The sequence below is a fragment of the Xyrauchen texanus genome, chromosome 24, assembly GCF_025860055.1.
Source record: "Xyrauchen texanus isolate HMW12.3.18 chromosome 24, RBS_HiC_50CHRs, whole genome shotgun sequence".
Classification (NCBI taxonomy): domain Eukaryota; kingdom Metazoa; phylum Chordata; class Actinopteri; order Cypriniformes; family Catostomidae; genus Xyrauchen; species Xyrauchen texanus.
Genome location: NC_068299.1, coordinates 9908979 through 9981067, shown reverse-complemented (window position 1 = coordinate 9981067; position 72089 = coordinate 9908979). Strand labels below are relative to the sequence as shown.

The window sequence follows — 72089 nt, the reverse complement described above, 5'->3', positions numbered from 1 at the left end:
AGAGCGGCGGTGCCGGTCTGTGTGGAATGTGTCCCGTCAGTGCAGCTCACCAGGGGAGCTGTAGCATATTAAACCGCTAGTAGTTTTGCCTGCAGGGCGGGCACTTCCAGATTGTAAAATCTGACAAAGGTGGAGGGGGAAGCCCAGCCCGCTGCCACACATATGTCGTGAATGGAAATCCCGCTGGACCATGCCCACGAAGAGGCCATGCCTCTAGTGGAGTGAGCCCTAATCAGTGTTGTGCTAGTTACTAAGAAATAGTAACTAGTTACAGTTACTAGTTACTTCATTAAAAAAGTAACTCAATTACTTTGTTGATTACTTACACCAAAAAGTAATGCATTACTGTTAAAAGTAACTTTTTAGTTACTTTTTTAAAGAACGTTCATTAATGTTCCTATTAATGCCCTGTTATGCGTTATGGTCTTACTCTATACAAACACAAAACTGACTTAAACAGAAAGTAATTTTTAAACACTATTTTATTTCAGTCAGACCAGCACAAACTGAATATATCACAAGGATTTCTGAAATAAATAACAAAACAAGCTGAATAATATGTTCAGAATCAAAAACTAAAGTGGCTTCTGCATCATAATAGCTGTTGTTTTGAGCCCTTAAAAATGTTCCTTTCACAGCTTAAGTATGAAAACTATTAACAATGTACAACATAACAAAACATTTTGAAATAAATAAATTAAAGCAATCTGAATTATTCAGAATCAATTTCGAGAAACTCAGCACCAAAAAACTGCTATTATTGACAAACATAAATGATATGCATTAAAAAAAAACATAAAAAATATAAATGCTGTTTAAATATTAAATCTATGAGCAATTTCCAATCCAACCACAAATTAAGAGTTGCATGTCACCAACTTATGTAAAGTAAGCTGTCTGTATTCAAAGTGCAAAATCTGCTGTTGTATGTCCATAAAAATGTAAAAACAAACAAACAAACAAACAAACAAACAGCATTTTTCCTAGCAATACAACGTAATGCATTTTATAATGCATAAAATTAGTGTTGAACGCCGGCGACTCCACAGTAGAAACAGGCTGTATGTTTTCAACAACATACCGTGCAATAGATTTGTTGATCTGTCCCTGGCTGTAGCTAATAACAGTCCGGTTAAAATCTAGTCGCTGTTGTTTGGCTGGAGGGGCTTGACTCACTTCGAGTGTGTCTACTGACACTGGGTTAGCATCTAGCTTTGTCGAGGCATGTCGTTTCTGGAGGTGCTTCGACAGATTGGAGTTGCTATTTTTAGCAGTAGATAGGACATTCGAACCAGAAAGACACAGCTTACATTTCACTAAAAGATTTTTGTCTTTATGCTCAACTAAAGTGAAATAATGAGCATATTTCCACTTTGAAAAACTCGCCTTGCTCTCGCCTTGACTCGCCATGACTGTCGCGCATACTTGAATAAACGGAAACACGCCCACAGTGCGTCTGCGTGTTTACAGTGGTTGGCATCCGCCAATCCTACAATGAGTTGCTGCTGTAAACAGGTTAGGCTGTAGGCTACACTTCAGCCAAAATTAATTAATTTAAAAAAGTAACGGACAACGCACCATGTGGTAACGGTAACGGAGTTAATTTATTTAAAAAGTAATGCGTTACAGTATTAGTTACTGTCAAAATTAACTGCGTTACAGTAACGCGTTACTGCCCAACACTGGCCCTAATGCCTAACGGGCATGGTAGGTCTTTTGACTCGTACGCGGCAGCAATAGCGTCCACTATCCATCTAGACAGTGTCTGTTTCGAGGCGGCGAAACCTTTGGTGCACCCTCCGAACGAAAAGAAAAGCTGCTCAGAGCGTCTGAAAGAGGCGGAGCGCGCAGTATACAATCTCAGTGCTCTGACTGGGCAAAGGAGATTGGCGTCGCGTTCGCTATCGGATGCTGGCAGCGCCGATAGGGAAATGATTTGTACTCTGAAAGGAGTACCGATCACCTTGGGGACATAGCCGTGTCTAGGCTTTAAAATGACCTTGGAGTCACTTGGTCCAAACTCAACACACGCAGCGCTGACAGACAGCGCGTGAAGGTCTCCCACATGTTTAACTGATGGTAGGGCAGTTAGAAAAACAGTTTTGAGTGAAAGGTATTTCAAATCCACGGATTGAAGCGGTTTGAAAGGGGGGGCTTTCTTAGCTTCGAGAACTACAGAAAGATCCCAGATAGGAACCGATGGAGGGCGCAGGGGGTTCATCCTTCTAGCTCCCGAGGAAGCGGATGACCAGCTCGTTTTTTCCCAGTGACTGGCCGTGCAGGGGTTCAGCGACCGCCGCGACGGCCGCCACGTACACTTTGAGCGTGGATGGGGATCTGCCCTTATCCAGCAGCTCTTGTAAAAACACGAGCAGTGACGACATCCCACATGTCCGTGGGTCCAGGTCTCTGTCGGTGCACCATTTTGAAAACACAGACCATTTGGACGCATAGAGTCTTCTCGTGGAAGGGGCTCTAGCGTGTATGATAGTGTTTATTACTCCTTCTGGCAAAGCGACGGGTAGTCGTTGATCACCCACGCGTGCAGCGCCCAGCGCTCTGGGTGGGGATGCCAGATCGTGCCGCGAGCTTGAGAGAGGAGATCTGCTCTCACTGGAATGGGCCACGGGGCTGTCAGTGACAGCTGCGTAAGCTCCGGGAACCATGTCTGATTCTCCCAGCGCGGGCTATGAGGAGCACCGAGTGACGCTGTTTCCTGATCCTCTGCATTACCTGTGGCAATAGCGAGATGGGAGGGAAGGCGTAAAGCGGGCGGTTGGGCCAGTCCTGGGCCAGCGCATCCTCGCTTTTCGAGAAAAATACTGGGCAGTGAGAGTTCTCTTCTGACGCAAAGAGGTCTATCTCTGCTCTGCCGAATATGCTCCATAACTTCTGGACTGTTTGAGCGTGCAGGGATCATTCCCCTGGGGAAATATTGTCTCTGGACAGTCTGTCTGGGCCGTCGTTTAGGTGGCCTGGCACGTGCGTCACCCTCAGCGAGCGCAGGTGGCACTGGGACCAACTCAGTATGCGTTTTGTCAGATGGAAGAGGTTCCTGGATCTGACACCGCCCTGACGGTTTAGATAGGATACCACAGATCTGTTGTCCGAACGGACCAGGACGTGGTGACCCTGAATGACCGGGAGGAAGCGCACGAGCGCGTACACGACCGCTATCATTTCCAGACAATTTATGTGAAGGAGCTTTTCCTGAACTGACCATAGGCCAAAAACTGGAGAGCCCTCGCAGACCGCGCCCCAACCCGTGTTGGACGCGTCTGTCGAGATGACTTTTCGGCGAGATACAGCTCCCATCGTCACTCCCCGCTGATACCATTCGGCCACTGCCCAGGGCTGCAGAGCTGAGATACAGGTCTGAGTCACTCTAATCGGCTGGCGGCCCGAGGACCAAGCCCGGCGAGGCGCGGGTGTTTAGCCAATGCTGAAGCGGGCGCATGCACAGTAAACCCAGCTGAAGTACTGCTGCGGCTGAGGCCATGTAACCTAGCATTCTCTGGAATTTCTTCAGAGGCGTGAGGCTGTTCATCTGAAAGGACGCGGCTAGTCGCTGAACACGGCACGCGCGCTGTGTAGATAAGCGAGCCGTCATCGCCATGGAGTCTAGTTCTATTCCAAGGAAGGAAATTGCCTGACTGGGCTGTAGTGAGCTCTTGGTCCAATTGACTGCAAGACCCAAACTGTTCAGATGACTGAGGAGAACCGTCCTGTGAGACAGAAGCTCCGTATGTGACTGTGCCAAAATCAGCCAATCGTCCAAATAGTTCAGAATTCGCAAGCCCTGACTCCACAGGGGTGCGAGCGCCGCATCCATGCACTTCGTGAAAGTATGGGGTGCTAAAGACAGGCCGAACGGAAGGACGGTGTATTGATAAACCTGGCCGTCGAGGCGAATCTCAAGAATGGCCTGTGACGGGATTTATCTGAATCTGAAAGTAGGCATCTTTCAGATCGAGAGAAATAAACCAGTCCCCTGGCGCACATGCGCGAGGAGTTTCCTGATTGTAAGCATTTTGAACGGTCTTTTTGCGAGCACCTTGTTCAAAACCCTGAGATCTAATATTGGTCTGAGGCCGCCGTCTTTCTTGGGGACAAGAAAATAACGGCTGTAAAACCCCGACTCGCTCAGAGAAGGTGGCACTCTCTCTATGGCCCTTTTGCACAGAAGGTTTGCTATTTCTGAACGAAGCATGCAGGCTGCTTCCGTGTTCACAGTAGTTTCGAGCCGCGCTCTGAAGCGGGGAGGGCGGTGATCAAACTGTAGCAAATAGCCCTGTTTTATTGTGCTTAACACCCATTTGGATATCCCTGGGATAGTTTTCCACGCTTTGAAGCGTAACGCTAGAGGGTGAATGGCCAAGTCGCCCTGATTGCCGCACACAGCGAGCTGAACAGAATGTGTGAGCAAGCTTACTGTGCTTATGCATGACTGCTCGCAGACAGCAGGGGCAGGCTGTTCTGTGAGTGACTTCCCAATTGAGGTGAATGGGGAAAGAGTCACATCTGTTAAGTGATGCGCGAGCATAGTCACGGGCATGGGACTTACATACAGAGAGGTGTATGCTGGCCGTGTGACAGAGCGGGGAGAGAAGGGGCGCGCGCACGGACTCGTGGGCGCGTTTATTGACTCTAACACTCGAGCTGGCTGTGCCCGCTTTATGTGAGTGGGCTCTGATAGGGACACGGGAAGTGTAATGCTTGTGTGTAGGGGTGAACACTGGATTGTGGGCACATTTTCTACACATAAGGCATGTTTGCTTTTTACAAGATTTCTTTGGGTCGCCGTGAAAACGGCATTTGAGTGCAGGCAAGCGGGCAGTATCACCGGCTTGTTGGCTGCTGAATCCACCACTGCAGTAGCCTGAGAGAAGGGGACTGACAGGGTGCGAAGCTTTGACGGTGGTCCGGCCACGGCGGGACTGAGCCGTCGTTTCCTCAACAAAGCTAGGAGGACTTCGGTTGCTCAGGTTTCAGCGCAATCTTAGGCCGAGGCCCGCGGGGGGGGCGGCGGTCTGTGGCGGCTGTCTGAGCGCGATCTAGGGCGACCGCCCTGTCGACGCTGAGAAGTCTGGCTTTGCTGAGCTGGGCGCTGTGAAGAGGCTCGTTGCAGGAGGCTGGTCACGTGGGCGGCCTGCAGAGGAGCTAGCGCGACGAGGCAGGAAGAGATTGGCTTGGGTGGCTTTCTGGACTTCCGAGAAACGGTCAACAATGCCACTCACCGTGGAACCGAAGAGACCGGACGGAGAGAGCAGCGCGTTGAGGAACGTGGAGCGTTCAGCTTCTCCCATGTCAGCTAGCGTTAGCCATAGGTGTCTCTCGGTCACAGTCAGCGCGGCCATGCACTTCCCTAGGGCTTGAGCTGCAGCTTTGGTGGCGCGAAGGGCGAGATCCGTCACGCTCCTTAGATCTGAAACAGCCTCTGGGTGCCTGCCTTTCTCATCCCACTCTCGAAGAAGCGAGAGAGGTGGAGACATGGGATCGGTTCCTGGCCGAGAGAGGCGCGTTCCACGATTTAGAGAGCTCGGCGTGGAGTTCCGGCAGGAAGGGAGCGGCCCGGGCCGCGGGCGCCGCGCGGCGATGGCTCTGAAGAAAGCAGCCATCGAGTCTGTTGGGAGCCTGCTCAGAGGGCGGTGACCACTCCAGCCCGAGGCGGTCGACGGCCTGTGTGAGGAGGCGGGTTAGTTCTTCTTCGACTCCGGCGCGGGTCCTGCTGGATTCCTGGGCCGAGGAGGAGGCTTGGGAGCCTGACCACTCCTCGCTGTCCGAAGCCATGATGGAACAGCAGCCCTTATCCTCCGCCTCGTCATCCGAGATGGCAGCAGTGCGGCCGCTCGGCGGCAACTGCGCATCCCGGGGGGGCGGGCGAGGCTCGAGGGAGAGGCTCCGGCGAGGTAGTCGCTTCTAACACCGGTTCCGGCAGCCTTTGGGAGCGGCGCTTCTTTCTGCGCGGCGAAACGAAAGGCGGTGCGGCGGCTTCGGTCTTGAGTGTTTCGAGTCGAGCCCGCAGGGTCAACATCGGAAACTCCTCGCAGAGGTCGCATCCGCCGTCAGCAAGGGCGAGCGCTGCATGTTCCAGTTCAAGGCAGAGAGCGCAGATGAGGTGGCGGTCTCCGGCGCTGAGAGGGGCAGGTGGTGCGAGGCATCTTTAAAAAGACGCTTGTTGCTCTTTTTGTGAAGTTCGCTGAGGAACTAGCTTGCTCTAAAAAGGATATGTCGCCGGATGGCGTAGCTCGCAGGATGGCTGAAGGTGGCGAAGACGGCCGGCTTCTTCGAGCGCTGTCCAAGCTTGCTAGATGCCCCTCGAACAGCGACGCGGCTTCTGCAGTTCAGAGATGCGAGGAGCTTCGCTGAATAGATGAAAATCAGGGTTCCAGCCTACGAACTTACGCTTATATGCACTCTAGCCACGCCCATTCTGGCGGGCTTTGATACAGTGACGGCGCGGGCGCCTCTCATTGGACGCGAGTTCACTCAAGTTCGTCTATAGGCTGCAGCAGTTGCCGCAGAGCAACCAATGAGCTCGCTAGCTAGCCCGCTCAAGGTATGCAGCTGCTGCACTGCGTTGACAATGGATACAAAATTAAGGATAATTTTTTGGCTTCAGTATCTCAGAAAAGATGAATCTTTCCCGTAGCGTAAGCTAGCTTACGCAATACGAGAGAACCTCTCGTAAGAGAACTGCAAACTTCATCTGCACTCTTTTGTTAAAAAAAATACAAAAAAAAACAGAACAAGGTTGTAGCCGTAGGGACAGTAGCTATATAATTATGTTTAATTTAAGTTTTCATGTAAAATAAGTAGTTTTTCAAACCTTTGTGTAGATTACACAGGCAATGGTCTACCTTGTGACTGTTACGTGTGTGTGTGTGTGTGTGTGTGTGTGTGTGTATGTGTGTTTGTGTTAGATACAGTGTGTGAGAGAAAAACTCTTCCAGATCTCATGGGCGTATCAGTGGGATGCCCAGCCATCTGCTCAGGGTACAAATACTCTCCTGACTTATCTTTTAATGTAATTTATGGTCATATATTTACCACCTGATCTGACTTTCTCTCTCTTTCTCTCTTCTTCTAAATTTCTCTTCACATCCCTTCTGCCCAGTGAATGCCTGAGGCCAAAAAAAAAAAAAAAAAAAAAAAAAAAACAGTCAAAGACTTATGCTGGCCTTATACAAAAAAAATTGCCTGTTGTATTACCAAGTTCATATATTTACATTTTTATCTGTATTTTGATTTGACCGAAATAGGCATTTTTTTTATTTTGCTTATTCAGCACCTCTACATTTAAAAAAAACAAAAAACAATATCTATAATTGATAGGTGGTTTAAAAAAATATGTTGTGCCACCATAAAGAGTTCTGTCTATGTTGCTTACATCAGAATTTGTCACTGTGACTTAAATGCAGTGTTGGTTTAAGTTACTCAAAAAAGAAATCCACTACAAATGACTATTTTCTTCTCTAAAATTGTAATCAAATTACACTACTCATTAGTTAACGGAAAAGTTATCACATTATTTTAATCTACCGGTACATACACAACTTTAAAATGTAATGTATAACACTACTTTTGGATTTAAAGTAATTAGATTACAGTACATAATTACTTTGTAATCACATTACACCCAATATTGCTTAAAAGGGCTGGGCTAATGATTCACTTTTTATTTATTTAAAATATTTGCATATTTATTAACATTTGGTTTCAACAGCAAGCCCACAACCCTACCAGCCCATTCTCTCTCTTTTATTTGCTGATCACACACAAAGGTTAAATTGGGATTTCAGAGGTGGGGGAACTCTAAAATCGGGTTCAAGAAGTGTAACGTGCATCTATGCGGGGGCATGGTCTGGTGCCGCTCTCGTATATGCTGTGTCTACCAGTGTCTGCAACTGACTAGTGTGAAGCAAAATGAGCTTGAAATATTTTTGAACAAGTACACTTGCTAAATAGAGACGGAATGTGTCAAGGGTAGCAAACAAAGTCTACATCAGAGAATACAAAAAATGGGTTGGATTGACAACGCCGTTCCAAACCATACCGGCCCAATTTAACCCCTGATCACACAAACAGTAGAAACCCATATTATGAAAACCTATGAGTGCATGGGAATATGTAATTTTATCATCATCTGTGTCTTACAGTGCTGAAGGCAAAAAGTTTCCAGTGCTGCTTTACTGTGAGATCACATGTGCCAGCAGCAGTCCTTGGATGATGAATTATTTAAAACCTTAATAATGTGAAAATGATGAGAAAACACTTTCTTTTCCTTGTCTGGTATCATAATGAGCAGCAGATGCACACGATTATTACCTTTCCCATTATCACCCTCAGCATGGTGTTACATAACACATTGGAGGTCATATTCAGCAACCTTCGTACCAGAAATAGCATTTATTTATGGCCAACTGCTGTATATGTTATCATTACCACACACATATGAGGAGATTTGTTTGTGCTGTTATAAATGTGTTTTTTGTTTTCAAGAGAAAAGGGGCTGAAATGGGGCAAATTCTACAACAGTGGCTCTCAACTGGTTTTCATTCATGACCCAGATTTTATATCAGACATCAAATAGTGATCCAACACAGTAACAAAACTGTCTATCTCACAATAGGCAAAAATGTCCTTCATGAGTTTGGGCCAAAATGGACGTTTGGCTTTTGACATCAACACTAAAAACATGTTTTATGTTTTTAAAAAACGTCTTTTCTCATCCCTTTTAAAAGTTGATAAACAAATTTATTTTGAAATCCTAACTATGCATGATTAAAGAATACAGTAAGATACATTTTATGATTTGCATTTAGCATTGTCTGCTGTCTGTTACCCAATCAGAACAGACCCACCAGATGAGAATCACTGCTTTAGAATAGCAGGGTGTTATGGTAAAAAAAATAAAAAATTACAAAAAATCTATATACTCAGTGCTGGTCCTGGATTCTGATTGGTAAATACAGAGTCAAGTCGTACTAAAATACAATATAGTAACAGTTATGATGAACAACAATTGTTGGCCAAATTACTTTGTATTCAGTATCACTGAGCAGCATTATGAGCAGCTTTCAGCCAGGTATTTCAGTAGTACTGGTCAAGAACTGTATCATTGAGTGGAAGAATGGCAAAACCTATTGTTTCCTGCCTCCTCTGAAGTGTCATATCCAATAAAAGGCAAAGCCAGAATATATATTGTAGGCTATTTATACACTGATGAGCCAAAACTTTATGACCACTCACAGGTGAAGTGAATAACACTGATCATCTCCTAACAAGGGCACATGTCAAGTCTGAGTAGATTAGATGGTAAGTGAACAATCAGGAGTGAAGACTTGAGCAACTTTGACAAGAACCAGACGACTGTGTCAGAGCACCTCTGAAATGGCAAGGCTTGTGGGGTGCTCCCAGCCTTAATAAAATGCAAGCAGTTTTAAAAAATGTTGAGGAATGGTCTTACAAATGGGGTTTTAAATTCTCAGTGGAGAAAACCAAATATATATTTTTTACAAATAAAAGGTCAAGTATAGATCTAAAGATTAATTTATACAACAAAGAGATAGAACAAGTTAAAGTGATAAGATTTTTAGGTATGTGGTTTGATGAAAAGGTTACATGGAATGTACATATAAATAAGATGGAGGATAAATGTAAGAAGATTTTAAATGTAATGAGGTGTATTTCAGGACGAGAATGGGGAGCTGATAGGGTTGCATTAAAAACAATTTATTCAACAATGATAAGAGCAGTATTAGATTATGGTTGTATCGCATATGGAACAGCAACTAAGTCACAGTTAGGAAAATTAGAACGTAATTCAATCACGAGCTTTGAGAATATGTTGTGGAGCTTATCCTTCCTCTCCTGTTTCAGCTTTACAGGTGGAGATGGGGAGATGCCAATTCACTTAAGAAGGAAACAATTGATACTGGCATACTGGGTAAACCTTAAAGGGCAGAAGGATAGTCATCCAACAAAAGGTATACTTGAAACATGTTGGGAATATGGGAAAGGAAAAGTTAACAGTTTTGGTTGGATTATTAAGGATTTAGTTCAGAATATGAAATTAAATGAGTATAGAGTTATTCCAGCAGTAATATTACCAACAACACCATTATGGATTTTACCTCAACCAAATGTAGATCTATTCTTATTGGAATCAAGACAAGATAAAGATCAGAGGATGTTGGAAGCAGAGATGACAAAAGAATATATTGGTATTAAGTATGAACAATATATAAAGGTTTTCACAGATGCATCTAAGGATCCACAGAAGGGACAGGTTGGGGTAGCGTATATCATTCCCAGATTGAAAGTGGCAAGAGGGGAAAGAGTATCAGATCATGTATCTGTGTTTACAGGAGAGCTACTAGCAATTATGATAGCACTTAATAAAATAAATGAAATGGGGCTAAGTAAAACTTTAATATGCTCAGATTCAAGTTCAGCCTTGAGGTGCCTGGAAGTTCAAAAATCAGATACTAGACAGGATATTGTTTTGAAAATCTTACAGATATTGTTCATGATGCAACAAAAAAATAAGATAGTTCAGTTTTTATGGGTTCCGCACATACCGGAGTGTCTGGAAATGAAGAAGCAGATAAACTAGCAAAACAGTCTATGGCAAAGGAAAATATAGATATGCAAATTAGGTATAGTAAATTAGAAATCAAATCAATAATTAAACGGGGATAAATAAAAATTGGCAATCGTATTGGGATAATGAGGAAAAAGGTAGACATTTATATTTAATACAACCATTGGTAGGTAGAGGAAGGAATTCAAGTGGGAGAAGGAAGGAAGACTGTATTATTTCTAGATTAAGACTAGGACATACAGGACTTAATTCAACAATGCAAATAATAGGAAAACATCCTACAGGATTATGTGAATGGTGTGGAATCAGAGAAACAGTGGAGCATGTACTTATTAAGTGTAATAAATATTCTGAAGAAAGAAGTAAGATAATTGAAGAATTTGAGATGAAAGACAATCAACAATTAACATTAAAGATGGTTTTAAACTCAGTAGAGGGGGGTAGGTTAATAATAAAGTTTTTAAGTAGAACAAATTTGATCTTTAGAATATAGATAGGCTATTAGTGTTTTTAGTATCAGTATCCCTCTCTGGAAGATGAGGGACTTTGGCTGTAGATGGAGGAGCTGAACACGCAGCAACATTGAAAGCACGAGTCCTGATTGTTCTGGGAGTTGTGATATATTGTCTCTGATCTATTACCTACAGTAGATGGCGGTAATGCTCTTTTTAAGAATGCGAACCGCCAATAAGCCCGAAGAAGAAGAAGAAGAAGTGCTCCCAGCCAGCAATTTATTGTACTGTCCCGTAATTTTTGCACACGCTTGCACGTGCACTTTATATAGGTATGCTATTTAGTCTGTGTAGTCTCATGTGGTTCTGTGTTTGTCCTATGTTGTTTTATGTAGCACCATGGTCCTGGAGGAACGATGTCTCGTTTCACTCTGTACTGTACTAACTGTATATGGTTGAACGACAATAAAAACCACTTGACTTGAAAAAAGCAGTGGTGAGCACCTACAAACAGGGTGTTGGGTGCTCAAGGCTCATCGATGTGCAAGGGCAACAAAGGCTATCCCGTCTGGTCCAAACCGATAGAAGGTCTATTGTGGGAGACAAGTCACATAAAAGTTTAATGATGGTTACGGGAGGAATGTGTCACAACAGACAGTACATCGCACCCTGCTGCGTTTGGGGCTGCATAGTCACAGACCTGTCAGAGTGCCCTGGTGCCATGATGACCCCTATCCACTGTCGAAAGTGCCTACAATGGGCACCTGAGTGCCGGAACTGGACCTTGGAGCATTGGAAGAAGGTTGCCTGGTCTGATGAGTCCCATTTTCTCTAAAATCACGTGGACGGCCGTGTGCGTGTGCACCGTTTACCTGGAGAAGTGATATTCCTATACTCTGGGAGTGGTGATTAATGCTTTTGGAAAAGGTCATGAGGCAGCACTGTATTACTCCATGTTAATTCAGAGTCTGGAGGAGGGAGCTCTAACTTCTATCAAGAGATTAAGGGAGATAGATTTCTACTTGCTATTGGAGGAGGGTGTGTGGGCTAGGATTCTAAAAAATGTCTAGAGATGCAAGGGTTCGCCTTATGCTATTTAAAATTTTACATACATTCTATTGGACCCCTCTAGATTGTATAGGCTTGGTCTTAAAGACACACCCACCTGCAGGCGTTGCCAATCGGAGGATGGAGACACAACCCATGTTCTTTGGTGGGGTGTTAAGATCCAGGGGTTTTGGTTGAGGGTTCAGAGTATTGTCTATGACGTCTTGGGGACTCAGGTTTCCTTTTGCCCCAGACTCTGTATTTTGGGAGATGGGGCGGACATCAATGTGGGGAATAAACATGTGCAGGATTGGGTCCTAAACAGTGTTATGATCACCAGACAGGTGATTTTGAGAGGTTGGAAGTCGGCTGGAGGACCCCCATTTCAGGAGTGGTGCTCGGAAATGGGGAGGGTGGCGGCTCTCGAAGAAGGGTCATAAGGGTCATGGGGAATTTAGATTTGTTTGTTGGGAAATGGGGCAGATACTTGGCATTTTTGGAGGGTTCTTATGGCTGAAAAATGGAGAGAGAGGGGTAGTTGATGATGTGTGTGATTTTTATATTCTTTTTATTTGTTTTGATTTTTTCTTTCTTTTGTATGTGCTCATGTATGACCACAGGGGTGTTTGTTGAGGGTTGGGGTGGGACTGGGGATGAGGAGAGGGAGAGGTGGTAGTGGGAGTTAAATGTTGATTTTATATTTTGCTTTTCTGTGTTCAAATAAAAAATGTTAATCATAAAAAAGTGGCTTTTTCTTCCCATAGAAAAATGGTAAATCTTTTTTTCTTCTCTTTACTGTTGTACATTAAACTGGTGTTGAGCAGGTAGAATTCAATGAAGCTGTCAGCTGAGGACATGTGAGGCATCTATTTCTCAAACTAGAGACTCTGATGTACTTATCCTCTTGTTAAGTTGTATCTGGGCCTTCCACATCTCTTTCTGTCCTTGTTAGAGCCAGTTGTCCTTTGCCTTTGAAGACTGCGGTGTATAGCATTGTATGAAATCTTCAGTTTTTTGGCAATTTCAAGCATTGTATATAGTCTCCATTCCTCAAAACAATGATGACTGATTAGTTTCTAGAGAAAGTTGTTTCTTTTTTGCCATTTGGGGGTTGTGGTGGACCTACACAATATTAGGCAGGTGGTTTAATGTTGTGGCTGATCTGTGTATATATACAGTATATAGAGTTCACTGATAATTGAATATACTGTATATATATATATATATATATATATATATATATATATATATATATATATTTACAATTTTGTGTGTGCATTTTAGAGTTAAGAGAATGTAAAATGACAGAAAGTGTGACAGCAATATAGAGACAATTGCAGATTATTAGCCAACTCAACAAAAAGTGAGACAGAGACAGAGATGAATGGATTGTAATAACATAATCAAAAGGGCTTGATGCCAAAGTGCAGCACAGCTACCTGAAAATTGACTTCAGCCAAGAGCTTCATCTGTCTTTTGAAAGCTGCACTCTTAACATGTGCAGGTAGTTTTAACACTCTTGCTTCCTGGAAATGGTCAGAGAAAGGAGTGTGTATATTTGAGCATTTTTAAAGTGACTTCTGCATGGCTGACATAATTTTTAGTTTATTTAAAAAATAAAAAATACATTTAAAATAGAACCAGGACTAAGATCTGATGACAGTTTAAAGAGTAAGTAGCTTACATGTACTATATGTTAGCGTATGTGGACATACAGTAAAGGAATTAGACACATTTTTCAGTCAATATTTCTGTAAAAATGTTTAGTCAGTGATATTTTTGTGCAAGAAGGAATTTAATATCTTGTTAAAGTGGTTGTTGTCAGATTACTGGCCTGCCAAGCCACGTTGAGGAAATATGGAGGAAGTAGGATGCAAATTATTCTGAAATATCAGAAGAACTAATAATAAGAGTAATGCCAGACCTGACAGTCTGAGTAGCACATTTTTGCACAGTTTGTTTCGTGAATCTGTCATAATGTAATTCTGGCTTTGCAACAAGGCTGTTAATGAAGCCTGTCTGTCAGATCAGCACAGAGCGAAGAAGGTTTTTACATATCTGTCCGCAAAGCAAAATAGAAAAAACAGTCCATTAAATTAAATAATAAAAAACGTCTCGGGTTACATGTTTAACCCTTGTTCCCTGAAAAAGGCGGAACGAGATGTTGCGCTGCTAAGCGCTACGGGGGAACAGCTTTAGCTGTGAGCCGAGCTGAATAAATGTGTGGAACACGTCAATGAACATTGACCGGAATTTATAGCCTTGGCTGATGTAATCATTAGATGCACCTGAGGCCAGGCTATAAATGGATACGTCACCAGGTGTCGTCAGATACTTCTTTTTGAAGAGCAGTCCTGGGACGCCCCAGTGCGGCAAAGCAGCACAACATCTCGTTCCGCCTTTTTCAGGGAACAAGGGTTACACATGTAACCCGAGACGTTCCCTTTACAAAAGGCTTCACTACGATGTTGCGCTGCTAAGCGCTACGGGGAACGCAATACCCACGCCACCGCACTTGGGGCTGTCCGGACCACTACGGTTGTGCAGTGTACTCACAAAAACGTGAGAGGTCTCAGTCATGAGCTTCAGATGTCGACTCAAGGGCATAAGAGCCCGGAGTAGCATAAACATCTAAACCATTCAATTTTGATGAATGTGTGCGGAGAGGACCAGCCTGCCGCATCACAAGCTTGTTCAGGCATGAGCTGAGATGTCGACTCAAGGGCATAAGAGCCCGGAGTAGCAAAGCATCTAACCCATAAAGTTCGATGAATGTGTGCGAAGAGAACCCTGTCGCAACACAAACCTGTCATAAAAACTGATGAATGTGAGCGGAGAGGGCCAGCCTGCCGCATCACAAACTTGTTCAGGTATGAGCTGAGATGTCGACTCAAGGGCATAAGAGCCCGGAGTGCAGAACATCCAAACTAAAAAGGTGCAATGAATGTGTGCGGAGGGGACAACCTGCCGCATCACAAACTTGTTTAGGCATGGGCTGAGATGCCGACTCAAGGGCATAAGAGCCCGGAGTAGCAAAGCATCTAACCCATAAAGTTTGATGAATGTGTGCGAAGAGAACCCTGTCGCACCACAAACTTGTCATGAAACTGATGAATGTGAGCGGAGAGGACCAGCCTGCCGCATCACAAACTTGTTCAGGCATGAGCTGAGATGTCGACTCAAGGGCATAAGAGCCCGGAGTAGCAAAGCATCTAACCCATAAAGTTTGATGAATGTGTGCGAAGAGAACCCTGTCGCACCACAAACTTGTCATGAAACTGATGAATGTGAGCGGAGAGGACCAGCCTGCCGCATCACAAACTTGTTCAGGTATGAGCTGAGATGTCGACTCAAGGGCATAAGAGCCCGGAGTGCAGAACATCCAAACTAAAAAAGTCCAATGAATGTGTGCGGAGAGAACAACCTGCCGCATCACACACTTGTTTAGGCATGGGCTGAGATGCCGACTCAAGGGCATAAGAGCCCGGAGTAGCAAAGCATCTAACCCATAAAGTTTGATGAATGTGTGCTAAGAGAACCCTGTCGCACCAGAAACTTGTCATGAAACTGATGAATGTGAGCGGAGAGGACCAGCCTGCCGCATCACAAACTTGTTCAGGCATGAGCTGAGATGTCGACTCAAGGGCATAAGAGCCCGGAGTAGCAAAGCATCTAACCCATAAAGTTCGATGAATGTGTGCGAAGAGAACCCTATCGCACCACAAACCTGTCATAAAAACTGATGAATGTGAGCCGAGAGGGCCAGCCTGCCGCATCACAAACTTGTTCAGGTATGAGCTGAGATGTCGACTCAAGGGCATAAGAGCCCGGAGTGCAGAACATCCAAACTAAAAAGGTGCAATGAATGTGTGCGGAGGGGACAACCTGCCGCATCACAAACTTGTTTAGGCATGGGCTGAGATGTCGACTCAAGGACATAAGAGCCCGGAGTAGCAAAGCATCTAACCCATAAAGTTCGATGAATGTGTGCGAAGAGAACCCTGTCGCAACACAAACTTGTCATAAAAACTGATGAATGTGAGCGGAGAGGACCAGCCTGCCGCATCACAAACTTGTTCAGGCATGAGCTGAGATGTCGACTCAAGGGCATAAGAGCCCGGAGTAGCAAAGCATCTAACCCATAAAGTTTGATGAATGTGTGCGAAGAGAACCCTGTCGCACCACAAACTTGTCATGAAACTGATGAATGTGAGCGGAGAGGACCAGCCTGCCGCATCACAAACTTGTTCAGGTATGAGCTGAGATGTCGACTCAAGGGCATAAGAGCCCGGAGTGCAGAACATCCAAACTAAAAAAAGTCCAATGAATGTGTGCGGAGAGAACAACCTGCCGCATCACACACTTGTTTAGGCATGGGCTGAGATGCCGACTCAAGGGCATAAGAGCCCGGAGTAGCAAAGCATCTAACCCATAAAGTTTGATGAATGTGTGCGAAGAGAACCCTGTCGCACCACAAACTTGTCATGAAACTGATGAATGTGAGCGGAGAGGACCAGCCTGCCGCATCACAAACTTGTTCAGGCATGAGCTGAGATGTCGACTCAAGGGCATAAGAGCCCGGAGTAGCAAAGCATCTAACCCATAAAGTTCGATGAATGTGTGCGAAGAGAACCCTATCGCACCACAAACCTGTCATAAAAACTGATGAATGTGAGCGGAGAGGGCCAGCCTGCCGCATCACAAACTTGTTCAGGTATGAGCTGAGATGTCGACTCAAGGGCATAAGAGCCCGGAGTGCAGAACATCCAAACTAAAAAGGTGCAATGAATGTGTGCAGAGGGGACAACCTGCCGCATCACAAACTTGTTTAGGCATGGGCTGAGATGTCGACTCAAGGACATAAGAGTCCGGAGTAGCAAAGCATCTAACCCATAAAGTTCGATGAATGTGTGTGAAGAGAACCCTGTCGCAACACAAACTTGTCATAAAAACTGATGAATGTGAGCGGAGAGGACCAGCCTGCCGCATCACAAACTTGTCCAGACATGAGCTTGAGATGTCGACTCAAGGGCATAAGAGCCCGGAGTGGCAAAACATCCAAACTATAAAAATCCAATAAATGTGTGCGGAGAGGACAACCTGCCGCATCACAAACTTGCTGCAGAGGGAGACCTCTAGCCAAGGTTTTAGAGGAGGAGAGCCCTCTGGTAGAGTGCGCCCTGAAACCTACTGGCGAAGCTTGACCACGCGCCTCGTAGGCCCGGGCAATAATGAGGATGCCTCTTTGAGGGCACCCCGCCCACCAAGCCGTGGCAAACCGCAGTGGCCACATAGAACCTGGCAGTGGCGAGGCAAGTGCCCGCTGACAGTTCTTTCTACAGAAAATCCAGAAGTGAAACAAACTGGCAGTTAGCTGGTTCTGTAATAAGAACTTTAGTAGAAGGAAACGCATGCAGGTGCATTTGCGTTACTACGTTCAGCCCCTCCCAAGGGGGAGGGGGAGGGGAGGACTGGGCGACTCGGGGAGAAGTAGAGGAGACATTGCGCTATCAACAGAGGCTGAAGAGGTCCTCTTCTGCCCTGTAAAATCTACCCAGATCAGTTCCAAGTGGAGGGAGCCCTAGCACTTGAAATGGTCTCGATAATCTCAAGAGAAAACCCTGTGAACCTCATTTGGTACCCTTAGGGGCCAGACATGAAAGGTTTCACAATTCGGGCCGGGGATGAAATATCGTCCCCTGTGCCTGAGACAGAAGGTCCCTCCTGTCCGGAATCGCCCAAGGCGAGCCGTCGAGGAGAGATATCATTTCTGAGAACCAAATCCTGTTCGGCCAGTGAGGCGCTATCAGTAAGAGGCAAGACCCTTGCTGGCGAACTCTGGCTAAGTCTCCCGGGAGCAGAGAAACCGGGGGAAAAGCATACCGACACATTCTGGGCCATGTATGCGCCATCGCGTCCAGACCCAGGGGGGCTGGGTGACTCAGAGAGAAGTAGAGGGGACATTGCGCAGTCTCTTGAGAGGTGAAGAGGTCCACTTCTGCTCTGTAAAATCTCTCCCAAATCTGTTGTACTACCTCGGGGTGGAGTTTCCACTCGCCCCTCGGTATGTTCTGTCTGGACAGCAAATCTGCTCCCACATTTAGGCGTCCAGGGATGTAAATTGCCCTGAGTGACAGGAGCTTGCCCTGGGCCCAAAGGAGAATCCGACGTGTCAGAAATACAGCTGACAAGAACGTGGGTCTCCTTGATGATTTATGTAAGAGGCTACCGCTGTATTGTCCACCCACACCAAGACATGGCAGCCTCAGGAGGAGGTATTTCAGGGCCAGAAATACAGCCATCAACCCGAGACAGTGACTGTGACAACCGAGCTGACGACCCTCCTATCCCCTTAAGCTGGACGACCACTTAAGGCCTCTACCCCGCCCGTCAGGGAGGCGTCTGTCGTTAGCAGTCTGCGACAACAAGACGCACCTAGAGTGGGACCCAAGGCAGAAAACCGGGGTCTGAGAAAAATAGAACAACGTTCACTGCACACTGCCTAACTGAATCTATCTCCTAACAGAGGAAAGAAAGTTTTGACAGGGTGTGTGAAACACACAGAAACAGAATCGCTCTGAAAAAAGAGTTTCTGACGACACCTGGTGACGTATCCATTTATAGCCTGGCCTCAGGTGCATCTAATGATTACATCAGCCAAGGCTATAAATTCCGGTCAATGTTCATTGACGTGTTCCACACATTTATTCAGCTCGGCTCACAGCTAAAGCTGTTCCCCCGTAGCGCTTAGCAGCGCAACATCTCGTTCCGCCTTTTGTAAAGGGAACAGCTTTTAATGATACAGACCTTATGTGCAGATCAAATTCAGATTTGGTTCCACTTTCACTGCCATGTAGGTAAATCTGATCAGGCCATGATCGTGAGAGTGGGCTGGTTCCGCTAAAGATACACAAAGTGGGGTGGGCCAGGTGTTTTTTTGATTTGTGAGGACAACTGAAAGCATTCTAGGCCTCAGTTTTGGGAGACAAACAAAAGCTACAAAATCTCAGTTTATCTACTCAAATGTTGCATAATGTTAAAGAAAAGTGGTTCATTCTTGTGCAAAAAAATGTATTGACTGATTGGTGGTGGCGTAGTGGCTAAAGCACAGGGCTGTTAATCAGAAGGTCGCTGGTTCTAACCCCATGCCCACCACCATTGTGTCCTTGAGCAAGGCACTTAACTCCAGGTTGTTCCGGGGGGATTGTCCCTGTAATAATTCCACTGTAAGTCGCTTTGGATAAAAGCGTCTGCCAAATGCATAAATGTAAATGTAAATTGGTTTACCATTATTCATTAATTTAGCATATAATATAGTCATTCAAAACCACAGAGAGATAAACAGTGGTGAAGCTGCATTTTAGGCCCAAAATCTGCTATTGGTCACAAAATAAATTAAAATAAACCCCAAAATACATGTACATTAATAAGTGGAATAAAAATGTGGGAAATTAAATTATAATTTTGTCCTGCAAAAACTAACAATGGAAACTTCACAGAAAGCAAAAAATGCAAACTGGTCTCAGTCAGACTGACAAAAAAACAGACCAACAGAGACAAACAAACAGAAAGATTGTCATCGATATTCCTTGACTCATGAAACAACATTAGAAAAAAACCATGTATGCGAAAATAAAGTTATGTGATGTCAATGTGGATTATATTAAAATTAAGAAGAGGAAATTAATACCAATTATAAAAGCTTAAAAAAAACTTTGCTGTGTTTGCTTTATTACTTTGTAGTTTGTTCTGTGATGTACATGTACAAGTACATGCTATGGCCTTTATGGCCTGATGTGTGTGGAGTCCATAAGTACAGTGGTAAATCAGGTTACAATTAATAATGAACAGAGCCAATATTTTATAATTTTCTTATAAAAATTTGTATCTGTTTGTCTATAAATCTTCTATACAATATTTAGCAAACAATGAAAAACTAAAAAGATTTTGTGATGTTACTGTATCTGAAAAATTCTGTTTGCAGGACTGACTAATAGAATAATTAAATAAATCCCTGTCTTTTATTCTTAAATAATATCACATTGCTGATGAGTGCAGTTTTCCTTCTTTTGGTTTTATCTTAAGAGCAAAGTTTAGGTCTATTAAGGCAAGTTCTTGCGTACTGTGTTATCAATCATGCATATGTAATTATCACAACACATTCTTTCTCAGTGATTTGTCATGCTACATTTGGTCAAAAACCTGAATGTATATTAATATGAAATTTCCATTATCAAGGCAATCAACAATCTCTTACATTTACACGTTAACAATAAAAAACATTCTGTGAGAATAAATAGATCTGCATGCAGTGAACTGCATAATATACAAGCATTTATATATCAAGTCAATATTACAGACATCATCTGGATTTAAAATTTTTTGGCAAGCCAGAACCCAGCTGGACAGGCAGAATATACAAAAAAAAAATATTTTTTTTTTGAAAATGTCCATAGTTCCCGTATGTGTGCAAAAGGTTGAAATGTGCCGATTTCGACACTAGAGCACTAAAACTAAAAACTGCTCAAAATTTGTGTGTAGCAGGAGATGCCACTGTACTCTGAGTTCTTGGCACCTATTTAGCCACAGAAACCAATTCCAGTTAGAGATGTTAAGTTCTAAGCTTTAGCCTCCAAACCGTGAAGCCATTTTGCCCCAGAAACCAACACAAGCTCCCATGTTGAGGTTCCACTATAAGCTTCAACTGGGGGTTTAGGTGTTCAATGGATGCTCCAAATTTGGACACTCCAAAACAACCCAGTGATGGTACAAATGCTTCATCCTGACTGCTTACAATTCAGTCTTCTCTCTCCTATGGTGAACCCTCATCCTTTTCAGAGTCCGGTGTACTGAGTGTTGACCCTGGGAGGCTGTCCTGTGCTTTGAGTTTGGATCCGTGTTTTTTGGGAGAAGGGTCTTGGCTAGATTGGGCCTTTGATCTCTCTACCAGCAGCCTGAGGATCTCTCCAACCCGTTCTTCTAAAGTTGCCATCCTCCCGTTTAGAGCCTGGATCTCTGCTCGTAGATCCAGCCTTGCCTCCTGCAGTGAGGCCTGGAATGAGATGTTGCTACTGGGGAACAAATCACAGGCTGGTCCTTCTACTACACCAATTCCAGGTACGGGGCTCTGTGGTTCCGAAACCCGATCTAGTCTCTGGTCGCTCAAGCCACTATCCCAAGAGTCTGTTTTGCGGAGATAATTTTTTCGGGATCCCTCAACCTCCTCAACACTTTCTATCTGGACTTGGATGTCTGGAGAAAGACGCTCCACTGACACAGCTTTGGCAGCATTGTTTAATCCCTCCTTCTTCTCCTCTGGAGGAGAACTCAGGGTACCCATGTTGTTTTTTAATCTCATCCAACGACAAGTAGTTCCTGCCGGTTTGGCCCTTGTTGTATTATTGACTTTAAATTGATTTGCAACTTGGTCACCACAAGCAGGTTTGAGTTCCATGATGTCCCGATTGTTCTGCTTGATGGGGTCACCCGGTTTAGGGTAGGCCAGACAGTTCTGGATGGGTGTGATCTGGGAGATAGTGACCACACTGCTGGTGGACCCGTTCTGAACAGCATGCGGAGAGTTCTGCATGAGGGTACTCTGAGGTTTCTGCAGCGTTGAACATGTGGACTTCTGGCCGGCATGTACATGCGACTGAGTATGCAAATGCTGCTGATTGTTCTCCAGGTCGAGCTGGGCTGAAGCCCCCTGGTTACGGAGCTCTTTCTGTTGTTTAAACTTCTGGAAAAGTTTTCGGACTGGGTGGTCCACAGGAATGGTGAGGGGAACCTCGTTCTTGGAGCGCTGCCTCTCTTCCTCTTCTTTCTTCACATCACTGATCTTACGGAATATAAACTGGATATGGAGACAGGCAATAGAATTAATTAGATGGGAAGTGGCATCTACATGACATGAATTTTGGAATCATCAAAACAAAATATTAACTTGACAGTCCATAATATATTGCTCTGCTCTGACCCATGTCATGATAAGAATTAGAAGAGTCTTTGCAAATCAAATTGCTGTCATATTAATTTCAGATTTTCCATATCTTTCAAAATATATAATTTTAATGCATATTGAGTTATAAACAGTGCTGTTGCCATTCTTGCCAAAGATTTAATGGTATATTATTCTATCTCCCACCTCAAAATCTTAGAAATATTTATATTTAAACATTTACATTTATGCATTTGGCACAGAATTACGTGTATTTAATCAGTATGTGTGTTCCCTGGGAATTTTAATAAAAGTTTTTTGGTACCATGCTTTACCAACAGAGCTTCAGGAAAGTTCCAAGTGAATTAATTACAAGTGGTAATAAACCAAATATATTTACACAATTAAAATGTAGAGTTTGAGTATTCAACGTCAAATAGTCAAATCTATATATATAAAAACAGGAGGAACTCCAATATACAAATGCAACATTAACAAAGGGCAATGCATCTATGTGAACTTCTGCAGTTAATCCAAGATGAACTTCAGAGACATTTGTCATCATTAATCTTACAGTTCATGCACATAAATAACTAATATTTGCATTATATTCATGTTGTTTTGCCAGAGGAGAACTGGCCCCCACTATGAGTTTGGTTTCTCCCAAAGTTATTCTTCTCCATTAACCAACATATTATGAAGTTTAGTGTTCTTTGCCACAGTCGCCATCTGCTTGCTCACTGGGGTTCTAAATACAATTATTATTTAATTATTTATTTGTATTAACAAATTACAATAATTTTTAATCAAAGAACACAACGATGACTCTTAAGACTTTACTGTAGATATTACAGTTTCATTTTCTGTTAATGCATGGTTTTCTGTAAAGCTGCTTTGAAACGATGTGTGCTGTGAAAAGCACTATACAATACAAATTACTTGACATTAAACATTTAATAATAGGAATTCAAGCAAAAGACAATTATCAACAATGTGTGCTGTGTTGATAAAGAAATAAGATTTAAAATATACATGTTTCATCTTCCACTACTACATTCACACTAAAGCTTCCACTTTGTGTTTTGCTCATAAATGCCTGCATTAGAAGTTACGATCTTAAATTATACATAGGTTGTTCTCTTCTTCCCCCACTTCTCGTCTTTTTTCTGCCTCTATTAAACCCCATCTTATCTCTTTTCCTACACCTGAAAAACCATCAATGATTTATGTCATTTCAATATTGAAACTGAATTGTGTTACTTGATATGTTTAGTCAACCTGATTACATTCATCTACTTGTGTGTCTTAAACCGAAGATACTGCAAAAGATAAGAAAAAATAAGACTAGATATAAAACAGGTCAAAACAAAAGCTTCCAATAAATTCACAAACTGGTTTCTGTTCTGTATATTGTTCAAAAGAAAACTGTGTAAACAGACTTTAAAATTGTAACATTTATAAACTATTTTCAGGTTTCAGGAACAATACCGCCCTACTTCAAATGGTTGGACAAACAGATAGTCCCGTCCCCAAACTATAACCATTTGTTGAGCCAATAGTGCTATGACAGGCTGTTTGGGATGGTCAAACAGCAATGCTTTGATAGGGCCACAGACCCAATAATTAATCATCAGGAATATCAACCTGCTTAAAAACATTAGAGGGACTGTTTACATCTACAGGAATTATGTCGCTAATGCATAACCAGATCTTCATCTAGAACAGAAGTCCCTAAAATACTCACTGTTTCAAAAGCATAGCCAAAAGACATAAACAGTATGCATGTTAACATTATTTTAGAGTAGCAAATTCACTTCCTAACCTGTTCTGTATAAAGTTCTTAACTTCGTTGCCATGACGACACAATGCCATAAACTCTAAACCACTACAAAAATGACAAATTAAACAACTTCACAGCTGAAATAATACATACATTTTAACAGAAGAATTAATGTAAGTGCTTTATATAATTAAAGGCTTCACATTTTTGCCTTTAAACCCTTCATAAATTGGCTCCATTTACTTCCATTGGAAGTGCCACACTGAAACATAGATTTTTGCTTTTTTAATTATTATAAAAAAAATTTGGTGGATTTCTCCCATTTTCTCCCCAATTTGGCATGCCCAATTCACTCTAGGTCCTTGTGGTGGCGTAGTGACTCGCCTCAATCCAGGTGGCAGAGGACGAATCTCAGTTGGTTCCGCGTCTGAGAGCGTCAATCTGCGCATCTTATCACGTGGCTTGTTGAGCATGTTAGTGCGGAGACCTAGCACATGTGGAGGCTCACGCTATTCTCCACGGCATACACGCACAACTCACCACGCACCCCACCAAGAGCAAGAACCACATTATAGCGACCATGAGGAGGTTAACCCAATGTGACTCTACCTACCCTAGCAACCAGGCCAATTGGTTGTTTAGGAAGCCTGACTGGATTCACTCAGCATGCCCTGGATTCGAACTTGCGACTCAAGGTGTGGTAGTCAGCGTCTTTACTTGCTGAGCTACCCAGGCACCAATTTTTGCTTTTTTAAAAGGCATGTAGAAATAATTTTGTTGTGCTAACTGAACATTATGACACAAATGCTGTTGACTGAGCTTAACTTGTATTGATCACAGAATATTCCCTTAAACTAGGATGAGAGAAAGACTTAAAAAAATGAAGCTTTGGTCAAAATCATGCACAAACACACACAGTTACATTCTTGCTACAGCTTTTTATATATAGAGTTATTCACACAAAACAAACTGAAATTATTTAATGAGTTCCAATCAGGGAGGGACCCAGCTGGCATTTGAGTTGTTCTCTAATAACATTGGCTGATAAAAGCTCATTAGAACCTGTTCCTTCTGACCCCTTCAAGCCAGAAATTGAAGCCTAGGCTTGCATGTTCTGTTTGGCCTTAGATAAGTTCTGTCTAAAGGCTAACTTATACTGTATGCATAATCCTAAAGAAATATGATTATATGCGCTGATGAAGGTGGTAGTTTGGCTTTATTTAATTCATGAAATTCTTGGCATAGGAGAGCTCGGCTCAAACACAGTTGATGATTTGTTCAAATTAATCGCACTGAATTAACACGTTAAATCGACAGCCCAAGTTAAACTAATTGTGTGTAGTTTGGACATCACAGTCTTTTTTCTCAGAGAATGTGATGTCCAATTGTTTTGTATTGTGATTTTTCTTAAACACAATACATATCAAAGCAAAACACACATGCACAGAGTCAACCATTATCCCCATAACCATTTATTCCCTATCACCCTCCAAGTCTCCAACCCCAACAAACATTACCGTGCTCCAAGCCTGAGTATACACATTTAAACACAAAAAGACCACATGGTCCTCACGAGAGCCTTCCAGAAAAGTAATGTAATTGTCCCATTTCTTACCATATGCATCTATTCTGCCAAGCTGTTTATATGACATCCTTTTGAATGCCGCCACCATGCCCAATTCGGTGAACCATTCTTGAAATTAAGGAGCGCCAATTGACTTCCATCCTCAAATAATTATTTGTCTGCCAATCATTACACTAGTTTGGACACAGCTTTTTGTATATCGGTCACCTACTTTAATAACCGCCGCATCACCCAATACACATAGTCTGGGGCAGAATGAAATTTGAGTATCTAAAACCTCACAGATACAATTCTGGACTCTTAACCATAATTCTTGAATCTTAACGCAGAACCACAGAGCATGGGCTATGTCTCCATCCTCCAACTGACATTGTCAGCAGGTAGGTGTCTTTTAAATCAAGCCTTAACAATATAGAGGGAGTCAAGTATAACTATACAAAATTTTAAACTTAAGGCATATCCCTAGACATAGTTTTAATATTGTTTTTAATTCTTTCTCACTCCCCATCCTCCAATACCAAGTTCACATCTCTTTCCCATAACCTCTTAAGATCTGTTAAGGCCACATCACCAATACTCTGAATCAATGAGAAATAATACACTGATGTTTCATGTCCCTTTCCAAAGGCTGTGAGCACCATACAAATAGTGTCTGCAGCTTTAGAGGGTTGAGTACTACCAACAAATGTAGTACAAAGTAAATTTAAGCAACTTTAAATACCTGAAAACTTGAGACAGAGATCCCAAATTGCTGTTTTATATTTTCAAACTATCTCAAATCTCCATTTTCATAAAGGTCACCAAGTGTAGCAACACCCCTCTCCAACCATTCTTGATCATTTGGGGTTCAGCCATATACTTGAGGAAACATTTAGGTAAGTATCAAAATTGAACATATGGAAAACCTTTGCCCATACTGAGTGTAAGTGTGAAATAATGGGATGCAATTTTGCTTCACTAGGCAATTTACTAGTGAGACTTTGCAATGGTGAAATTTATGCAAGGACAGCTTGTTCAATGTTGTACCAGGAATGGGCTCACAGGTGAAAGAGACCAATGGGTCAAATGACTAAGGTTTAAAGCATAGTAATAAAACAAACTTTGGGGAGGCTTTCTGAGGTCGTTTACCATTCCAAATAAATACGTAGATATTCTATCAAATTGTTTAAAATAAAAAAAGAGGAACTTTTAGAGGGAGAGTGGAGTAAATAATTACATTTGGGGATACAATTAATTAATTATTTTTTTAACAATCACCTTCCCAGCCATAGACAAATGGTGGTGGTGTAGTGGTCTAATGCACATAACTGGTAAACTGGTAATCAGAAGTTCGCTGGTTCGAGCCCCACAGCCACCACCATTGTGTCCTTGAGCAAGGCACTTAACTCCAGGTTGCTCCGGGGGGATTGTCCCTGTAATAAGTGCACTGTAAGTCACTTTGGATAAAAGCGTCTGCCAAATGCATAAATGTAAATGTAAAATGTAGTGAAGCCCACCTATCAACATCACACAAAAACCTTCTCATTAATGGGTCAAAATTGGCTCTGACTAAATCTCTCAAATTTTCTGGAAATAAATTGTCTAAATACCTAATGCCTTCTTTGGGCCATTGAATGTCAAGTTAGGGAAATATGGGAAATATGGGAAATATGCTGTCAGAAGCAAGAGCTTCCAATTTACAGTAGACCAATTAACCATGTATCATGAAAAATTGGAGAAAGAATTAATAATTCTATGGAGACTAGGCATAGTCTATTAAATACCTTCTCAGCATCAAGTGAGATGGCAGCAATCAGGGTCTGATCATTCACCACTGACTACATAATATTTATAAAACATCTAATATTATCAGAGGACCTACGACCATGAATAAACCCCACTTGATCTATGTGTATAAGAGATGTTATTACTCTGCTTAATTGAATAGCCAGAATTTTAGACAATATTTTTTACACCTAACTGGATCAGCAAAATTGGACGATAACTTTTACATTAATTTGGGTCTTTATCTTTTTTAAGAATGAGACTGATCAGGGCTTGCGTCATGGTTGGCAGTAGTTCACCTTTCTTTAATGTCTCTATGTAAACTTCAAACATAAGTGGAGCCAGTTCTGTGACATAAGATCAAAAACATTCTGTGGCAAAACCACCTGGCCCCAGAGATTTACCTGTTGGCAAGGCTTTAATAGCCCAAAACCATAGCATGGAGAATACCAGCTGCTTGTATCTTCACTTCAAGATCTATAAATAAGTTCTGATCATCAGTGTTGATTGCATAAATATTAGCCAAAAGAACATTTTGCCTCTGTATTTCACCCAAAAGAATAATGACGCTTCCTAAATTATCTTTGATCTGTTTGAGACGTTCAAATTGTAAATGCTTACTTATCAATGTGATGACTCCCCTGCTCTTACTCGAACCAGACCTGCAAAACAAATGCCAACTCCATGCTCTACCAAGTTATTCAGCTTCCTGTGAAGGTGTGTTTCTTGAAGGAAAACTATATATATATATATATATAAAAAATGTATGCATAAGAAAATATACAACCTTCCTTCCTTTTATAGGGAGCCCCAGCCCATTAACATTCCATGTGGAGGGAAACATTTAACATATAGTCAAGTGTGACATATTGACATGCAAATAAAAATGGTTTACCCAAGGCTAAATTATATAGACCACAATTCAACACTGATGTAACCATAAAATCCGTAAGAACCCACAGAACAGAAAAGGTATAATCCATGGAAATCCGACTGGCTATGCACGCACAAGACATTTTCCACAACACCATTCCTACAAGATTACTTCAGTCTGTTTTTTTTTATACATTTTTTTTTATACATAAACCATACAATTGAACTACACCTAAGAGTTTTCAATGAAATAGGCCCCAATAACTAACAACATCAAACCCACAAAATAAACAAATAAACTCAACAATAAGTGAATAAAGTAAAATAAAAAAAAGAAATGAGTAGAGAGACAGTGGACAACCAACCAAACAAAAAACCCTCTCAGACCACATCAGCAATATTTAGTCTGCAGCTATTTTCCGGCTGCTTCCAGAGACTTCATTCGCTTTTCAGCCTCGTCCATTCTTGTGATCAGGTTGGAAAGTTTCGCCTCCATAGATGTGATCGCTGGGCATATTTCCGCAAGGCCCTCCATGTCGGTCAAGATTTTCGTTAGTGCTGCATAAATGTTAGAAATATCCTGACCTACATCCTGAGGTGCGCTGTCATTCCTAACTAGAACCCATAATGCTCTTGAAAGAAATCAGGCGCGTGCGACCGTAAATGCTTTTTAATGTCCCCACAGGACAACGATTTCGAATTCTTCGTCATCCTACACTTCCAACGCAGTTTAACAATCAAAACTAAATCAGATCTCACAGAGTATTATTGATTGAAAAGATAATTGTAGCAAAGTGCTTCCACCCATATAGCGTCACATGACTCGGACATCATATTCTTTTTACTTTCTTCAGCTAATTTTAAAATGTCACTGAGCATAGTATAAATATATGATTAGTTCTCCTAGGGTGCTTCAGTTTGTTTAGGAGAAAAAAGTTAGCCTTTTTCTATTGTACAAATTAGGCTTAAGAGAGAAAAGCGCATTATAGATACAGCTTTACAGACATGATGCAAAACTGACAACTCCCCTCTCTCCGTGTTTTCTCTTTCTCCTCTCTCTCTTATTTTCCACTGACCTCTATCACTCACATTACTGTGACAATGGTCCTTATAGAAAGGTTCAAATTAAGTCAGAATCTCTTTTATGATGCTGTAAGTGGATATAAACTGAGCAATTAAAGAATCAAGAGCATGTGAGTGATTAGGGGAGAGAGGCACTACACACACAAACATGAAACATACAACAATAACATTATGTGCTACAAAAAAGGGTACCTGCCAGTGAGATTACCCTCTTGCAGAGAGAACACTATGCTAATTATTAATATGCATATTCAGATGTGTGGGATGAATATGGCAATAATAGCAGGGAAATTAGCATTGCCAGAAGGCATATTGTATAAACATTCACCATATGATACCGTACCAGGCTGAAAAATACATGAAAACCGGTAAATATAGATTAATTTGTACATACAGACAAAAGACTGAACACTGAAAGGAATGTTTCAGATTCAATGTTCAAAGTTGAGATGTATGAACAGCATCTTGTGTGGCATGCTGTTGATTACCACACACACACACACACACACACACATATATATATATATATATATTTATTTATTTTTGGAATCAAAGATATATATGCTGCTCTAGACCATACAGGCCCAATTTAACCCCTGGCCTCACCCCTTCATTTCTGTGTGTGTTCTGCATTGTGGTTGATTTAATTTGATTAATTCTATAAAAAGTGCTCTTTGTTATAGTCTCAACAATTTATTCCTGTGCATGAGTGTGTGTGTGTGCGCATGTGCATTGGGGATGTGCTATGGAATCACCCCTTAATTTCGGTGTGTGTTCTGCATTGTGGCTGATTTATTGATTTCATTTGAAAAATAAATAAATATCTCTCCCAATCATTTCCTACATGTAGTTCAAGTAATTTACCCCACCACAATCCAGCCCAATTTTTTTGGTGTTGTAACCCGGTCACACACACACAAGATGAGACAGTCACAATGTTGGATGAAAACTGCTTTTAATGATTATTAAAAGCAGTGCAGGCAAAAGTACACCACAGGGCAAATACAGAGAGAGTAGTCGAGGGAAGCGTTGGGTCAGAAGCCGGGGAATCAAAGATATAACAAGGGGGTCGAAGACGGGAAAACAGTTAACAAGTAGGGCGATGAACAAAACGAGACGAGCGGGAACAATGACAGGGAACGAGAAGAATAGGGAGTTGGCAAGCTAAGAGGTAACGAGAACGAAACTAGATGAGACTAGCGGGGGCAGAACTAGACGGGACTAGCAGGGCAAAGCACAGGAAACTAAACACACAATAACCAACACCCGTGAAACGGAAGTGCTGGGTATTTATAGGGAAGGTGCAGGTGTAGACAATAACAGGGGATTGGGACTGTGGCAGGTGTAACTAATGTGTGGGAGTGCAGAAGATTGGAGGCGCGTGTGTGAAAGTGGTCATAATGTTCTGGCGTGAAGCGGGCATGTGAGTCAGAGGAGGGAGATAGCCCACGAGCGAGAGCTCGCAACAGCACCAAGAGCGTGAGTGCTCGTGGGAGGAAAAAGAGCGTACGAGCCCAGGGGCGGAGCGAGGAGCGGGACGCGAGCACGCCAGCGGAGCGCAAGCGTGCGCGCCCGAGGAAGCGGAGGAGCTGGGTTCGTGACAGTACTCCCCCCTCTGAATAGGACGGCTCCTGACGGCCGCGCTCGGCTGCGAGGAGCGCGAGGGGACAGAACGAGCGTGTGAGCTCGTGGGGAACTCGCGGGGAACAGAACGAGCGTGTGAGCTCGCGGGGGACAGAACGAGAGTGTGAGCTCGCGGGGGACAGAACGAGAGTGTGAGCTCGCGGGGGACAGAACGAGCGTGTGATCTCGCGGGGGACAGAACGAGCGTGTGATCTCGCGGGGGACAGAACGAGCGTGTGATCTCGCGGGGGACAGAACGAGCGTGTGATCTCGCGGGGGACAGAACGAGCGTGTGATCTCGCGGGGAACAGAACGAGCGTGTGATCTCGCGGGGAACAGAACGAGCGTGTGATCTCGCGGGGAACAGAACGAGCGTGTGATCTCGCGGGGGGCAGAAGGCACAAAGGGAATGAAACAGTCCATCGGGGTCAATGGGCAGTATAAGGCAAGGTCAGGGGGAACATAGTGGACAGGCGGGTGGTCGGGAGGTCTAGGGGGCAGCCATAGGGCAGAGACTAGGTCAGGGGGCCTGGAAGGCGACTGGAGGACAGGGACTGGGTCCGGGGGTCTGGAAGGTGACCACCGGACAGGAATAGGGTCCGGAGGCCAGGGAAGAGGCCACAGGACAGGTAGAGGGTCAGGAGGCCACCGGACAAGGTCAGGAGGCCAGGGAAGAGGCCAGGGGGCAGGGAGAGGAACGGTCACAAGAGGAGCAGGCAAGACCCAGTGAGGAAAGGTTTCAGGGGGCGGAGCCGTGAAAGGCGGAGTCGTGGAGGACTCCAGGGGCGAGGCCCTGGTGGGCTCTGGAGGTGGAGCCGAAGGAGGCTTTAGGGGCGAAGGCCTGGAAGGCTCTGGAAGTGGAGCCGAAGGAGGCTTTAGGGGCGAAGGCCTGGACGGCTCTGGAGGTGGAGCCAAGGGGGGCTTTAGGGGTGAAGGCCTGGAAGGCTCTGGAAGTGGAGCCCATGGAGGTGGCGCCGTAGGAGGCTCCAGAGGTGAAGCCCTGGAAGGCTCTGGAGGCAGAGCCGAGGGAGGTGACGCCGTAGAAGGCTCCAGGAGTGAAGCCCTGGTAGGCTCTGGAGACAGAGCCGAGGGAGGTGACGCCGTGGGAGGTGGCACCGTAGAAGGCTCCAGGAGTGAAGCCCTGGTAGGTTCTGGAGGCAGAGTCGAGGGAGGTGACGCCATGGGAGGTGGCGCCGTAGAAGGCTCCAGGAGTGAAGCCCTGGTAGGCTCTGGAGGCAGAGCCGGGGAGGTGACGCCGTGGGAGGTGGCGCCAGTAGGAGGCTCGGGAGGCGAATCTCTAGAAGGCTCTGGAGTCTTTGGGAGCAGAGCCATGAGAGGCTCGGGAGGTGGAGCCGTAGGAGGCTCTGGAGGGGAGCCGTAGGAGGCTCGGGAGGCGGAGCCGAGGAGCTCAGTGGCCGAGCCCTGGGAGGCTCGGGAGGTGGAGCCGTAGGAGGCTCTGGAGGGGAGCGTAGGAGGCTCGGGAGGCGAGCCGTAGGAGCCTCTAGTGGCCGAGCCCTGGGAGGCTCGGGAGGTGGAGCCGTAGGAGGCTCTGGAGGGGAGCCGTAGGAGGCTCGGGTGGCGGAGCCGTGGAAGGCTCGAGAGGCGGAGCCCTAGGAAGCTCTGGAGTCTTTGGGAGCAGAGCCATGAGAGGCTCGGGAGGTGGAGCCGTAGGAGGCTCTGGAGGCAGGAGCCGGAGGGAGGCCTCAGTGGCCAGCCCTGGGAGGCTCGGGAGGTGGAGCCGTAGGAGGCTCTGGAGGGGAGCCGTAGGAGGCTCGGGAGGCAGAGCCATAGGAGGCTCGGGAGGCAGAGCCCTGGGAGGCTCGAGAGGCTTGAGGGGGAGCCTTGAAAGACTCGAGAGACGAAGCCCTGAGAGGCTTGAGAGGAGGAGGAGCCCTGAAAGACTCGAGAGGGGGAGCCCTGAGAGGCTTGAGAGGGGAGGAGCCCTGAGAGACTCGAGGGGCGGAGCCCTGAGAGGGGAGGAGCCCTGAGAGACTCGAGAGGCGGAGCCGTGAGAGGCTTGAGGAGAGGAGCCATGAAAGACTCGAGGGGAGCCCTGAGGCGGAGGAGCCCTGAGAGACTCGAGAGGCGGCCGTGAGAGGCTTGAGGGGTGGAGCCATGAAAGACTCGAGGGGTGGAGCCCTGAAAGACTCGAGAGGCGAGCCGTGAGAGGCTTGAGGGGTGGAGCCATGAAAGACTCGAGAGGCGAGCCGTGAGAGGCTTGAGGGGTGGAGCCATGAAAGACTCGAGAGGGGACGCCCTGAGAGGCGGAGGAGCCCTGAGAGACTCGAGAGGCGAGCCGTGAGAGGCTTGAGGGGTGGAGCCATGAAAGACTCGAGGGATGGAGCCCTGAGAGACTCGGAGAGGCGGCCGTGAGAGGCTTGAGGGGTGGAGCCATGAAAGACTCGAGGGATGGAGCCCTGAGAGACTCGAGAGGCGAAGCCGTGAGAGGCTTGAGGGGTGGAGCCATGAGAGACTCGAGGGATGGAGCCCTGAGAGACTCGAGAGGCGAAGCCGTGAGAGGCTTGAGGGGTGGAGCCATGAAAGACTCGAGGGATGGAGCCTTGAGAGACTCGAGGGGCGAAGCCGTGAGAGGCTTGAAGGGTGGAGCCCTGAGGGACTTGAGGGGTAGAGCTCTGGGAGGCTCGTGAGGGGCCCTTGGAGACTCGTGAGGCGGAGCCCGGGAGGGCTCAGAGGGGCGAGCAGAACCCGACAGAGCCGTGGGAGACTCTGGGGGCGGAGCAGAGCCCGGCAGAGCCGTGGGAGACTCTGGGGGCGGAGCAGAGCCCGGCAGAGCCGTGGGAGACTCTGGGGGCGGAGCAGAGCCCGGCAGAGCCGTGGGAGACTCTGAGGGCGGAGCAGAGGTCTGCAGAGCCGTGGACGACTCTGAGGGACCCTCTGCGGTCTTGAACACAAGACGAGACTGGGGAGAAGGGGCCCTCTTCCTTCTCTTACGTCTTCGGCCAACAGGGGACGTGGCCATGGGGGCGGTCGAGGCTACAGGCCCTGGCTCGCTGACCGTGGCAGACATGTGCGCTGGCACACCGGCCGTGGCAGACAGGGGCGCTGGCTCGTTGGCCGAGGCGGGCATGGGCGCTGGCTCGTTGGCCGTGGGCGCTGGCTCGTTGGCCGTGGGCGCTGGCTCGTTGGCCGTGGCAGGCATGGGCGTTGACTCGCTGGCCGTGCCAGGCTTCGAGGCTGTGGCCGTGACAGGCCCCGGAACTGGGGCCGTGTCAGGCATAGGGACTGGGACCGTGACAGGCTTCAAGACGGGGGCCGTGTAAGGCTTCAAGACGGGGGCCGTGTCAGGCTTCAAGACGGGGGCCGTGTAAGGCTTCAAGACGGGGGCCGTAGTAGGCTTCAAGACGGGGGCCGTAGTAGGCTTCAAGACGGGGGCCGTGTAAGGCTTGGGGGCCGTGTAAAGCGCTGGTTCAGTATCTGCCTCCCCCACAGTAAACGAGGAACCAACGCACAGCAGGGCGAGGTCAATAAACTGAACCAGGTTGAGAGAGCAGCGACCACCAGGCATGTATGATGAGGCTGGCTCATTCAGTCCATCTTGAAAAATGTCCTTCAGAACCACCTCATCAAAATTCACCTGGCTGGCCAGGGCACAAAAATCAGAGACATAAGCCTCCAAGGTTTGGCTCCCCTGACGCAAAACCATGAGTTGGGCCGCTGGGTCCATGATGTCGAGGGCGGGGCTAAGAGCCACACAACCGCTACCTCGCATAAATAACCCTAGGTTAGCGCCCGAAGAGTGCACGGCGCTCAGAAATGCACTAGATGCATAAACGGGCTCGGGGCAGACACAGGTAAAACAGGGTGACATAAATCAGACATTATGCCTACCTGCTGCCCCCGGGCCGAGAGCGCGTGGTCCTCTCTCCACACAGTAGCTCCGCGCGCCGAATGTGACGTGTTTCTCCGCTCGAGTGAGCTGCGCGAATCCTGATCGCGGGGCATTGTGACTGTCAATGGTGAGGTTGGTTATTCTGTAACCCGGAACACACACACACAAGATGAGACAGTCACAATGTTGGATGAAACTGCTTTTAATGATTATTTAAAAGCAGTGCAGGCAAAAGTACACCACAGGGCAAATACAGAGAGAGTAGTCGAGGGAAGCGTTGGGTCAGAAGCCGGGGAATCAAAGATATAACAAGGGGGTCGAAGATGCGGGAAAACAGTTAACAAGTAGGGCGATGAACAAAACGAGACGAGCGGGAACAAAGACAGGGAAACGAGAGGAATAGGGAGTTGGCAAGCTAAGAGGAGGGTCGAAACTAGACGAGACTAGCAGGGCAACAATACAGGGAACTAAATACACAATAACCAACACCCGTGAAACGGAAGTGCTGGGTATTTATAGGGGAAGGTGCAGGTGTAGACAATAACAGGGGATTGGGACTGTGGCAGGTGTAACTAATGTGTGGGAGTGCAGAAGATTGGAGGCGCGTGTGTGAAAGTGGTCATAATGTTCTGGCGTGAAGCGGGCATGTGAGTCAGAGGAGGGAGATAGCCCACGAGCGAGAGCTCGCAACAGCACCAAGAGCGAGAGCTCGCAACAGCACCAAGAGCGTGAGTGCTCGTGGGAGGAAAAAGAGCGTACGAGCCCAGGGGGGCGGAGCGAGGGAGCGGGACGCGAGCACGCCAGCGGAGCGCAAGCGTGCGCGCCCGAGGAAGCGGAGGAGCTGGGTTCGTGACAGGTGTGTGTACAGATAGCAAATGTAGGAAAAGTCACCAAACCTCATGCCACTGAGATGAAGGTAACCATGTTTTTTTAAAGAAGCAAAGTTCAAAAGGGGTCAAATATTTTAACCCAAAAACTATATGAGGGTTAAAAAGAAATATAACTAAATATTATGAGGTTTATGATTAAAACAGCAAAAAAGACCAACAGGACGGGAAAAAATTAATTCATGATCTATTCTCTGAAAATAAGTCTTTATATCTTACAAAACAATTGCTTCGAGTCAGTTTATCTTGTTTTGTGGATTTATAGATATTATTTACTGGAAACAAAGAGAAAAATACTGATTAAAAATTGTTACTGATCGTTTTATTGTACCAGAAGAAAGAAAACATTGAACAAACCACTATAAACTCCAGCCTCTGTCTGGGTCTTCCGACCAATTAGGCTTCAACATTCTTTATGGATCTGAAGCAATGACACAGTTTGAAATGTTCAACTGGACCGACTCACATTTACTATAAAGGCCTTTAGCAACTCCCTGTATCTCAACAAGAAACAGCGGCCGCTGACCTGAATGTCCTTCAATGAAGGAATACCACACTCAATGTACATCACAACAATATGCATACATTTCTTTCTTCATTTTGGAGTATTAAAGAAAGCCTTTATAATATGGATAGGACTTCTGTAGGCAATTTTAAGCTTTCGCTTCTGATCTCAGAGTGCGGAATTTGCAAACTGATGTGTGATCGCCCACACTTCATTAAACTGCCCAGAGAATGAGAGAATGTTGTGGTTGATAAGACAAAACAGTCGTCATGTTACATATGTGAGCTAAAAAAAAAAAAAAATGTGTTCAGTGGAGCAATCAAAATTCTCGTCATAGCAACCAAAAGACAGATGTTACATCCTCAACAAGCTATATCTAGGGGTTTTAGAGGAGTAACATGATTGTGGTTTTAAGAGTGATGATCAGTACCCTGCCCCAGCACCACAGACAATAAAGATATTTATAAACATTTATTTGGCTCAGAAAACAGAAGTATGGAAAACTTGAGTAGGAAGCATCAACTTCAGGAGGGGTAAGAGCCAAAACAACATACATAAGAGAGGTCTGCCTAGTGTGAGTAAAACCTTAACTAAACTGTTCAAAGAAAAACAACAGACTAACTCCCTGACTGGCTAAAAACAGGTGGAAAAAGGTGTAGTACAAACAGAAATGTCTCCCACCTCCCTACAGCTTCCATAGACAAGTTACACATGGACAATTGAACATTGTTTAAGCTGTGCAACAGGTTTAAACATTGGTTTGAACAATAAATAAACCATGTTTAGACTACAACAAGCTTAAAAGTTGGAGTCACCATCAACAGTTAAAGACATGGGATAATTCCCATGGGATAATCCAACAAAAGCCTTTGTTAGCCAATTAACAAGGACAATTGCATCTATGTGAACTTCTGCAGATAATCCAGGATGGACATCAAAGACATTTTCATTAATCTTACAGTTCATACAAAATCTTTGTTGAAACATTGTCCCTTAACACTTGCTTAGTTTAATAATTTTAAACCATGACTTTAACTATACATAAGTAATATTGACATTATATTCATGATGTTAGTCAGAGGGGAACTGGCCCCCACAGTGAGTCTGGATTCTCCCAAGGTTATTTTTCTCCTATAAACCAACATCTTATGGAGTTTTGCGTTCTTTGCCACAGTCACAATTCGCAATTGTATTTTATCTAATTACACAATGATGATGCATACATATTACAGTTTTTATCTTCTGTCAATGCCTGATCATCTGTAAAGCTGCTTTGAAATGATGTGTGTTGTGAAAGGCGCTATACAAATAAATATGACTTGACTTGACTTAAAGTAATAATAACTGTGAAAGCTTCAACTAAGCTTTCCAGCTGCTCAATCAACAGAGTACTACGCAGTACAATAATACACTCTATAAGATACAGCACACTAAGCTGGGACAGGACAAAGAACACTGCTCTAAAGAACTCTCTAAAGGAAAAGTTCTCACTCTCTGTGAGATTCCCCTCTGCTTTTAAGCTGCCTCCCTCCTGATTATTGAGCAGGCTCAGCTGGGAGCAATCAGCTACCTGCCAGAGAGAGTGTGGGAGGTGTACACTAGGAAAAAGAGGGAGAAAACACAGGGAAAATACACACCACAGTAACTCAAATCACAATTCTTAAACAATATCCACAACTAGTGACAGTGACAACTATACAAAACAACAACAATAAAAATAAATATGTCCCAGGACGTAACACAGACAAGATCGGTTGAGATATCACTTGCAAGTTGTAAAAGACTAACGGCCCTTTATATGATTCATGTCATCGTTCCCCAAAGTGTGTTGTGCTCAAAGTTGTAATAATTAGTACGAAATGGCAAAATTGTAAGAAATCGTACAAGCTGGTATATAAATTACTTTAACACCCATAGAGAAAAATAAACAAACCAACAAATATTTTATTATGATTTCACTAAAAATTTTACCTCTAACCCAAACCCATTACCAAACCCTAAACCATGATATGATAAGGGAAATAAATTTTATGTACCATGGAAGAAAGAAAACATCAGGGTTTGGAATGAGAAAAGGGGCATTACAGGTTATTTAATAAATCAGTTATTTGCACTGCAAATGGAATGAGTAACCAAATTTGTTTCTTAACAAATTATTTTCTTAAAATAAAGTGTTGAACAGGAGTCTAGCTAAGATGGAATGGCTGCATTGTATAGATTTAAAATTCTGTTTTAAGATCGGTTGGTCTCTATGGGAATAGCTGTACCTTTTTTTTACTAAGTGATAACAGTATGATTTGTTATGGTTTTGTCATGAGCTATCTTGAGACTATGTTGGTAGTCCTAAACCCATCTGTCTGTGGTGACCATGTCTGAATGTTTTGTGTGTATGTGTGTGTGTGTGTGTGTGTGTGTGTGTGTGAGTGTAGCATTAAAGATTGAGTTACTTAAAATGACACAGAAATGTATTAGCAACACAATTACATACCATATCTTGTTAACACACACACACACACACACACACACACACACAACACACACACACACACACACACAGTGCCATCCCGCAGGTAATTGGCACAATTGCGTCCAGAACATTCACTGCTGAGAACAAAACTGACAAATGCTGCACACCATCTTACTGTCACGTTACAGTTAGGAAGAGAACAGGTGCGCTCACGCACACACATACACACACTTCCTCCTCCTCATTATACACTAATAGATAGTCTACACCATCTTAATGAAAGATTCTTCACACAGATGGAAAAATTGCTGCAGTACCTGATATTACTGCATCAGAAATATCACACACACACACACACACACACACACACACACACACACGCACACAAATGTACAGCTGACACATCTTTCTAAGTCCCTTTCTCATATTATTGGCAGTAAACAAATAAAAGCAGGGCCTCTTCTAGAATCTTCTGGAAGCACCCAAGAGAAAAGCCATTAGGAAATTGGCAAGGGAGCCTCAACTTCAGCCCATAGTCCTGTGTGTGGACTCTCTCTCTCTCTCTCTCTCTCTCTCTCTCTCTCTCTGTGTGTATTCATGATTAGATAAGACTAATTTTCTTTGGCTCTTGGGGAGCACCTACCTGAGTGGAGCTAATGTAAGCATTTCATCTTTATCTGTTAGATTCATTTTTTTGAAACTTCTTTCTAACCATTTACCATATACAGCGCATGAACTTATATATGTGTACAGTGTCTCAGTACTCTACAGAGCATCTGCACAACAGAGAATAAATGTAAAAACATCTTTAATCAGACCACTAAACAGATCAAACGGAGATGAAGAAAGGGATGATGAGAGGGAAAACAAACGAAAGCGAGAAACTTTTTAATGTCTATTAATATATTCTTGAACGTTCCTTTTCTTAGATTTTATTTTACATGGTTAATACTCTTTTATTAACATTACTGTCACAGCTTCTTTGTGAATTAATGTTTTGGCAATATTGTCAGCAAAACAATCGTACCACTAAAGAACTGGAATGGAAATAAATAGAGAGAGATTAGGGTCTCAATATCCATTCATATCTTGCTGAATGTTTCATATGTTATACTTCTAGCTTAACTGTATTTTATGAATTGTTTTTTTTTAATTATTATTATTACTGGCACTGTATTTTTATTTTGTTTAATTTTCTGCCACAGTGTCAGTTTCTTTGTGTATTGATACTTTGGCAATATCAGTGTGTCACCTCAGATTTGGACTGCTCTGATATGTTTCTTGGTTTTGCTGTTTCACTCTTCTCTTCTTTACTCTTCTCGCTAAACCTTGCCATTGCCCCCACTGTAATTTAAGCAAAGCTTGCTCCCCGAAAACATACACCCTTAGGGAGAATGTGTCAGTTTCAGTGGGTGATTAGGTGACACATTAGGGCTGTTTAGGTAATCCAGCCTGTCACCTGCAGTCACACACATGTGCATCTGACGCAGTCATGCACTGAACACACCCCCAGACAGAGTACTAATTCAGTCACATACAGACACACACGGTGATGAGATCTGAGATTCAATCTTCGGTTCAATTGTTTTCTTTAGCAAAATAATTTTAAACCTGTCCGAATCTCTCAGCCTGAGAAGACATCAGATTCCTTGTGGAAATAACTCGGCACTTACGAAATTTGCTATTGTTTCTGCACAGTGACGACAATTTCTGCCAAGATACTACAGTTACGACAGTCATTTCTATAACAAAAGGACCTCATCCCTCACTTCAGTTTCCTCATAAGTAATTTTGTTTCATATATGCTGACATATTCTTTGAGGCTACAGTATGTTTAACAGCAGAAGAATAAGGTGGTTATGCTCATGTGAGCTCCAGTTTCCAAGTGAAATGTTTACAAAATGGCACCAAAACCCAAACCTAAACCCTAAACCTAGCCATCAAAAGTTTAAAAAAATATATATTTTATTGTGAATAAGCAAATTCTGAACATTACACAGTTTTTCATGTGATCATGTTGCAATAAAACAGAACAATGCAAAATGCCATTAGTTGAGCACCAGTGAGAATTGAGAGCTCGGGCAGAAGGGAAGATTATCAGTGAATAAAAGCCTACATTTTGGTCTGTTCTTCACACAATGCTTTTGAATGGCTTCAGAAAACCTGGAAAGTACTGTAGTGCACAAGTCGCATGGACAACTTTTTATGGTGCATTTGTATCATCTCCCACTGTCGTATGAAAAAAGCTACAGGGACGAAATGACATGAAGGTGAGTAAATGATGAACAAATTTTCCTTTTTATATCAACTGTTCCTTTAATGTGGTGTTATATTAGTAGTTTAGTGTACACACACAAACACATTTATTTTATCTCAACTGAAAGAAGTTTGTAAGTTAGGCATTGGCTGCTGCCAGACACGGGACAGGGTCTCATTCAGGGTCACATCATTTATGCAAAAGCCTTCTGGTAGAAGCATGTGTGTCTAAATCACCCCAGAGTAAGTTTGCCTCAAGGCCCACAAGCTGTCTGACAGACTTTGGCTGATTAACCAAAACACACACACACACACACACACACACACACACACACACACACACACCTCTATTTATCCCTCTAACAACACAACGCACAAATCTTTATTAACTGTGAGAATATTCCAGAAACTTTCTAAAAACATCTCTCACCTCAGCTACATCTCTGTACTGCCTCTACTTTGGTAGTTTTCACAACTGGAACTTTGTATTGCATCATTTCCCATGTTACTGTGTCCCTAGGATGATGCACTATTGTTGTGTGTTCTTAAATTTTTTGTTGTTTTGGATCCAAGCAAATGAAAACCGATTATGACCGATCATATACCAACAAGACAATCTCTCTGTACCTCTTCTGTATTTCAGAGTGATGTCATCCTTACCACTCACTCTCTGTCTTCCATTAGAGGGCAGATATAAGCTTGAAATCTAAATCTTTAATTTAGCTGAAAGCCACAGACACCAAAGTAAAACTCCAACATAGGAAACAAGGGTGTACTTTCTTTTGACATAGAAGAGAAATTAATTCACTATGAACTATTATTATTATTATTATTATTATTTATACATAGATACATGAGAAAAATCTTTTTATTTTTTTCAGAAATGCTCTGACATAGAGATTGATGTTTGTCGCCATTAAACAGAGACCCTCCCCCTGTAATCCGAACACAAGTGGTCACAGGAGACGGATTTTAGCAACCAGGTGTAAACAGCGATGTGTCTCACCTGACCACATGTGATTGGATCACCTGAGATGCATCTTAAAGGGGACCTATTATACAAAATTCACTTTTACATGGTGTTTGAACATAAATGTGTGTTGGCAGTGTGTACACAACCACCCTATAATGATAAAAATCCACCCAGTCCTTTTTTTTTAAATCCCCATTAATCATGAGCACTGTCTCAGAAGAAGCCATTCGCAGATTCTGTACAAAATTACGTCACATTGTACAGGCCCTGCCCATGACTGTTGAAGTAAACTGCCGACGGACACTGTTTGTGTGTGTTGTTTCATTATAGCGCATAGCAAATTCTGTAACAGTGTGTGTGTGTGTGTGTGTGTGTGTGTGTGTGTGTTGCTCATCCATCGTTGCAAAACTGCTGAAAAAAACAAACAACCATTCAGAAACTTCCTGGTTCATTTTCAAAGTTGTTACTACTGAGTCTCTCCCTCATCAGTGTCAGACACTTGTTGAAACATATAGGGATAACACCACTATTTTCGCTATCAGTCATATTGCTTATGATGTCTAATGATGTCAAAACTCCGCCCTATTCTGGATACGAGGGGGGGGGTCAGTTTTTATTTCCACCCAAAAATTGGCATTTTCAACATGGTATAATAAATAATCTGTGGGGTATTTTGAGCTGAAACATCACAGACACATTCTGGGGACACCAAAGATAGGTGCCCTTTAATACAAGGTGTAAACAGAGTCTTAGTGTTGGTGATCATCCAGGTGATGCAAGTTAAATTCTGGCTCATGCCATTTCCTAAATCCATTCAACCCTCTTCTACATGTTCTACATGTTCTCCCTATACTGTCAATACTGTGGTGAAAAGGCCAAGAAAAATCTGTCCTGATGATTAAAACATTGCTGATTTTAGTCTTGATATTTAAAACAATTGCCAAAGTTAGTTTTGATGTTTACAACATTGACTATTTTGTCCTGATGTTTAAAACATTGTAGAGTTTAGTCATATACACCTAAGATGGCTTGAGGGTGAGTCAATTATGGGATCATTTTCATTTTGGGGAGAACTAACCCTTTAAGACCCTAACCCTACTTTATTATTACAACTGTACTACAATAATACATATACAGAACAGCCACTTTTAGTGTTTGAATCAACCATATCTCTCGTTAAACACTGAGTGAAATGTTTATTTTTGCCTTATTTTATTCAGTTGTCATGTAGATTGAGTTGATAACAGTTTGCTTAATATTATCATTCAATACCTGGATACATTTCCAAATGTTACAAATAGCTATTTCCATTTAAATAAATGTTGTATTCTTTTTTTCCTCCACTTTTTCTCCCCAATTTGGAATGCCCCTTTCCCAATGCGCTCTAGTCTTCATGGTGGCATAGTGACTTGCCTCAATCCGGGTGGCGGAGGATGAATCTCAGTTGCCTCCACATCTGTCAATCCGCACATTTTATAATGTGGCATGTAGAGCGCGCTACCACGGAGACATAGCGTGTGTGGAGGCTTCACGCTATTCTCCGCGGCATCCACGCACAACTCAACACGCGCCCCACCGAGAGCAAACCACATTATAGCAACCAAGAGGAGCTTAACCCAATGTGACTCTACCCACCCTAGCAATCAAGCCAATTTGGTTGCTTAGGAGACCTAGCTGGAGTCACTCAGCACACCCTGGATTCGAACTCACGACTCCAGGGGTGGTAGTCAGCGTCTTTACACGCTGAGCTACCCAGGCCCCAAGAATAAGTGTATTTGTGTGTGAGATACAGTAATTGTTTAGAAAAGAGAGACAGAGAAAATAAGGACAAAATCAAGAGATTCTAGTCAAATGATAACAGAAATGAGAGTGGAGAAGGAAAGAAGTTAGCAAAAAAAGGAGCTGGGTTGAAAGTATTGAACATGAGAGAAGAGAGAGGAAGAAAGAGAGAGGGAAATTGTGAAAATGGGGTCATAGCTCCAGGATATATACTCAAAGTATTTTTGTTTTTTCTCATTTTGTTCATGGATTCAGCCACTTTCCTTCTATCACACTACTGACCCAATTCTTCTCATAATCTCCCCTGATGGCCAGGACACATCTTTATACCCTGTACTGAAGCTAATAAAATCGGGGTAAATGTGGCTTATATCCAGTCAGAGCTGAGTTTAGAGTTTAAGATGCATTTAGAGGGTTATTGCCACACAAAGGAGCCTGCATGACTGAAGCTGGAGATCTGTAGCTCTGAAAACAGGTCTGATCTACTTCACATGGGGATTCTCTTTGAAATAATCAAAATACACCACTTTAAACTCTGAAAAGGTATAGAACAAACAATAAAGAACTAACAAAGGAACTTACAGGAGATTTCAGTGTAAAGCAAGATTCATTTTGCACATTTTTGAGAACTTTGAGTTATTGTGCAGATGTATGCAATTAACTTTGTATGCAATTAATAGTGAACAAGACCAAATGAGAGAGTGTGTAAAATGTGTGCTTATGCTTCTCACCCTTTTGCGCAGGTTGCAGGTGAGAATAAGGTTTCGGGAGAAGGAGTTGGCAAATGCAGTGTAGAAGTCCAGCACCTTCAGAAGGGCTTCCCTCTTTATGATGTGAAGATCACAGTATGTTAACGCCCGAACATTCGCGCAAGAGTGGGCCAGAGTCGTCTCCTTCCAAAACACATCACCAAACACGTCCCCTTTACCTGAGACAGAAAAATAGAAGACAGAAAACATCAGAGAAAAGGCAATGGGAAAATTACAAAGATATTTCACAGAGAAGAGAGTCAGCATGAGATCGGAGTGCTTTTAATTAGTGTCTATCAAATGTTTCATCTCACAGCAGGGTGAAGCTGCATTTTAATTTATAATCTCTTTAAAGAAAAAGAGGCAGGCACTGTTCTATAACGAGTTTATAGTTTGAATGTCTGAAACTGAAAATCTGCTGAAAAATGGTCATCATGTTACCATTGCTGGGGACAGGCACTGACTTGAGCAGTAGAATTTCAATACTGTATTGGAAATGTATTATTGCACCCTTTTTTAAAAGGTTAATTCCACAGCTGTAGCTCTTAAAATCTCATTCTCACTCGCCTTGAGGTGGACACGCACAAGAGCGAAGGCAGAAAGAAGATATTCAGTGAATAAACACTTACATTTTGGTCTGTTCCTAACACAAAGACAGAATGACGGACACATAATGAACAAATGTGTCAGCAAATTGCTCTTTTTGGAGCTTGATAGTAAAAATCACCATCCACTTTTGTTGAACGGAAAGAGTAGCTTGAACATTCTGCCAAACATCTCCTTTTATGTTCAATGGAAGGAAATCATATGGGTTTGGAACAACATGAGGGAATTTTTTATCTTCTACAAATCTTTCAGCAGGCACTTTGTCTTATTATTTCACAGGTTTAAAAAGTTTTCATTTGCAAGAAATTAAGACCATACACGGTGATGTGTGATGTGACTCAGAACACTGTGGATGTCGTTCATTATTAATAAGTAATAATGTAGTGCTGTGTTCGCAAATAAATCTGTGTTTTTTTAATGAACAAATCCTTCCCTTATTTTTTACGTTCCCTTATTATTCCCTTATTTTTTAATGAATCAGTTGAACAAATGATTCAATGACTCATATTAAATGGTAAGTGGTTTGCACTTTTATAGGGCCTTTTTAACCTTATCGGTATTCAAAGCGCTTTACACTGTTGACTCATTCACCCATTCACACATTCATACACCAATGGTGGCAGAGCTGCCATGCAAGGTGCTAGCCTGCCATTGGGAGCAACTTGGGGTTCAGTGTCTTGCCCAAGGGCACTTCGGCATGTGGAGACATGTGGGCCAGGATTCGAACCACTCTGCGATTAGTGGCCGACCCGCTCTACCAACTGAGCCACAGCCGCCCACACATATTACACATAAGACACTTATTTGTTTCCATGTCCTAGCATAAACATGTAATCTGCAGGCTGCAGCATTAAGTTGAGTTAATCTTTTTAGTGAAAGGACTCAAAAGACTTGACTGACTGGGAACAATTAAATCCCCACCACTATAAAAGACCATAATCTCTGTCCTTAAACTCTCAACCGAATACAAAATCAAAAAACACAGTGAATGCAACATTGTAAAGAACAATCTAAAATAAACTTTAGAGAACTCATTCTTTAATTGTCTCTCATTTTCTGAATTGACAGAGAGACTGAGTGATAGAGGAGAAGAAAACTGCAATTGAATAGAATTAGATAAATGTGTCTTTAATCAAAGAGAAGTACAGTTGTCTCTGCTCAATTGAGATGCCAAAAATCAATGATACACTTATCTCTCCCATTACATTCCACAGAAGCCTGGCGCCAGAGACACAAAATAAACCTTTAACCTTCAAGTGCCATTCCTGCACTGATTCCATAAGATCAACCGCTGCTGAACGTGAGTGTGTGCAAATCAAGAGTCCTCGTTAAAAATGTTCTGGCTGGTTTAGAGATAGTTTACCCAAAAATGAAAATACTGCCATGCACTCATCCTCATGTTGCACCATACATGTATGGCTTTCTTTCTCCCGTGGAACATTGAGGCAAAGTTTAGCAAAATGTCAAGCTGCTCTCTTCCATTCAATCAATGTGGACAAAAAAAGCACCACAAAAGCATCAAATAAGTAGTCCATCTGACTCGTACGCAATGTTATAAGTCTCCTAAAGACATAAAATCGTTATTAGCAGAAAATTATTCACTTATAGACCATTTCAAGGAATGTTTGTTAGTTTAAGTAAGTGACGTCTTTGTCTCTTGAACATTTTGAAAGTTATCAAACAACAGCAGGAGGCGCTTCCTTTATTGTGATTTTAACACAATTAATGCTACTAACGTTAATACAATTGTAATAGAATGTTATCATTAAAATGTGGACTATGTTGTTCGGTGGCTGGGTGCTCCCTGGATGCCAACGAACCATCACAAATGGACGCATGAACAACTGCAGTGCCGAGTGCACAAATCCTCCGTGATCAGGGCGTGATCGGGGTGTGAGCGCAGCGCGGTTAGGTTGGGCTTTCACATTGACCGCGTCTCTTCTGTGAGACGCATGCTGCGGCTCTGCATAAATAAAGTTATATTTGGGTTCCTACACCAAACATTTTCTTTAATAAGGCCATAATGTAATTTTCAGAGAGGGGGTATTTGATTAATATAACAAATGTGTTATATAGACTATATTGTGTTATATAGACTATATTGTTATATAGACTATATATATAGTGTTTTATATATATATATATATATATATATATAGTGTTTTATATATATATATATATATATATATATATATATATATATATATATATATATATATATATATATATATATATATATATATATATATAGTGTTTATATATATATATATATATATATATATATATATATATATATATATATATATATATATATATATATATATATATATATATATATATATAAATAACACTATATACGTGTTATATAGACTATATTGCACGACATGAAGGTATACTGTAAACTGAAACATAAATTTAACATCTGCACAAATATGCTGATACTACTGTATGCCACACCTTCTCCTGGCTAATAAATCCTTCTAATAAATTCTCAAACTCCACAGTCAGTCGGGTCTCGTCAATTGTTGTGGACATGCAAATCGGAATGAGGTAAATTGTTGCGTCAACAGAAACGGCAGTCATGTCATGTGCATTTGTTTATGTTTATCAACGAACCGTGATCGGTTAACGCAGTAAAGCCCATACATCCCTATACATAAACAGGCAAAACAATACTGTTTTTTTGTTAGTTCATTTGTGTTTGTATATGCAAATTTCAGGTATTGTAGGCTTAAATATTTTTTAATTGATTTTGGTTATTTTCTATAATATCCTGATTATTTTTTATTTTCTACAGACCGCTGAGTCCACGGTGTCATTTATTTATTTATTGACGTTTTTCTTTTATTAGAAACAAGTCAGGTATACATAGTACACAATGTTACAGATATATTTTATATCCATTACATAGTGCAATGGTTTTCAATGCTTTGGTGTTGTTGGAGGTACAAAGAGTGTTTAAATAATATTTCAAATCTTTACCAAAAAGTGCAAAACGGTGTCATTAGTAAATATGAGCGCCGAAACAAAAACGCGTCACTCGAGTCTCGCTCACGGAGGATGAACCAGCCGTGAAGTGAGACGGCTGGATACGTGCAGTAGTACTAACAACTGTAGCACACCTCTAATCACTGGTGGGTGAACAACATTTTTGCCAACTAAAAGTAAGTTTGATAGGCAGAGTTTAGTCAAGAGTATTTCTCTAAAAGAAATACATGCTCTAAAAGTGCATAAAAAGCACTCCCATTATAAAGAATAAAGCTGCGCAAGTAATTTACATTTACATGTAGTCATTTTAGCAGACACTTTTTTACAAAGTGACTTACAAATGAGGACATAAGTAATTTGTCTCACAAAAGTCAACTATAATCTACAATATTGTACTGCCAAGTTCTTAGAGTAGCTGGAGAAGTACAAATGCTACCGCAGAAGAAAGAGACATAAGTAACGCTTTTTTATATAATAAATAAAAACCTCACATTGTCTGCAAGTCCCACGCTTACAGCGTTAAATGCTGCATAGGACCGATCCAATATTCCTGAACTTGCTGCTGAGGAAATAATTGTAAAATCGAAACTACGATAGAATTTCATCGCTTCTCCAGCCTAGCGCTCATCAACAACATAAGTCTGCATAAGTCACTTCAGGTAAACCTTTGATGTTCTTTGAGGAAATGTATTGACTCCGAGTCTTATTTAAGGATCCAGTAATGACACTTCATTGTTTATTTTTCAGTTTTGCACATATCTTGTTTGTTCTGTTTTAGCTAGACTCTAAAAGTATGTGCTAGTCATTTTATTTTGACAGTTCTGGGTTATAAAAATGCTGTTACCGGAAATAATTCAGGGCAAGATATACGCAATGACGTTCCAATTTCTTTGTTATTGTTTACGTCCTTGAAATGGTCCATAAACAATAGCTTAGAGCGAAAGAATGTCGTACGGGTTTCTAAAGACATGAGTATGAGAAAATGTTTTTTAGGTGAACCAGTCCTTTAAAATAAAAAGTTTTTGATGCTGAGCTCGGCATAATCTTACCACAGATCTTCTGTCTCAGGTGTGTCCTGCCAATTAAAGACTTATTTCTAGTAGCAAAACATCTTTAATTGGCTGCACATGCCAGACCAATTAAACTGAAATTAGCATCTGCTGGGAGCACATTCACACATGCTGTCTAATGAACCTTTCAAAGCAAAACTGAAAAAGCCTCTTTTTCTGAAAATCCCTGTCCCAGTGTCGTCTTCATAATACCAGTGTAATCAAGTTTACACCGTTTACACCACAAAAACATGCACATTGATACCTTTTCAACAGGTAGTGTATATAATATTGTGTTAAATGTAAGGTGTGTTTCAAATTGTCAGGGTGTTTATTTTGATTCACATGTACAGTACAGTGTACCACAGATTAGCCTGCAGAGACTTTGTCAAGAGCTCTACTGAGAGTTTAAAGATTATTGCAGTACCCCGAAGAAACTGTGGGGATTCACAATTAAGCTCAGAGAGATGAGCAAATCCACCATACACAGTCTCAAAGGAGTCATGCGTTACCATGGCACTCTGTTACAGTGGGAGCAGTTGAACCCATAACTTAAGGATACATATTGTAATAATTTATAATGCTGAAAGTGTGTGTTCAGGTATATATGATTTACAAGGACTGTTCACTAGCACTATTCTAGATTATACACATGTAATTATGCTATAAACATGGTTTATGAGGACATCTCAAGTGTCACCAAAAGGCTTAAAAACATCCTAAACAATGTTTTTTGAAAAATGTAAAAATGCTGAAAGTTTTCTGTGAGGGTTAGGGTTAAGGGATAGAATATATAGTTTGTACAGTATAAAATCATTATGTCTATGGAGAATCCTCGTAAACCACCAATTTCAACATGTGTGTGTAGATGGAGAGATTGTGGTTTTAAAAGCCATATATATATATATATATATAACAAGAGTTTCAACCAGCCTAACATGGTTTGCTGTTTATACCAGGTCTCCCAGTAAGGCTGGTTAGTTTCCTGATTTTAAAGGTCTATTCAAACCAGCAAAGAATGGGTTTAAGTTTTTTTTTTCAGTGGGGCTGATTGAGCTCTTGAACAATGTAATGAACTGTACGCTAAAGTTTACATCAGCTCCTATGAATAGCAAGAGTGCTGGAGACACACAAAAAAAAACGGGGTAGCGAAAACCATTAGGCTAAATGTAAGTCATATGAATGGATGTGACTAATTACTTAATTTCTGTTCACTGGTCTCCTGCAGAGCTGCTCAGCTCTACACCTTGCTAACTCAGCTCTCCAGGAGCCCGTATCCCTTTGCCCAGACACCCACCTCCTGTGCACAGAGGGACAAAGCGGGCCCAGGTCTCCTACCGAGCTGGATGAGAGACAACTTGTAGCTATTAGAGATTAATACCGATTAATGCAGAATCAGCCCAGAACAGAATGCCGATGAGATAAAATGACAGAAAACAGGTCACGTGGTGGCATGTGCCAGCCGAGCAACTGCCATTGAGATGAATGTCCCTCCAGATATTATAGACCTCCTTGATTCAAACTCACCTAGTATAGCGATGACCTCATCATCCTGTATGACCTCCAGTGACCCCGACACCACGAAGCACAGCAGGTCCACACTTTCTCCTGAATGGAAGATGAGGTCACCAGGGGCAGAGTGTATCGTCTGGAACTCCACGGCCAATGAGCGCAGACATCCGTCACTGGCCAATCGAAAAGCAGGATGCTCGTTGAACACTTTCCTGTTCAGGTGCACACAGATATCTGCCCGCATGTCCTTAGGACAGATGGAGAGCACCTACACCAAGTGGACAAGCTGAGTCAGTTCCAAATGTAGTATTATCCACTTCTAAAGTCAACATGAAATCTATTTACTTTCTTAATGCAAGTTCCTGGTTTTATTGTGTAATAAATGTGTAAAAAACAAATTGGACATCCTGAATCCCTTACTTTTTCAACCCTGCAGCTCAATTTAGCTATGCAATGCCTCTTTTACCCAATCCAATCAATTCAAGACAGATAAAATCAAGTCCTGCCACACACATTTTTCTTGTTGAATATCCTGGATAAATTGGAAATGCATCTTGTAATGGAAAAAATGGTTTGCAAACAGTGTTTCACTTTTACTTTAATATCAAAACTCCACAAAATGTCATATTGCATTACTCAAACTGACAGGTATTACGAACCTTTTGTGCTATGAAATAATTATAGACTAAAGGCTTTTTCCTTTTTTACCCTGTCTATGCAAACTCTCTATCGCACCTTCTCTGTGTCAATGCCTTTAGACATGGACCAGGTAGAGACAATGTAGTCCATCACTCTCTCGCTGAGCCCTTTGGGCACCTGGTAGAGCTTGAGGAAATCTCGTACGTTATTCAGCATTTCGTGGTAACGGTTGGTGTTTGCATACATCTGCTGGAAAATGGTTGTCACATTACCGAAGATGGTGGCATAAAGGAGAGCTGCAATATACACAAAAATAGAGACAATTTCAAACAGATTTTAAATAAGACCAAGTAGAAACAATATAAGACAATGTGGTTCACGTCAAATAATCAGTAAATAAATAAATCCTAAAATGTATTTAGTTATAACTGTAATACACAACAAATATTCTTTTAAATGCTACATTATATACACTTTTACAAAAGTAAAACTAAATAAATAAATAAAACATATTTCCAAATGTTGCTTTTAAAAATAATAGGGTTCATTTCCAAATGACAACAAATGAATGAATCATGCATTTTTAAACCAAGTAATAACTGAAGACTCATAATTATTACAAAATGATGTACAGTAAGTAGTGCAGTACTAGTACAAGTAAAAACAATAATTGCTCATTTAAATATTTAAATATTTAAAAACAATAATTGCACATTTAAATATTTATGATTATTTATTTAATAGTCATCCACATCAATACTCAACTTTACGGTGGGTTGTCTCTTCTCACAAAATTGCAAGAAATATACTTCGGAAAACAATAGGTTGTGTAACTAACCAGATGGCGTTGCAAAATTAGTTGTAATCTGGAATAATACCAGTGCCAGGTCTTGGCTATGTTCAGACTAGTTATGACAATGATCATCTGTAAATGTCATAGACCTCAGATGGACATATCTTTGTGTGTATGATCTGAGTACATGTGCAATGTAAACTTCTGCTGTTGCTCCACTCCGTGTCTCTATGGCAACCTTCCCTGAAATAGCTTTCTAAATACTTCCTCTCACAAAAAATAAGGGGTGAGCGGGAACAGAGAAGAAAACAAAGTGGTGGGAAAATATTAGATAAAAATGGATTATGAAAAGCCAAATAAATAACAGAGAATTTGTACAGTAAGATAAATTATTATAATCAGAGAACAAAGGCAAAGAGAAAGAGTATGAAGAGGAAAAGAGAGAAAGATAGAGGGAAAAGTGGAAAATAAGAGTGTAATGATCTTAGTTTCTCATTCTGTTTTGGAAATCTGCCATCAATCACTGTCTCATCTAATTTATCGAGTCATTGGCGATGTTTGGAATAAGAGTAACATTTTACAATAAGGTTCCATTCGTTTTTAACGGCATTCATTAATCTTAATGTTAGTTAGTTAACAGTGCATTAACTAATATTATTTTTTACAATGTTAGATCTTAAAAATGTATTAGTATACAGTATGTAGAACATGAAGGCAGAAATTGAAAAAGTTGTGGCTCAAACAGCACAGTTGGTGCAGGAGTGAAAGAGTTTCGGTGAAGGACATTCTCAGGGGAGCATGTATAAACTACCTCACATAATGAGGCCTTAAAGGACCTCATTAATACACAGACAGACAGACAGACAGACAGACAGAGAGACAGACAGACAGACAGACAGATAGACAGAGAGATGGGGTAAGCTAGGACTACAGACAGAGTAAGCAAGGAGGTTTAGATGTTAAGTGAAAAAATGGAAACAAAAGAGAAAAGATCTTGACTGAAGGATCAGATAATAAGGAATGATGCGTTCAGATAATTACAGACACAGAAAAAGAGAGAGAATGGGACACTGGGTACGAGCCTCATCAAAGAATCATCAGACCAGCTAATACAGATATCCAACTACAAGTATTATCAATGAATTGTATACTGCTGTAATTGGGTGTGTGTGATCAACTCTCCTCTTTAAACAGTGGCATGTAAAAACCAAAGGGGGGAATTCACTAAGAATGAAGTGTGCCCACTAATAGCACCATTTATCTGTGATGTTTTAGCACTCAATTCACAAAAGGGAATTCTGCAAATCGGGTAAGGGTGCAAAACGTTCCCAGAAAATTAGTGGTAAAAGCTATTTCCACAATACAAATTCCTATCTTGTGGGTTGGTTCTGAGCGCTAGGATGTGGAGTACTTCCTCGATCTGGCATACTTTACTAGGACTGTACAGTATTACCCTACCATTGCAATCTAGGCACCCGAGTTGGTTCTTTAAAAAGCAGAAAGTGCGATCGACTACAATGCAACTTTTCTACTGTTCATGTATGCCCATGAACAGTAGAAAATACAAACAAACATCTCTCTTAAAAAGAATCCATAAATAATATTGTGCAACATTGTTCAATTGTAGATTCCCACATTTCATAAAACAGTACCCATCAGAACCCCATTCTGGCTTAAGCATTCTCTAATTGATCACAATAATCCAATCGTGTAATAAACACCTACTCCTCCACGTCTGCAATATTATTACAGGTCAGAGAATCCCTAGTTTGGGTCAAGAGCAAGAGAACGCCTTATGACTAAGATATCTAAAGAGGATTTTCCCCAAAAGTGAAATGAAATGAATGTGCGTAGTGGAGCAGAACTGGGAAGCGGGTCAGTCTGACATATTCCTAATTCAGACTCATTACTCAAATGGCATGAAAAAAAAGGAGTTATAGCTGCAAATGATCATCTTGCTGCAGTCATCATCAAATTGGCAATGACGTCCAATACTGTGTGTGTTTGTGGGATTGTGTGTGATTTAGTGTTCAGAATCAACTTTATGCAGCTTTAATAACCAACAATGGCAGGCACACAAACATACTGGTAATGATTACACTACCTCATCTCTGTTTTGTCTGTACAGTGACTGTTACTGGACATACACATTTTTTGGAGTTCTTGAGAAGGACATTACCAATGGCTGGCCATCTCTCTGTCTCTCGCTCTACTGCTTTCACTCGCTAGTTACAGTATATTTCCCTCTCTCCACCCATTTCGCTCTATTAGCGTCTAACAGTTATTTCTGAAGTGCATTAGAAGCAAAGCACTGCTGTATGGAGGACAGAGAGGCAAGACAACATTAGTCTGGAGTTATTCAGACAGATGAGAGAAATAAAGAGAAGAATAGACAGAATGAGTGCAAAGAAGCAAGAAAAATATAAGAATAGAGGTTAAAAAAAACTTAGAGGAATAAAAGAGTGAAAGAACAGACCCTACTGAAAAAACATTGCTTTGTCTCCCAGTCTGGTCTGGCTGATCTGATGGCTGGTTTTAGAGGATTTTTTGAGCACTTTTCAGCTGTTCAGCCTGGGTGAGCGTCTGGTTGACCAGTTGGACCAGTGGTTCCCAATTTTTATTTAAAAGGTCGGCATGTTGTTTCAGAGAGTTCCAGTATCTCTAATCAGACATTTATGCATTGGTTCCATTGTTTACATTACCCTGTGATGCCACTGGAAGCCCACTGTCAGTAGCGTGGGACACCTGGGGAGAGCCCCTCTACCAAGGGGAGCCTATATATATAGCCTATATTATAAATTCAAATAGATTTGATATAGTCGAATTTGACTGAAAAGCATTCAGTCATTGAAATATTTTGGGCTTAAAGCTACTAGAGTTATCCAGCAAAGGACGGTCAGAGTGCTTTTCTCTTTTTATTGTCAATATTGTTGTATGATTAATATTAATGATAGACTTATTATATTGACTGCAGTAGGTTTATTAAGGGTGATTGCTTCTGTGTCAAAACCAGCTTGAGGCTGACTTCTGCGTTGAACCTACCGCACAGACTACACTTAACTACAGTGGATAAGGCATAGACTAACGTGAGGAAAATACTGTATGTTTGCCCATGAGTAGCTTATATAATAATAAATACATATTTTGGCATGTTTTGACATAAAAAATTAATCGTCAGATTAATTAATAACTACTCAATTAACCAAAACTAAATTGGTGTCATTTTGAAGACTTCACCATGCATATAGGCAATATAATGAACTCTTTACCAGGTGCTGATAAATTAGAAGTGTTCCGTTTCCATAACTTATTGAAATATGATTATTAAATGTACACCATATGTAAAACATAAGGTCAAAACATCATGAAGATCAGAAAGTTCACATTTAAAATGTTAATATACATTATAATATACATTATTTACTTAATATAATATTAAGTAAATTACAGTTTTTATAGTTTATATGCTTTAAACAGATATATTTTGTCCCATGTCACATGTAATAGTACAGAGTCCAAATACTGTGCAATGTGATATGATGAATAGATCTAAAAATAATCTTGGAAAGAATGCAATGTTAACTCAGATATCTTTGTTATCATCCTGGGGGATGGTCTTTGGTTACAAAGTGGACCAATCACAACTGTTGTGGCAGTAACAAGAGGTGCACATCAGGCTATGGCGTAGGTTCGACGCAGAAATAAAAATCGGCCTTTAGGCTGCAGTTACACATCGCACAGATCTGAACATTTTGAGATATAAGATTTTTGTCCTGTCTGCATCACCTAATACATTAACAGCTGTATTTACGTTAATATGTCAAGAGTGACATTTTGACCAAGAGATGCAAGTGAATGGTGGCCAGTACTTTGAAGATTTAAGTAGATAAAGGCAACATTAATGTAATCCAGTGGTTTAATCAATGTATTCTGAAGCAGACCAAAATGTAAATTATTTTTCTCTGCACATCTTGCCACTGCATTCTCTAGGCACGATCATGATTTCAAGCTCGACAACTCTTTCTTGTACCTGACACATGCACAGAGCACTAGATGGCGCTATAGGAAGCGTAATAATAATTATTACGCTATAGGAAGCGTAATAATTTGATCGCCAAGGAGACTGCTGTCAAGATGTACAGTGAAAAAGGAGTTATATTTTGGTCTGTTCTCATTCAAGACATTGAATTGACCAGGAGTTTGATGGATTATGTTTATGCTAACTTTATCTGCTTTTTTGAGCTTCAAAGTTTTGGTCACCATTCACTTGCCTTGTATGGACGTCCAGAGCTGAGATATTCTTCTAAAAATCTTCATTTGTGTTCTGCAGAAGAAAGAAAGTCATATACATCTTGGATGAAATTAGGAGTTAATGATGAGAGAATTATCACTTTTGGGTGAACTAACGCTTTAAACAGCTGTGCAGGTACTGAATTCAGTCAGTACACGGTACTGCCGTTTTTTTTTAACATCAGTGGCTATTAAAATATTAAACTGAGCAGAGATTTCACGGCACCCCTAGCCAGTAGTGGCAGCACCCAGTTTGGAAACAACTTCTGAGCTAGATCAGCTTAAGACCAGCTTACCCAGGCTGGGAGACCATCTTAAACCAATTAAAACAAGCTTAAACAAGCTAAGACCAGAAGGAAAAAAATTATATTAAGCTGGTATAAGCTTGTTACCCTTCGCCAATTCAAGACAACAATATTGTCTTGTCAGGCCATCATTACAAATAAGAATTTGTTTCTTAAAGGGATATTTCACCCAATATTGAAAATGTCATCATTTACTTACCTTCATGTAGTTCCAAATACACATGACTTATTTTCTTCTGTGGAACATAAAAGGAGGTGTTCTCGTTTCGCTTTTATAGCAGGGAAAAAAAGATGCAATGAAAATGAATGGTGACTGAGACATACTTCCTATCATCCCCTTTCGTGTTCCATGGAAGGTTTGGAACTATATAAGTAAATGCTGACAATATTTTAAATATTGGGTGATCCATCCCATTAAGTGAAAAAACAATCAACAGGAGAATCAAGTCATTTGGATAAGCACTCACATCCAACCATCATCATGGCCACAGAGAAGATCTTCTCTCCATCTGTAGTTGGTGCAATGTTTCCAAAGCCAATGGTGGTCAAGCTCGTCATGGTGAAATACAGTGATGTTATGTACAGAGAGTCTTTTCCAGGCCCGCCCTCCCATTGGCCAGTCCCACTGGCATTGTACCGGTAAGGGGATCCAATGCTGGTGGCTAATTGGTAGAGCCAGCTGTCGGTCTTGATAGTATTTGTATGTTCATCGATGACCTCATAATCACCAATGCTGTACCATATACAGGCAAGCCAGTGGGCCACCAGTCCAAACACACAAACCAATAATACGAGCACAGCTGCACCGTACTCTAGATAGTGGTCCAGTTTACGTGCAACACGACCCAAGCGTAGCAGTCGAACTACCTTCAGAGAACTGAACAAGCTGCTGATGCCCTGGAATTAAGCAAAATAAAGAAAGAGAAAGATAGTTACAATTTCTAAAAACTTTATTTATTATGTTAGTTAAGTTAGTGATGCCATGTGTTATACACATACATTTGAATTTGAATTCAAAATGTTATTATGTCTATTCCGAATTATACATTTTTAACATTGCTCAAAAATTGTGTCGAAAAAAATATGCTTTTAAAATATAATATTATTTTGTATGAAGTTAACAGCATGTTGTTTTTCAACCCAATATTAGATCAATGTTAAATACAACAGTTAAATAAAACATTATCAATTCAAATTCCAATTGAAATATATTTATCAACTTTATTGTCTATTTTCTTTCCTTATTTTGCTTACTTCCAAGGCATCAGCAGCTTGTTCAGTTAAAAAAAAAAAAAAAAAAATATTTATATGCCATTGTACTAATTCCAAAATAAAAAAGAATATAATACATACATATATATATATATATATATATATATATATATATATATATATATATATATATATATATATATATATATATATATATAATTTTGGCTTTGGTAGAATGACATATAACTATATTTTGTAAGCTGCTGATGCCCTTGAAATAAGCAAAGTAAAGAAAGAGAAAGACAATACATTGGGATATATATAGATAAATTGAAATCTGAATTGAAAAAGTTTATATCCAAATTATATTTAACATTGCTTTAATATTGAGTTAAAAAATATGCTGTAAACTTCATATAAAGTAATTATTTAAAAACAAATATATTTTATTTTAACAGCATATTTTTCTATCCATGTTTATGTTAAACACAATGACAATTAAAAAAAATTTCTTTTAAAAAAAAAAAAATTGTCTCACAAAATATTAATTAGTTATTAAAATTGATATACTGTAAGTTGCCTTTTATTTTATAAAGGAAGCTATTTTGCAAGGGGATCATCATATTGGGGGTTCTTGGCATCACCCTGCTTTTATCCTGCTCACATTTTCCCATCAAGTCATAGTATGCATCAGATAATCTGCTGATGTTGCTACATACACAGATTTGCTCTTTATAAACCCATAATTAAACGACTATCTCCATGCCGACATGCAGCACATAGAGGGAAATTCAATTTGACACTCAATCTGTCTGGTTAAATAATTATTCCATTGTCGTTACTCACAAACCGTTAAAACGGAGCACCGCCACAGAGTTAAACTTTTTGGTACACAGCAATGTTATCTGCACTGTGCGTTCTGTTCTCTTTATAAAGCACTGAGTGCTATTAAACATTTTTAGTTCACTGAAATCACTTTTTACAGTCATCACAAAAACATTCTGCTAACAGTTTGTACAATATTTGTAGCAGGTGAGCCAAACCCAGATGACAGGAGAGATGTGAAAACAGTTGGACATAAGAATTACTTTGGAGGAGAGAACACATTTTTCCAAAATGATTCCACAAATTTAAATTCTCTCTCAAACTGTCAGATCCTGCCAGAAGAGTATGACAGCAGGGGAAGGGAATTTATCTCTACAATAGGACGGGACCTAAACTGGTGGCGAATGGGTGGAGGGGGGAGAAAACAAACAGCTTTGTAATGAGCAATGAACAACAGCTGCAGAGCTTATAAAGCAGAGGCTTGATTATGACTGGAAGAGATACATTCATTTAATGGATAAATGTGAATTGTAGTATGAGTAGTGAGTGTAGTGAGTTTTAACGGCAGTTGATATTTTCTGTTTTTAGTTTATGGCCATTATTAAACATATTTAAGTTACTATTTATTAAATGTCTTAAATACATGACACTGGTGACTTTGCCACAGATCCAAAGGTTTTTTACACAAAAAGTGGCTGTAAATGATCTACCAAATGTGGATGACCAAACAATGTTGTGCTTTAGTGTGCTATTGTTCATTGCCCCTTTTCTTTTTTTTTTTGCTTGTTTGTATTTTGTTAAATTCTTTTAATTCAATCTAAAATCTCTGCAGTGACTGAGTCTGGGCCAGCCCTGTGTAAATGCATTCTTACATAAAGTGTCCAATTGAATCGAAAGGTAATATGTATGTAAGAATCATTTTACCAACGATTTACACACAAATGTGTTCTGCTGGTGTTTCATGAATAAGGCCCATGGTCTCTAGACACATTAATGGATAATCGATTCTTAGCAATAGTGCATGAAGTACAAACCAAAAAACTTAAATCATAAACTATTGGGTTAACACTGAACATATGATCAGCAAAGTGACACTAACCAAATAAATGTAGAACAACGACAAGAACACAGCATTTCCTGTGTGTCATTTGTTTCTTTGTATGAATACATGTATCATTCTGTGCAACAGCATATGTACAAATATGTACAAATATACTGTAAGTCATTGTCTACTTTGACATAAAATGGGTTGACATATTTACACAGACATTTGCATGAATATGCGTATATGAATAAAGATAGACATACTGAAGCGTGAAGTCATGGATGTTTTACCAGGTTTATTTCTCTGATGTTGCTGGCCTGCCTAGATGCAGAGGAACTTCAAGAGGATAAAAATGGAAGATTACATAATGTTTACAGCTAAGTCTTTGAAATTTTCTTTCATTAAATTAGTAAATTTTGCGACTAAACTTTACGTTCCATTGAAGACTGCAGAGTGTGTATTTTGTTGGAGGTATTTGTCAGAGATAACACACAATACTGAATTTTGTTCAAATACAGAACTTAATTCTGAAATCAGACAAAAGCAGCCAACATTGTCTATGCAGCTGTGACTAAAAGTTTATATCATATTAGTGTACTAATGCTTAATTGTTGATATTTAGTGACACAATTGTTGGTAGTTACAACATAAAAAATACCAAGATTGATACAAATACCAAATTGTGACACTTTTGTTTGCAGTATATTAACAGTCTTTTTCAATAACAACCAACCCAACCCAATCCAGTTTAACCAGGCGCTAAATGAACTGAAATAGCACTGCAGCGTTTCAGCGTTCGGCAACGGAGCGTTTGGCGTTCTTTTTGTTTGAGCAGCATGGCAACATTGGCTAAACCAATTGCATGAGTTTGGGGTGGGACTATCTGACTGTGTTCGAGAAACCTATTTAAAAAACAGAAAGGGCGGCTGTGGCTCAGTTGGTAGAGCGGGTTGGCCACTAATCGCAGGGTTGTGGTTCGATTCCTGGCCCACATGACTCCTCATGCCGAAGTGTCCTTGGGTACCTTGGGTCCTTGCATGGCAGCACTGCCGTCATTGGTGTGTGTGTGTGTGTGTGTGTGTGTGTGTGTGTGTGTGTGTGTGTGTGTGTGTGTGTGTGTGTGTGTATGTGTGAGCGTGTATGTATCACTTTGTGGGGACCAAATGTCCCCATAAGGATAGTAAAACCCGAAATTTTTGACCTTGTGGGGACATTTTGTCGGTCCCCATCAGGAAAACAGCTTATAAATCATACTAAATTATGTTTTTTGAAAATGTAAAAATGCAGAATGTTTTCTGTGAGGGTTAGGTTTAGGGGTAGGGTTAGGTTTAGGGGATAGAATATAAAGTTTGTACAGTATAAAAACCATTATGTCTATGGAAAGTCCCCATAAAACATGGAAACACTACGTGTGTGTGTGTGTGTGTGTGTGTGTGTGTGTGTGTGTGTGTGTGTGTGTGTGTGTGTGTGTGAGAGAATGGGTGAATGAGTCACAGTGTAAAGCACTTTGAAAACCGCTAAGATTAAAAAAATCACTATATAAGTGCAGACCATTTACCAAATACAGTCATTGTTTTTGCAACACTGTTTAGTGACACTAGTGGTGTAGAAATTACATAATTTAGCTTTAAATCTTAGGCTCAGCATAATGGTGGAAAGTAGTTTTACTCTAAATCCTAACCCAAGCTTGACCAGTTGGACTTTTGCCGCATTTACACTGGATATTAAGATGCATATTGGGAATAGGGATGTGACAGTATCACATTTTCATATCATGATAATTGCTGAAGCCTTTATCATGGTATACGGTTTTATCACAGTATTATATTAAATTACAAAACAGGATGAAACATAAATAAACTTTATTGATGTTATAATTACAAGATTAGTTACTTATTTTGTACTTTTAAAATTAAAATATCACAAAGAAAGTAACTTTGCTAAGATCATACCATATCAGTATCAAAGAGACGTGGTGGAGTCCAATGCTTCTATTTGGCATTTATCTAATTTATTACGGTTTATTTGAACTGCAAATGAACAAGTAACAACAATGGTAACATTCTGAAGGAAAAGTTTAATTAAAGAAACATGAACTTTAGAGTTCCCTAGTAATTTGATAAGTCTTCCTATTACTGTAAGAGTTAGAGTGTTGGGAATGTTGATTTATTGATGAATATGCTACAGTGCATTCAGAAAAATCTAAACAATTTGGTTAATAGGTTATCTAGAAATTCTCACTGTATTTTGAAGTGCTCACAATAACAATATTGTGCATGTTAATTATCAAGGTATAGCTTATTAAGGAATATCAAATGTCTATATGGGCAATCCGTTTGAAATGAGATGATGCTAAAGACAAGATCTAAATGCTTTGAGATTTGTTAACTTCAAACACATTCGGAGGAGCTCGAATACGCATGTGACCACATCTATTCCAATCCATTCGAACAGCAGCAAAGCACCACCTTCTCAGCTCACGATTCAAGACCAAACCACTGCACTAAAACAAGAGTTTTAAACTCTAAGCACAACTATGCACAAGACTTCATGAAACTTCTTCAATGTAAACATGCACGGAAACAGATTAGAACACAAACCTGAATCTCAGTTAATTCAGGTATTCCACTACAACAGAGAATTCTGCTCTAAATGTCATGTAAATAATAAATTGACATGTACATGATAAATGTTTGTTCTTAGATTAAATGCAAGTATAATTGGGGAAACTTGTGCACCCTTTTAAAAATTATTTTTAATGTTGTACTTCTTTGCACTTCATTATCACACAGTATAACACTGAGGTAGTAATGATATATGTCGTCATGAAATCAGAGACCCTCTTCATGAAATAAGAACACAAATTCAAAAGAGAGCAAGTAGACAAAAGAGACAAATATTATGACCAGGTGTAAACAGGGATGTGTCTCGCCTGTCCACTTGTGATGGAATTGGCCAAAACTCTTCATAATACCTGGTATAAACAAGATTTTGAGGGTGAAAAATAAAATGCTATAAAAGTGTAAGATATTAAAGTCTGTGTGCTTGGCTCTCACTTCTTCTCCAGCTATAATGCAGCCTGTTCTTATTGTGTTGTCTGGAGTGTTTAATATAATGCTACTGCTGTACCCTGTCAGAGCAAAGGAGGGCTGCTCTCCCCTGCTAAGCTCTATCTTCTGCCTCTACCCTAGTAATGAGAGGTCATGCTGGATAAAGCCCTTACTTGAGGCAGGAGAACAGCTGGAAGGGCTCCTCAATGCACCTACTCTGGGAAAGAAGAATACAAGGTCTATGCTAAGGTGTCTGGGATCCCTCTTACATTATCACATAAAAGCTTTCTCAAGGGCTTTCTGGTACAGTGCACAGCACTCTGAGGTAAAACCTGTACATTCAACTTACATCATTTATACAGTAGATTGTGGACTTGTAAAAGCACACACTACCTTTCATACTGAATCTGTGTTTATAGCACTATTGGAATGGGACTAATTCTTTTAAACAATGTGTGATTTTTTTGGTAGCCTGCTGTGAACAGTTTGATTTCGTTTTTTAATACACCAGTCAATTGTTGTTGTATCAATTATTTCAGATAAACCCGCCCCTAAATGGCATGTAAAAACCTGTGGTTGACATGCCATCCACTTTCTGTCCACATTCCTGACTAAGTGGACAGTTCTTGGCCAGAATAGGCAGCAAAGTATACCAGATTTTGACTGATAGGCTAAAGTCTGTATGGTTGAATCTTCCTTTTAATTAAAAAGTGGTTAATTTCTGCTGCTGGTTCAGAAATGCTAGAAGTAATTTTTCCAAAATCTTTCAAGCTCTTCAAATGTTTAAATGAACATCTGAACAAGAACTTAACGCATTATGCTCAGAAGATTACCTGTGAGAAACACAGACAGACCTAAAAAGGACAGAATTGTTCAATCCTTCAAGTAATTCTTTCCTGAGCAGCTTTATATGAACTACAATTACAACCTCTCTTTACATTAAAGTGACTAACATTAAACTATATTCAGAATATATCATTTTATTTGGTGGAGAAGTGTTTAAACTAGTAATGCTTATTGCATTTAGGTTTTTGTAAACAAAAAAAAAACATGCTGCCCATTTATCAGGCAACTAAATTTCACACTTTAGTGACCAAAAGTAAATTTTCTAGAAACACATTAAGCCTAGCAGGGACGAGTATCACTATAAATGGAGTCATTTAGAACAGGACCAAGCTTTTTATTACTAAAAACAAAAAGCAACAAAATCAATTAATATACATTTTGTGGTATTTCCAAATTTGTTGTCATTTGTAATTGCATTGGGGCCACAAATATTCTTTAATTATTTCCTTAACAATGTGGCCTAACCAGATGCAACAAATAATGCGGCAAGCAAAAAAGCTACATCTTCTGGATTAGTCGGAGTTTTTGTCCTAACCAGCTACGAACACAACAAGCGACAAGAGACCAGACATTTTGTCTGTCACTTGGATTCTATTACTGTCATGTTACGCTGGGTATCCCTGGCCATGGCGAAATCTCATTGGTCCAAATTTTGCTCCACTTAGCTTAAACATAAGATACACTACCAGTCAAAAGTTTGGCCACACTTATGTATGACAGAATTTCTTTTTCATGATCTAAAACGTTTGATCTATAGGCTTAAATGATTTAAATGAGTTTTGTAGACAAATTTACTTGTTGCATATTGCATGGTTAGGACATGGTGTTACAGCTCCTTTGTGTTCTTTAGCTCTATGACTTTCTAATGGTCTCTCACCTCATCCACATTTTCAAAAGCATTGATGATGTCATAGGGCAGACAGGACAGCAGGTCTATAACGAACCAGGTCTTCAAGTAGTTCATCCTGATCAGCTTGGGGTCAGAGATCACCTCTCCTCCCGGACCAACAAAAGTGGTGTGGAAGTTGAGGACGATGTCCACCAGGAAGATGACGTCCACCACGCTGTCCAGAACTAGCCAGGTGACGTTATTCTGCTTGGTCTTAAATGAGACATTGTAAGGAACCATGATGGCTGTGTAGAAGGTCAGAATGAGGATCACCCAATCCCAAGTGGTCTTAAAGGTGCAGTAGTGCAAGATGATGTGAGGGGGTGTCTTAGGGGCTTCCTGCTTATATTGAGGAAGTATATCAGAGCCGAGCTGAAGCACCTGAGAGACGAATCAGACAGAGAGATTAAAGGGAGTGAAAGATGTGCGATATTGTATACAGTAGAAGTAGACTGTCACAAAAGTAAAAAAAAAAAATACATAAGTTTGATTAATAACCTAGAAATAGCACAGAATCCTACATGTATTTTAAATCTTAACTTTTATATAAATAGGGGGGGAAATTTCAAAAGGATCTCAGACTGTTGGACCACTCTCTATATTGAGAGACAAGCATGGTGAAACGGAAATGAAATACAGAGGACCCTCAGGAAAGTGAGTTTGTTTGAAATATTAATTCTTGCTCTAGCTAATTTCCTCTCTCCTCTGGACAATATACTTTTGAGTTTTACGCCATGCATGTTTGCACACAAAGTTTACTCAGAGATTTAGCAGGATTGTCTCTGCTAGTGAGGATAAAGTACATAAGAGTGAAAGTGAAAAATAGAAAGAGATGATGATGAGTGAGAGATCATAAGAGGTAGAGAAGAGACCTCAGAGCAATTTTACTATCAACTAGATTTGCATTTTCTTAAAGGGATAATTCACCCCAAAAATTCTCATGATAATTTACTCACCCTCATGTCATCTCAGATGTGTATGTTATTTCAACTCCGTAAGTCCATACAATGCAAGTGACCAACAGTTGGTGGTCTTATGGAGTATTATATATTACTTCAATGCTGTCTTTATCTACTTTTAGTAGCTTCAACGGTCTGGCCACCATTCACTTGCATTGTATGGACCTACAGACCTGAGATTTACTTTTGAAAATCTTCATTTGTGTTCTGTAGAAGATAGAAAGTCATATACATCTTAGATTATATGAGGGAGAGTAAATGATGAGATCATTTCCATTTTTGGATGAATTAACCCTTTATGGAAATGTCAGCGCTTGCAAGGCTGCATAAGAATTGTGAAAAAGTTTCATGTAAGCTTAGGTTTTAGGCTTTTCCGTGTAACTGAAATTTCGCATCATAGTCATGTCACTCAGCACACATTTTGTTTTGTAAGTTGTGCATGAGAATCAATACATTAGGGGCCGTTCAAACAGAACACATCTGTTTTTTTTGCTGTCTCTGAGTACATTTAAAATCAATTCAGCTTGTAAAAACACATCAAGACCACTGCATTCTGTTCCATTCCTTTGTGAATAGAGTGAGGAATATCATTACACTACTGTCTTGCATGCATTGTACAACACTTACAGCACTGATCAGAGACATTAAACCATGATAAAAGCAGCAAGCCTCTCAGGAAAATCCTACCCTTGAATGTTCTCACATCAAAAACTCATTACAGAGCTACAGATTCAGACACCGTTCAGCACAGAAGTTCCTCTTGTCCCACATACACAGACACATACACACTTTCCACCTCCCTTTTAACACCAGCACACTACAATGAAAGAGGAATAAATGACAGACAAGAAAAGAGAAAAATGAACAAGGGTTTTGGGACTCACACACGCACACCCCTCCTAGAGTTAATAATTAATAGCAGCTTTTGGCAGCATAGCCTGAAAGCAGCTCACAGTAGACTCCTGCTGTCCAACAGATGAGTGTGACATTTGATTTCAGCGCTGTCCTTTATGTCTGAGTGTGTGCTTGTGTGATTCTATTACAAGTTTGTCCTCTGTGAGATTAAGTTTTGTATAACCTTGTACTGTGCAGATAAGGATGTAAGGAAATGCTGCGAGTGTGTGTGTTCTCACCTCTGCAAGTCTGGAGGGTTTGTGCGAGGTGACATCGGTTCTGCTTACGGGCGTAAGCTGCTGAATGGTGCTTTTGCTGTTGGTCAAAGCTCGAGTCAAACGTGCAAATTTGGTCCAACCTACAAGAACACAGAAAAACAAATACAATTTACACAATATATAAATAAAATATTGTTTCTATATTTTCTATCAAATGAAATGGCATTCAATTCATTTAAGAGCTCTATTTTCTGAGGGCGTAAAGTGCAGTGCTACACGCAACAACCGTGAGCAACGTCTTATTTAATTTTCATGCGAAAAGTTTTTTCGTGCAAGTGAAAATGTGTGGGGGGGGTGTTACGCTAACAATTTTCTATTTTCCTGAGAAAGAGATAATTGTGCTAAGACATTTCAGAACCACATCTGTATTCGTCGAGAAGTCTAAATTCAGTTCCTACATTTGCAGTTTGGAGATTTCATCAGCAGGTGGTAAAACGTTCATGTCCAAACTCTTGACAATATAGTGGAACATCAAATGACTGTATGTCCCAGACAATCACTGTTGTAGCTGTTTTATGAATCAACATTTTATGAGATTTGTGTTATACTATCTATAGGTCATGCTTTATTTTTCAATTATCATTATTATTATTATGTTTATTTAAAAAAAAAAAACAAATCCACCTGTTGTCGTAGTGATTTTTAAGTCACAGCAAAAGGGGCCGGTGGAAGAAGTTGGAGAGAGTAAAATGTTTGGATTTTTTTTTTTTTCATTATTTTGATTATATTTTCGTTTCATTGTAAGTGTAATTTTAAATTAGAAATATATACTGCATGTTTGCACGAAAATACTGAAACATCATGGCCAAGCACATTGACCTTGTGTGAATGACTTATGGCATAGCGCCCTGCTTGGCATTAGCACTCTATTAGGGTCCCAATAGCCAAAAGAGTTTTTGGAGCCAATGTATAATTTCTCAGTGACTCAGATCTGACTCAGCAAAGTGCTTTATGTTGAGTAGAAGTGGAACAAATGCTTGCTGTCACAGTGCCATAAAAACACTGCAATGAAATATAACAATTGAAACGCTCTCTCAAGCGGTTTAAGATCAGCTCTTTCTCACTCTCCTGTCAGTAGCATTCATCTCACACATAGGTGAATCTCTCAAAAACATATCCAGGTCACTTTACACCTCAGAGAGAAAAAAAAAGTGCATATATATTTCATATGGAATGAAGCCTATTTTTAGGATCATTAAAGATAACTTGGTTGCACTTTATTTTTAATAGTAATATTAGGTAACTACATGTACTTAATATGGGTTAAGGTTAGGGTTGGTACCTAGTACTGTAGTTGATGTAATTATATAGTATGTAAATGTAGAGTAGTACTGTAAATAAAGTGCTACTGACAACTTTTCAATGTTAAAAATACTTTCTCCTATCAGATGAGGCTGTATAACATTTTACTGCTCAAGAAGCTCCATATGCAAATAGAAACAAAGCACACATGCACACCACACATTCTTGAACATTACACTTGCATCTGAGTGCCAGAGGAAAGCCTGACAATGCTTATTAATCATAGACAAATATGCATTTATATGACATATACACATTTGGTAAAGTGTTTATTTGTCAGAACAAACCCATGCCTAACATTGCATATATATTGACTGTAACTTTTAGGAAAGAATACATATCGAATGTGTCCCTGACATTACAAGTGGACAGCTGTGAGCGTTCAACTCACCCCTGGTGCTTTCATCTTCAATAGGCTGTTTGAAGATGGTAATGTCCTTAAATGTACACAGGAACAGAACTACTTTGTCATTTTCATTTCGGATTGGTGCAATCTGCATATAGAACCACACCGGAGTTCCTGCAAATGTCAAAGGTCAAGGTCAGCATCAGCACCCATGATTTGTGCAGACACTATGGGATCAGGCTGTGGGCTGTTTAAAATAAAAGAGTGTTAAGATCTGTGTGTTCTTTGAAGTATGTGGTTTGATTGAATGGTAATGAAAACTAGATATTTGATATTAATAGTTAGGGAGTTGTTCAACTATTGCGCTCACTGTAATGTCTGTAAAGTAGGGCTATTCTACCATTTGATGTGTTGGTTAAATTAACTCTACTAGATATTCTTAGATTACCATTATGTAATAAGTATGGATATATACAAATCTCTCTCTCTCTCTCTCTCTCTCTCTCTCTCTCTGTGTGTGTGTGTGTGTGTGTGTGTGTTTCAAGTCTCACTTACTGTTCTTTCTGTACAGCAGCACTTCAAAGCAGTTTGACTCATAGTTGTCAAAGGCCTGTCTCACCTTTTCTATGGTCTTCATTTCTGTCAGCTCCCCATACATAAAACTAGAGAGATAGACAGGCATTAATCTTCTATTTTCAAAACATTCACAGTTTAAGAAGGTATTCGATTTGTGCATGGTTTAAAAGCAATAATCACTCCCTGAATTCAAATGAGCAAGTAAAAATGCTCACATGTTTAGTATTCAAGTAAGATTTTCACATTCTGCCAGCCAACAGAGGTGACATGACATACTTTAAAACAAAGATTTTAAGTCTACAGAGATTTTCTGAAATTCAAATGCACCTTGTTGGATTTTAAAGGAAAGTAAAGACAATTAAGGCATCCAAGCCTGACCGTTTGTGCTGCAGTCACCAATAATCGCTTATTAATAATGACAAAAACCACACGCTCTGACTTATTGTCATTTAAAATTCAGTGTTGTGTGAGTATAGCAAGAACAGATGCTCTTAAGTGTTGTATGGAGTCTCCAAGACCTGGAAGACATTATATCTGTGGCTCAGCACTTTATTAAAGGCACTTATTGAAATTAGTTTTTTTTTTTTTCTTATGCAGTATGCCATTATAATACCATATCATGGCCTGGCCCATAAGACACTTTTATTAAATTAATTTATGGGCTAACTAATAGTACAAAATAACAATAATAACAATAATAATAAATAAAATTGTACTGAATTTAACCCCCCAATTTTTTATTTCAGTTTGTGCATTATTATTCTGGGATGTCACAGTACTGAAGATTTCAAATTTGATTTGTTACATCTATGTTAACATCTTAAATAGTGAGACGCATAACGTCACATGTGTATGCATACTCTCACCTGCATGTGCTGCTTTTCTGCATGACCTCTGCTCTGTGGTATCCAGACAGCTTGCAGAAGCCGTCATTACTGTAAACTACAGGCCAGTCCACAATCTGAGCGTTCCCCAGCAGGAAACTTGTCTCTGAAGGTTCGGAGAAGATAATAAAGAATGATAGAGACAGCAAGAGTCAAGGCTGTGATCTGACACACAAAATTACAAATGCAGCCCCAGTTTTTGTTTCAATGTGTATCTCATTGATCCATTTAGAACTCACAAAACCGAGACTTTTCAAAATGTTAAAAAACTACAAGGAGAATAAGAAATACTTTTCTTGCTTCAAAATGCACAGCAGTTTTTTAAAGATCCTCTTATTACTAAGACTCACACTGTTGACCATAGGCCTACTATAATCCACAGATATAGGTTGTTATTGATGCAGTATACATCCAACTCGATCCAAGCACATACTGTGACAAGAAACCAGAAAGGCTGCGCCCTCTAGCGGTGATAAATGAAATTGAAATTTGACATTTCTCTCCAACCATCAGATCGACTTTACGGCAGTATAGGTGATGCTGAGATGTGGCGAGAAATTTTGTTTTTTAATGAACTGACCCAATGTTACCTAAGTTAAAATGGTAATAGTAAATAAAAATATTCTAAGTTAATAAAGTCAATAAAGTACTAAATAAAGTACCATTTAAATGCAATAGATTTAAAAATCGGATCCTTACCGTTTTACTTTCCATTTAAAATTATTATTATTATTGTGCTTATTATTATTTTCAAATTAACTTCTCATTTTATCAATGAGGTCAAATCGAACGTAAAATCGCAGACATCTCAATTCTGCAGAGCATTGAGAATTGAATATTTTGTTTTATTAGTTCATACAGTGCATCTGCTTTGAAGACTGTGCGTTTTCCCAAATGTAAGAGAACGTAATATACTAACTTGAATGAATATAGTTGTTTTCCCGCTTTTAACTCAATAATTAAGGAGGGCATTAATCTGTCTCAAAAGCACCCCAATAACTTACTAATGAACTAATATGGAATAAACCATGTATCTTTTTGTTGTAAAAAAAAAACTGAGTTTTAAATGCATTACACTCTCCATTATTGTCCATGTTAACCATATTAAGCAGCTAATACATACAATTACAACAACTGTGTAATTGAAGGCAGCAGAACAAATTAATTACATGGCTACTGCTCATTTGTTTTACAGTAGCTACTTATGTAAAAGCACAGAAACATGAGCCCTGTAATGTAAACATTAATACTTTAGAAACACTAAGCGCCTTTCTCACCACTCGAGCGTCTCACGATATTCTCCAGAAAAGTGTTTTGCGGTGCCACCAGTCCTCTCTTCCCCCCGTGCATCGTGCGGCTGTGGATGTCGCGCTGCTCTCGTCAGGTGGGCACTCTCTGCGCGTGGAGTCTCTGCCGGTGGAACCGGGAGGCTCATGATAACGTCGTGCGCTGGCTACCCGGGAGCTTCTGGGTGCCACCCCCGCGCGCTCCGAGCTCAAAGCGACAGTAGGTGGGCACGGGGAGCTCCCCGCGCATGCGCAACGGAACAGACGTGCCCTGTTTGCGCTGGGGATCTCCAATGCGCAAGAGAGCAACCACGCCATGCAGAAAACAATAGGCTTTGTGCTTTAAAATTCTTAATATTTAGTAAAACTTGTTGTCATACCAATAAGCCTCTGATTGCAAGGGCATCTTACTTAAAAAAAACACATAACAAAGTTCAAGCATCACAAAGACAGGGGGGGGGGGGGTGTGACATGGCGTAATTGTCTAATTGTCTAATAATCGAGTAACTGATAAACATTGTATATTCATATTAAATAACAGCAAATCACAAAGAAAAATTGTGCAAGGATAGAGAGAAGATAAATTATATCAAGGAGGAAAATAAGGATGGAGTGAAAGGAAATAGCCTATATAAAAAAATGGAGGGATCAAGATTAAGAACCTAATATTTGACACAGATGGGAACTGCTTAAAGAAGTAATTATATAATATTAAATGATGACGATTCTATGTTTGATAGAAATGTAAAAAGCAACAATCCTGCCCCACAAGGCAAAACGCAAAATGGAGTTATGAATGAAACAGGTATCTTATAATATGTCCAGTGACGTGAGTTTCTCGTTTGCTGAACTTCAGAGTAACCATTGTGTTAAAATTCATTAACTTCAAAATCCACATCAAAATAATTCAAGCCATTTTTCTCAGTTTCAATGTTATTTAATGAGTATGGCCTTTGTAGGGTATAAAGGGTATTCATATTTTTTACCAGTGAAACTACATATGTAAAGTGAGTGAGTGAGTGAGTGAGTGAGTGAGTGAGTGAGTGAGTGAGTGATGGATGGTAATGCCATGTAAGCAACAAAGGTTATTTTTATGGCAAACAGAGTAGTTTAAAGAGCAATGACAAACAATAAGCAACAAACTCACAGCATGTGTATGTATATAAAAGAGATGTAAGACACGCGGAGACAGACAGGAGCATCTCTCATCGACACCGAATTAACAACAGGGGAAACAGAAGCACACGTCCCGCAAAACTCTATGAATCATGATCACGTGTGTGGTAGGCGCAACAGAGT

At 41.0% G+C, this 72089-nt stretch overlaps 1 protein-coding gene across 1 annotated transcript; it reads right to left on the bottom strand.

The window, feature by feature from the left end:
* Positions 1–19835: 19835 nt before the first annotated feature.
* kcnh5b (potassium voltage-gated channel, subfamily H (eag-related), member 5b) lies at positions 19836–70908 on the bottom strand. The gene is made up of 11 exons (XM_052090145.1): positions 70782–70908; positions 69487–69610; positions 68600–68706; positions 68090–68218; positions 66358–66476; positions 64254–64646; positions 56866–57295; positions 51107–51306; positions 50387–50639; positions 44199–44395; positions 19836–21958 (listed from the first exon to the last, which is right to left on the bottom strand). The coding sequence occupies exons 1-11, from the start codon at positions 70852–70854 to the stop codon at positions 20918–20920; spliced, it is 3066 nt and encodes a 1021-aa protein (XP_051946105.1). The 5' UTR covers positions 70855–70908; the 3' UTR covers positions 19836–20917.
* Between the last annotated feature and the right edge of the window lie 1181 nt (positions 70909–72089).

Coding starts and splice junctions, on each gene's coding strand:
- kcnh5b (XM_052090145.1), bottom strand. CDS start 70,854: ATGCACGGGGGGAAGAGAGGACTGGTGGCACCGCAAAACACTTTTCTG. Junction 68,219..68,599: donor GCTGCTGTACAGAAAGAACA/GTAAGTGAGACT, acceptor TGACATTTGCAG/GAACTCCGGTGTGGTTCTAT. Junction 50,640..51,106: donor AAGGCATTGACACAGAGAAG/GTGCGATAGAGA, acceptor CACTTGGTGTAG/GTGCTCTCCATCTGTCCTAA.